The sequence below is a fragment of the Hibiscus syriacus genome, unplaced genomic scaffold, assembly GCF_006381635.1.
Source record: "Hibiscus syriacus cultivar Baekdansim isolate YM2019G1 unplaced genomic scaffold, ASM638163v2 tig00111398_pilon, whole genome shotgun sequence".
NCBI classification, from domain to species: Eukaryota; Viridiplantae; Streptophyta; class Magnoliopsida; order Malvales; family Malvaceae; genus Hibiscus; species Hibiscus syriacus.
Window position 1 is genome coordinate 739961 of NW_024063081.1, and position 72089 is coordinate 812049.

Here is a 72089-nt window from a genome sequence, read left to right on the forward strand (position 1 = left end):
AACAACATCAAAGCTGCTTTGCTTGACATAATCAACCAGAAACCAAACTTACACTAACTTCAGCATTATGATCTGTTTCACTAGCTTGTTTCAGTTTAGATGAAGTGTCCTTCACTAATTGCCCAATATGTAGTCTTGTTTTATGCCTGCCAAGTGAGACATATCAGCTATAATGCCCACGCATGATATAATTAGCATACTTAAAAATCACCCAACAATATCAACAGAAAGCAAATGTTTACCATACAATACAAGGATGCACACTTTTAAAATAATCAAGAAAATCCAACATTAATATCAAGAAATCTACAAGCTATTTCGAGAACCATCAGGTCCACCCAAACAAAAATGAGAATTCTCCGAGCTTTCTCCAAAGGAAAGTCAAATTGAACTTGACCAAGGAAAGAATTTATCATCCCTAATTGGCCTTCCAAACTTTCTTAAAAAAAATCGAAGCTAAAATCAACGCAATTAAATAAAACCAGACCACAAATAAGTATTTTAATTCACAATTAAAAGACGATTAAACAGAAATCACGTGATCAGTTAAATTTGAAAGCGAAGGAATTGAATTGAGCAAGACTAACAGCTTTTCTCGGAGCTCAGGCGTGTCCTTTGGAGTGCCAAGGGTATTGACGAGTCGCTGGAAGGTGGAGACGGCGGTGTTGATTTGAAAAATGCCAGAAGCCACAGCTTGCGAGGCGTCTTGATTTCCATTGATCAGGTTTTGCCTCGACGCATATGATCGTCCAGCTTCCAGATCTTGAAAGCTCATGATTGCTCCTTCTCTTTATCCGTCTTTGTTGAAAACCCTAACTTTCCCGAGAAAGTTAAATTCTAGAGAAAGGAATGGGAAAACAAAAGGAACAGATAAGAGGTGACATTCAATTGCACGGTTAGGAAAAAGACGATGGAAACTTGGTGAAAAATGGAACCTAAGAACAGGGCGAGAAAAGGGGCACTGTAACAGAGGAATATCAATGAAATCGAATGGAATTTGACGTATTCAAATTATGTTTTTTTAAATAAAAAATGGTTTTTGTTTTTGTTTTAAATAAAAAATGGAATTCTAAGAATTTACTTTTAATTAGACAAAGTAATAAAATTTTGGCATAAGTATACAAAAGGTCATGTTTATATTCTTCGACTATTAAAAGTTATAAAATAGTTCATTGACTATTAAAAATTGTGAAATGATAACCTGACTATTCATATATTTCAAACTCATATTTTTTAATTAAAAAAATAACGATTGTCTTAATTGGATGTTAACCTCCTAGCCGGGATATGATAGAATCTTATTTTAATGATGTCTATTGACACCACCGTTACTTTCAAGCACTGGTTCGACAACATAATATATATCGAGAGTTGATCTACAAAATACAACTTAAATAATTATGGGGATCAAATTTCATCATATCCTAATCAACAAGTTAACGTCCAACTCAGTAGACCACCAATTTTTTAACGGAAAATGATGAGTTTGGAACATATGAATAGTTGAGTGACCAATTTATAACTTTTAATAGTCGAATAACTCAACAAAACAATACAATATAATTGGAGAATCATTTTATAACTTTTAATAATTAAGTAACTTGATAAAATAATATTTCATAACTGAAGGACCATTGTGTAATTTATCTAAATATACATCGATTTATATTTTTAAAATATACAAAGATTAGTGTAATATATCTCATGAGCTACACTAAATCAGGAATCACTTTCTCTATTAACGGTTTAAGCAAATTCACAAGTAATCTATGAGAAAACTACTGAAAAGTAATAAAAAAAGGTAATGTGATATCTCATATATACTCGAGATTATGGATTGCATTGTTCCAGAGATCCTACTATCTTAGAAGGGATATCTAATATTCAAGATACCAAAGGTACAAATGAATATGTATTCACTTTGGGAGAAGTTGTGTCTTCAAAATCTTCAAGACAAACGATTATAACATGATTCATAATTGAAACTAACTTTGTAGCTATAAATATATCTAGAGAAGATGTTGAATGACTTTGATATTTTCTTGAGACTAATCTGAATGGCTGAAACATGTGCCCACCAAACAACAATTTCTAAAGCATAAAATTCATGTATAATGATAAATCGAGACATATGTGTCATCTACATAATGTCATTAGCCATCTGATCTCAAACGGAGTTATATCTATTGGTTTTATAATATCAAATGATAACATTGCGGATCCGTTAACCATAAGGTTAAATCGAGTTCAAATTGAGAAAACATCTAAAGAAATGTGACTAAAGCCCATGCAAATTAAAGGTGCTATGTGAAGAAAATTACTACCTTGTTAATTGGAGATCCCAAGATATAGGTTCAAAAGGACAACCTAATTGTAGAAATTGTATGCGATCATTGTGGGAGTTTCTAATCCCAATTTTTCCCTATGATAAACAGTGATAAGAGTGGTATAGAATAAACAAAGCTTTTGATAATCATTGTGTGCTTTGATGAGCTGAGCAACATAAGTCACCTATGCGAGAATGAAGTGAAACCGCTTCAAGAAGACTATTAGACATAGTTCTTTCAAATTCTTACTTAATCATGTGATTTTCACGACTATATGAACATACACATGAGAACTAATATTCTTGTTAGAAAGGTAGTTGTTTGATGTATATCATCATTTACACAAATGTTAAAACAATTCAAGGACATCACATCTACTGGTTAGCTAGTAAAGTAAATATAATGTCACAAGGGAAGGTTCAAAGGAGAACACATATTATCCTATGCAACTATCGATCGTAGAGTCTATCACAACATCGAGTCAAAATATTTTGATAAAATCATCAGTTTCATTATGTGGGGGATTGTTGGAAAAGTTGTGATAAGTTGAAAAGTTTGAGCCATATGTGAACTGGTTAAAGGTGGAGATTTGAATGATAAATTTACTTATTCATATTCTACTTCATGAGGCCTTTAAAACGGTATCTCATATGCTCAAAAAGGTTGAGTAATGAATGAGAAATTGATGCTCAAAGTAGAGTACTTGTGAATTGTGTAAGGAAATGGAAAATCCATATCCTACATTGATAGGTTAACAAGCATGAGAAGTGTTTATATACACCAACTCACTTATTAGTCATTGAATGACTTAAATTAGGATTGTATCTTGTGTGTAGGCATAGAGAGGTGAAAATTTGAGCTTGTTGAACCCATTGGGGTTGAGGAGCGCACTTGCGCGATGTGAATGAACTTAATTTTAGAATATATTATTTTCAATTATTCTTAAATGCGAAACTACTATAAATACCGTACAAACCTGCTAGGCTAAACACAATTCAAAAAACTTTTTTTTCTCCTGTAGATTTTGGTGATAGGCTCAAACAATGGTATAGTTCGTGATCATTATAGTTGTACTATTGTAAGCTGATCATCTAGTTATTGTATCCTGAAAGACAGACGATCGACGATCTCAAGCACCAAGCAGTGATCGAAAATATATATTAAGAAAAATGTGTTAGTTACATACCTCAACTCATTTATGTTCGTTTAATCCATCAAAAATTTGTTTTTATATTGTTCTTTCCGATTATTTAATAAAATATTTTTTCTTTTTATTTTTATGGTCTCATGTTGTTATATTTGTAACACTACTTTGAACGTTGAAGCACTTTTAACTTGATCTCTCTTCTCCAATGAGATGCTAAGAGGCTTTTTAAAAATTGATAACTCTCTCCATTGTATTTTAACATGTGGTATACGGTTCCTGTTAATTTTGCTTGTTGCATCTTTTAGTTTTTGTTTTTCAGATAACTTAGGAAATATTTTAGCATCATTAGCGTTTTTTTCCCTAAGATTTTTTTTAATGAACAATTTCAATGAGTTCAGTTGAAAGTACCCTCGATTTCTACAACGGTTTTCTTGTTTATACTCCAGGTTTACACTTATAAATAATATATATCTTAAAACACGTGATTTGTTTTTTACTTTTTAATTGTTAAGTCAGACTTCCGTTAATATGTTGTCGGGAGTTTGCGGCTGAAGACCAAAATAGACTAAATCTGTAACATAAGGGATCAAAACCAATCTTTTTCAAATCGGGGACCAAAATCAAACAAACTCAAAACATAAGGGACCAGCTGTGTAGTTTATCCAAATATATATAATGGTTACATCCGGACCACAGTGTTGAGTCTAGTGGTTAAAAAAGTACGCGTAAGTAATATATAAACCAATTGAACTAAATACTTTGACAAACCAGCTTAGGTTCCAAAAGAGAACAAATAAACAAGGACTATGAATTTGTTATGCATGATAACAAGCAACCACTGTCAATAGCTTAGACGGCAAGAAACTAGCAAATGAGTTATAGAGTCTAAGCGAAATTCTTTATTCTGCTGGCGAATGAATTATGTATCAATTTCTCAGGTACAAAGAAATCAGATCATGTCACGATGTTGGTAGTTGTCGGTTAGAAGTCTCATTTTCTTCAGCCGCTTCATTGTGATACCCTGCCCAACCTAGGTTCACAGCCATGTCCTCAACTGGCACCTTGATCACGTCAGTTCGAACGCCTAAATCTGTTGCATATCGGCTTATACAGTACATCCCAGCTGTGACTGTTGCCATGCCTATAGAACTGGGCATCAAAACCTTCAGAGAGGAAGAAATAACGGCAGCCAAGGGGGCACCTATCATGGAAGAGGCCTGACCGCTTCTTCCAATTCCCGGATTGTCCAGAATCAGAAGACCAGTTTTGCAATACAGAGCAAAGTCCTCACAGTTATTCTGGAACATGTCATAATTTCCAAACCCGTTTTGGAGAAGATACATTGCACGGTGGAGAACTGTTCCGGGAGGATTAGCGGCTGCTGTGGTGCATGTTCCTCCACGCACTTTGGCAAGGAAAACAAATGTGGTTACCCCATATTCGAAGCAGTAGAGGGATCCATTTTGAAGGAAACAATCCAGACATGAGAGTACTACCCCCTATTTGGCTGTCGGAAACCACAATCAGGAAAAATCAAACAAGTTGATTGAGAGAATATGGGATCATATATATCAGAAGATGTCTTGATGCTGGTTTCAAAGTTACGTTCAGGTCTAAAATGAATCACCTTGCTTCCACCAACAAATATACCTACATGATTTGACATTCAACAACACAATGTTGAGCATGATCCAACCATGTGCATTAAACATCTCAAAACCCGTCTATCGTCTAAGTACAGTTTTCACCATCATCATCACTACTCAGAATGAAGCCTTAAGGTTTTAAGGTAGAATCACAAATTTCCCATATGCTTGATAAAGAAAGCCTTTTATGCAAGCATGGGGCAACTGAGGATTTTGACCTTAAAATAGTTCATATTAACCTTTCAAGGAAAAAGAAGCAAGAACCAGATATATGCTTAGGAATCCCAACAATCAATTAAGACGGTAATCCTACAGAGTGAAGAAACCTTGAGAAAGATGATATAACTCAGTTGATGCTGCCATGAGATCAGTCTTAAACCACCAATAAATGAATATTATGGAGTCCAAAAATATCAGCTAAGCTTCAAGTTTTAGCAGGTAACCTATAGAACCAATAGAATGGACTTAAAACTGTGGCTTAAGAGAAGCATGATTGGGGATTGAAACTTCAAGGCCACTTCTGAACAAGAAAAATAGAAAGAGAGAAATACATCTAAAAATGTTCAAATAGCCGCGACATTTAGGATCATGGCGGTAGGCTAGTGGCAAAGACATATGGTCGTCATAACTTCAATCACCTCAATGCCACTACCAAGTAACTGCTTGACCTTTGTAAGAATTACTTTCTAGATAACACTTTACATAGCTGTTTGACATGGATAAATCTGAATTCAAAAGAAAAGTTCAAAAAGAGATCAAAGGGCAAAGCTAAAATGCCGTCAGCTTAAGAAAGAGACCGCCATTTTCTATCTTCCACTGCTAAAGAAACTCCATTCCACAGATTTAAAAAAGGGTTTAAAGTTTTTTATTTGCTCTATTCACCTCAAAATATCACCCCTCAGAATCAGTACTTGTAGGAAACGAAGGGAAAAAATCAACTTAAACAACATCTAACAGACAAATCAGAAAATGTAAATTCATAGACATTCAAAGAACAGCATAATGACGACGAAATGTATCTTAATTTATATTCAATTCCAGCGCTTTTGAAGCAAAATTCACCTATTCAAGAAAGGAGTAACTTTTAAATGCATGTTACAAAGATCCGGAATCACGTTGGTTAAAAATTAACCAAAAAAATCAGAACTGCAAGATGGTGTCACGGAAAATTTTCAAACATAAGAAAAATTTAAGACAAAAAGAAAATAAATTGAAGCAAGCAAACAGCACTACGAAATTTCAAAAAGAAAAATGAAAGCCAGGCACCAAAACGAATACACAAATCACAATGCACAAAGGTTTCAACTCTCTTTTTTTTCTACAGGGAAGACGAAAATCCAATATTTTATGTTCAACATCGAGTCAAAGAGGGAGGGGGAAAATACCATGGTGAGAGTAAGTGAAAGCAGCTCTGTAAGTGTAAATGTGGTCTCCCGCTTTGATTTCATTCCTCTCCACTCTGTTTGTAAGCAGACCCATTTTTCACTTTGCCTCTGATAATGTACCTACGCTTAGCTTGATCTTACTGGTTCAACGAGTCGTCCACTCAACGACCCTGGATAAATTGACTTATTTATTATATATATTTTGATGTCACCATTTTAATTGGGATTATACGTGATGGTTGTTGATGAATAAGTTCTCTTGGTTTCTTTCGTTATATTTCTTTGAGAAGATTGGAATTCAAATCCACCGCTACGAGGCAAATGAAGTCGATGAAGCTAAGCGTTGTTTATCGGAAAAAGTCGAAGAAAAGGGTTGGGATATTCTAGGGGGAAAAGGCAAGGAAACGACGTTTTATAGGGCTTTAGACTCATCGGCTACAATACGAACTTTGCTTCCTTTCTCTCCCTTTATATCTTACCCAAGTTTTATTTTATTAATATTTTTAATATTTTATTAATATATTAAATGTTATTTAATTTCATAAACAATACATATATTATTGTTTAATAAAATAAAATATTTTTTTTATTTTAATAAAATACACTTCAATTATATACGTAGTATTTATATACAAATTAAAATTATTAATTGGGTTAAAACCCTAATTCAATTGTTATATATATATGTTAAAAATAAAGTGTAAAAATATTAAATTTAGTTTTAAAATATAAAAAAATTCTTGCGTCAAACATAGTTTAATATGAAGATAATTTTTGTTAACCAATGAAATGAATTCTTAGTTTGGTGTAGCGGTTTAGTGTTGCATCTGCATCCAAGTCTCAAATTCAAAATCCTATGATTCTATTGTTATTTCCCTTAATTTTCACAAATAAGGTGGGTGATATGTGTCGTTATCTTATTGAATGATTAAATTTATTAAATTAATTCTAATTGAAATTATGATCAATTTGATAAAATATGTAAGTAATGAGGAGTAAATGTGTTATGGTCCTAATTAGGATCAAATTAATATAATATGTAAATAATTGTGACTAAATGTGTTATTATCCTAATTAGGATTATGTTTATAACATATGTAAGTAATGAGTACAAAATTTGTTATTATATAAATTTGTTTAACTGCTAGGTTAACAATTCTGTTAACAATTAACATTTAGTGGTTTGATTGAAATTAAATTAAAAGTTTAGTGACCTAATTAATAAAAAATTATTCAAGGATCAAAATAAAATCAATTAGGGATAAACATGGAATTCGAACTTGATAGATTCTAACTCGACCCGTCTTTATAGGGTTGTTTTTTTAAGGAAAAAAACATGTTCAAATTTTATGAAGGATAAAGTTAAATTGGGTTAAAATCATATTTAAAGTGAAAAATATCTAACTCAATCTGATACAGGATAATAAAATGATTATTTTACCAATAACTAGTTGTTATAGTAGGATGAGGCACTAGACTCCTTAAGCAAGGTCAAAGGTTCAAAGTCTGGCGTTTGTGAATGAAAAAAATTGGATTGGGAGGATCGCCCTTACCTCTGTAGTACCCGATCTGGAATAGTCGATTAACAGATCGGATACCAATGATTAATTAAAAAATGATTCTTCTATATATATATATAATTACTACAAAGTCCCATTTATATATATTTTCAATTACCTCCTTATTTTATCAAATAAAAAATAGATGATTACTATAAAACTCTTATTTATATTTTTTTCATTATCCCTTTATCTTTTGAATAAAAATAGGGAATTCATTTCAAGTTAGATCAAGTCGGTCAGAGATACATTTTAAGCTTAAATTTTGAATCAAATTCAATTCAAATGAATAATTATCAAATGTCAGATTAAGTTAGGATTCGAGTAAAAAATTTATATTTTCAGGTCAACGAAAATCAACCTATGCCCACCCCTAAAATCGACCCCATAATTTACCCATACTTTAATCGAGTCAATAAAATATTAATATGATATCAATAAAATCCTTACCTTGAACTTATCAATTTAGGCATTAAAAATTGTGCATGCTTAAGTGGAAAAAATGAAGGATGTAAAAAATGAGACAGTGAAAGCAAGATAAAATTTGAATTTGTTTTTGTAATAAAGAGGCCATTTGTCGTAATGGTATTTAAAAACAAATCATTCTAAACTTTTTTGATAAAATAAATCATTCTAAATTAAAATAACAAGAGTAGTAAGAAGTAAAAGTTAATTAAAAGTATGGATAAGTTTAAAGTAAACGTCGCATATCGTAACGTATTACTAAAATTTGTTTTTATTATGTAAATATTAAAAAGTATAAAGATCTATTTAAAATTGATTATTTATTAAAACTTAATTATAATTTTAATAGAATTATAATTAAATTATATTTTTTTATTAAAAATAATAATTAATTTAAGTAACTTAATTTGTTTAGAATTAGGATTGTTAAGTTATATAAGTTAGAACCGACCATGAACATTAGTTACTGTCGGCGATCATCTTAACTCGCCAGAAAACCAACTACTACAACATCGGCATTTTCGTTTGTCGTCGATCAGTTTGTCATCGCCCAACAATCGACCTTCTCGAAGGAGAGCTCTGCCTTTTGCGTTGGTCGCTATCTGTTTGTTTTTTCTTCTTTTGTTACGCACGGTGACCTTCAAAGAATCATCCATGACCATCGTCCATCCTAGCCAGACCAACCACTATTATCGGTTTTCGTTTGTCCGCAACCGCCGCCACGTGTAAGTCCGTCACACTTAACTCTCCGGTCATTTTCCCCCTTGTTTTTTAATGGTTAAATTACGTTCCAACCCCTCTTATTTGTGTTTTATTTGGAATTGTTAAATTGCATGAAACCCCAATAGTTTCTTCCATTTATATTTTAGACTAATCGTATGTTTCTGTTGTAAATGGCATGACTAAATTACATTACCCCACCTACTTTTGTTTTAATTTAAATGATTAATTTTAAATAAATCTTATTATGTAAATATTAAAATTTTAACTTTAATTGAATTATAATTACAAGGATTTATTTAAAATTAGTCATTTATTAAAATTTTATTAAATTATATTTTTTATGAAAATAATAATTAATTTAAGTAATTTAATTTGTTTAGAATTAGGATTTTTAAGTTATATAAGTTAAAGTTATAATTAATTTTAATACATGATTAATTTTAAATAAATCATTATACTTTTTAATATTTACATAATAAGAACAAATTTGCTTGTAGTACGTTTCGAAACGTCGCTCTAGTGATATATTATGGTATGCGACATGCACTATAGAATTTTTCATTAAAAATATATGTTTTTATAAAGCTTTATTTCATTTTTCTTATTTACAACAATACCAAATAATGAATTAGAATAACTACAAGAGTTAAACTTCTAAAGCCAATAGGATTTTTTTTTTTTTAAAGCTATTTAAATGTGTTATATTTGAATTGTTCATAGATGTATCATATTTAAACTGTTCATATAATAGTATACATATATTTATAATTTAATTCACGTATTTTAAATATATTTTACATTAGATTTCAGCTAACATTTGAGTTAGACTGATAAAAAAATAATTGATATATTATTATATTTTCAATATTCAATTAGGATATTTTGAAAATTTAAAATTAATTTAAAATTTAAATAAGAATATGAGATGCCTGAATTGTTTTACCAGAAAGCAGAATCTAAATCTTGTAAAGACTATCCACGGGCCAAGGTCAATTGCCCACGAGCGCTTAAATATAAGATAAAATATATAAACGATGTTTAATTATATAATATTGTTTTGTTTTTGAATCACTTGATTATTAAAAGTTATAAATAATCTCCGACTATAGGGAGTTACTTTGTCAAGTCCCTCAATTATTAAAGTTAAAATGGTCACCTAACTATTTATTATGTTCCAAACGTCATTTTTTGTTAAAAAATCAACAATCGTCTGAGCTGGACATGAAAATGATGATTGAGATATGTGTTGTTTGAGATTATAAGATCATATTTTATCATATGTCAATCGGCATGTTAATTTTCAATTCAAATTGTCATCAATTTTTAAGGAAAAACGAGTTTGGAACATAATGAAAATTCAGGTGATCATTTTTAACTTTTAATAGTCGACTTGACAACTCTCTACAATTGAAAAATTTTTTACAATTTTTAACAATTAAGAAATTCAACAAAAATAATATATTATATCGGAGGACTATTTGTATACTTTACCCTCAAATATAGTACAACTTAAAGAAGGGCAATTTTATGTAAAAATCCTCAAATTTTAAATATTTATAAAATACGCTCAAATAGCATTATTTAAAAAATAACCCTAAACTATCGAATAGCATTATTTAAAAAATAACCCTAAACTATCGACGTAGAATTAATTCGCGTTTTACAAAATGTGTTTTAAAGACCTCACATTTTATAAAACGCAAGATATATTAACTTTTTAAATAACTTCGTTAATTTATAAATAAAATGATATTATAAATGCATAGAATTTGAGGTCATAATTACTTTTTTTAAATGTGAGATTTGAGGGATTTTTTTTTTAAAAATGATTGGGGTTTTTTCCCAAAAAATACCGCCGCTTGAGGATTATTTTTTAAAAAATTATTTTTTAGGGTAAATTACAGGAGATCATAAAACTATAGTCATTAATCAATCTTACCATTGAATTATTTTTTGTCTTAATTCGAGCACCAAACTTTTTAATTGATTCAATCAGACCACTCTCCGTTAAAGAAATAACGGCATGTCCGACGTGGCTGTTAATAAATTGACATAATTATATATTATATCAATTTAGTCACTATTTTAATTCAATTAAATAAATTTAATTATCCAATTAAAACGTGACACTTATCAATATATGATTTGAAGGTTTTATTTATGAATTTTAAATAATTTAATTAAATAATTTTTCTATTCAATAAGATGTTGACACGTGTCACCACCCAATTGAAATGAAAATATATATGAACAAACTTTACTCAAGGTGATTTAAACTAGGGAAAGGGGATAAGCTTCCCGACGGCAAACCATTGGGCCAAAGGTCACTAATGGTTCAAAGTTACAACAAGTTTTATTTGACTTGAAAGGTTTGTTAAGAATAAAAAATTAAACAAATTATATGTTTAAATAAATTATTCACAACTAATAATTTTTAAAAAAAAATTGGTTCGATTAACGGTTAAAGAAAAAAATTCGATTAATTCAGTTCAGTTAATCGAACCAAAATTTATTTGAAAATTATTAACCGAACCGAATTAATCGAAACAAAAATTCGGTTAATTTAGTTTGGTTAATTGAACCAAAATTTATTTGAAAATTATTAACCGAACTGAATTAATTTAAAAATTATTAAACAAACCGAATTAACCGATTTTTTAATTATTAATTGAAGCAAAACTTTGGTTAATTCGACTTGGTTAATCGAACCAAAATTTATTTGAAAATTATTAACTGAACTGAATTAACTGATTTTTTTTAAATTATTAACCGAATTAATTGAAGAAAAATTCGGTTAATTCGATTTGGTTAATCGAACCAAAATTTATTTGAAAATTATTAACCGAACTGAATTAATTTGAAAATTATTAACTAAACCGAATTAACGGATTTTTTTAATTATTAATCGAAGCAAAACTTCGGTTAATTCAGCTCGATTAATCGAACCAAAATTTATTTGAAAATTATTAACCTAACCAAATTAATTTGAAAATTGTTAACCGAACCGATTTAACTGATTTTTTTAATTATTAATCGAAGCAAAAATTCGGTTAATTCAGTTCGGTTAATCAAACTAAAATTTATCTGAAAATTATTAACCTAACTGAATTAATTTGAAAATTATTCACCGAACCGAATTAACCGATTTTTTTCTTTAACCATGAATCAAACCAAAATTTATTTGAAAATTATTAATTGAACCGAACAAATTTTTTTTAATTCGATCGATTTTTGAATTAACGATTTTTTTTTAAAATTTTCTAATTTATATAAAAATTATTAATTTTGAACAATTTATTTAATTAAATAATAATTCGTTTAAACAAAAAAAATTGCTTAATTTTTAAAACTTTACAAACTTTTACTAGTCAAATAATACTTGTTGTAACTTTGAACCATTGGTGGCCTTTGGCCCAATTGTTGCCGCCTGGAAGTTTATCCTTTTGTCCTTGGTTCGAATCAACTTGGGCACAAGTTTGTCCATATATTTTCATTTCAATTGGGTGGTGACACGTGTCACCATCTGATTGGATAGAAAAATTATTTAATTAAATAATTTGAAATTAATAAATAAAACCTACCAATCATATATTGACACGTTTCACGTTTTAATTGGATAATTAAATTTATTTAATTGAATTAAAATAATGACTAAATTAATAGAATATGTAAATATTAAGGATCAAATATATAATTATGCCAATATTATGGACCAAATATATAATTATGCAAATTTATTAATGGACACGTCGGACTCTTCGTTATTTTTTTAACGGAGAGTGGTCTGATTGAATCAATTAAAAAGTTTAGTAGTCGATTTGAGATAAAAAATAGTTTGGTGGTAAGATTGATTAAGGACAATAGTTTGGTGGTCTCTCGTGTAGTTTTCCCATTGTTAACGTAATAACGCCTTAAAAGAGGTTCGGCTTTTATAACAAATCAAAATCCAATCAGCTGCAACCCCGGCGGCGGCGGTCAGTTACCCACCAGACGAAAAATCGAAGAGGCGCCGCCGCAAAATGTCAATATTGGTCGTTGAAGTGGGTAATAAAATTAACAAAAATCCAAAATAAAAACGATGTTAGACGCACAGAAAGGAGAAAAACAAAAAATGTGTTTAAACATTCCTTGGAATTGAATTAAACCCGTACAAGTGTCTGTTCAGAGCTTGAGTTCCGGATATTTTTCAAAATCTCCATTCCAACCGCTTTTCTTCATTCTCCTTTTAGCAACAATCCCCATTTCTTTTCATTTCCCATCTGTCCGAAAGAGAAAGAAACCCCAAAATGCATTCTCCTTTTTGTCTATTCTATTCGTTGATGCTTTTGGTTTCTATTCTTGTGAGAGAATTGTGTTGACTTTTTGAAGAAATAAAATTTTAGCGGGGAGAAAAATGGAATTGGAGAGGATGGGTTTGGTGTAAAGGAAATGAGGGGATCGCTAGTCAAGGTATTTGGGGTTATGAATTGTAAACGCGGTTCATTGCCTCGAAACAACGTCGTTGTTGCCGTGATCGAATGCCGGTTCCGTTTACGGTCGGCATTCGGTTCTTTATCGATAGCCTCTGAATCCTTCTCCGAGCACCATCACAACCACCACCATCAACAACAACAACATTTTCTTAACCTTCGCATCTTGGTCCTTTAACAGCTTAAGCCCCAAATCTCTTTCCCTTCCTCTGCACATTACTTTTTTAAGGGCGAAAATGATTTTTTTTCGGAATTTTTGAATAAAAATTAAGAAAAAAAATTTCCTGATCTTTTTTGGGTAGATATTTGGTTCTTAAGCAGGAATGAATTCTGGGTTAGGTTTGGAAATGCCAGCCAATAATGGAATGCATTATGCTTCTGAAGCAGAACCCGGTTTCGTAGAAAGAGATCCTACGGGTCGTTACATTCGGGTATGGATCTATTTTCAAGTCAGGAATGGAAAATTGAGAAAATGTTTCTTTTTACTAATTTTTCCTTTTTTTTATTTACAGTTTGATGAAGTCTTGGGCAAGGGTGCATTCAAGACAGTGTATGGTTCTTAATCTCTTCTGGGCTTAGCAGCAAAATGGATATACTGATTCAATGATTGTTTAGTGTTTACCCTTAGGCTTTTGTTTGTAATGCCTGCAGTTATAGAGCCTTTGATGAAGTTGATGGAATTGAAGTTGCTTGGAACCAAGTGAGGATCGACGATGTACTGCGGTCGCCGGAAGATTTGGAAAAATTGTACTCCGAAGTTCGTATCCTCAGATCATTGAAAAATGAAAACATCATCAAGTTGCACAATTCATGGGTGGATGACAAGAAGAAAACTGTTAACATGATAACTGAGCTATTCACATCTGGGAGTCTCAGGATGTATGCACCGCACCCTTGATGGTCGTTTTAATTTTGTTTCTTTCTGTTTAAATCCTGTTCTGTATGAAGTAAATTTGTCAGTTTTATTTCAGATATCGGAAGAAGCATAAACATGTCGATACGAAGGCGATAAAGAATTGGGCAAGGCAGATTCTTCGAGGCCTAGTGTATCTTCATAGTCATGCCCCCCCTATAATTCATAGGGATTTAAAGTGTGACAATATTTTTGTTAATGGGAACAATGGAGAAATAAAAATTGGAGATCTTGGATTGGCAATTGTAATGCAGCAACCAACTGCTCGGAGTGTTATCGGTAAAACAATAGTTATTGTCAAAATGCTGTATTAGATTTAACTATGTTAATGATAACCTTTTTTTTCTTTGTTCATCAGGTACCCCTGAATTTATGGCTCCAGAGCTCTATGAAGAGGAATATAATGAACTGATAGATGTATACTCTTTCGGAATGTGTATGTTAGAGATGGTTACTTTCGAGTATCCATACAATGAATGCAAAAATCCAGCACAGATCTATAAGAAAGTTATGTCCGTAAGTACCTCATGCAACTACTTTTATCTTGGTCTTTGTTTTTGTGAACTTTTGTTTTATATTTTGGTGAACTGCATTCAGGGTGTTAAACCTGCTTCCCTGAGTAAGGTTGCCGATCCACAGATAAAGGAATTCATAGAAAAATGTCTGGTTCGAGCATCTGAGAGATTGTCTGCAAACGAGCTTTTGGGGGATCCGTTTCTCAGAGTAGAGAATCCAAAAGAACCAGTCCGACTTCCCCTCCTACAACCAAACCCAACTTCAAAAGCAAAAAGCCTACCTGCATCAGGGCCTTCGTCCATGGACATAGATACTGACTATAAGCAGCTTTCCATAAGCACATGTGCCGGAAGCAATAGCGAGAGTCCTCGGTGTCCAATTTTGGAGTTTCAGAGGATGCATAATAATAGCATATTCAGGTTGAAAGGGAAAAAGGATGATGATAACTCTGTTTCATTGAACTTCCGCATTGCTGATTCCTGCGGTAAGCGTTTGCAGTACCTTTAAAGATTGAGTTGATTCCTGATCCCGGTAAAATAAACCAAAAGTTACCTGCTATTTCACAGGTCGAGTCAGAAACATACATTTCCAGTTTTACCTTGATAGCGATACTGCACACTCGGTTGCAGCTGAGATGATCGAACAACTAGAGTTAACAGACCATGATGTCACCTTTATAGCCGAATTTATTGATTCCTTGATAACAAAGCTTCTACCTGGTTGGAAGCCATCTGTTTTTCTCTCGAGTGGAACTGCAAGTCCGTGTGCTGAGTATTCTGTTTCTGGAAACAGCAAACCCTCAACGCCCTGTCCATTGGATTCATTTCTGACTAGTGATCCAGCACTGGGGGTTGCCACAGGAGGTGCCTCTGCTCTAAACACAAGCCTCAGTGAATGTGTTATACAAGCGCCGGATGGTTCCGATAATGAGCATCTTTCATTTTTGGAAGATCAAGAGTCACAAGCATCCATCATTTCAGAGAATTTGGTCGAGGATACTTCCATCAAGAATGCTACACCATCTGAGGATGCCAACTGAATATGAATCAAGTCTGTAAAGATTTAGGTGGATACATGTCTGAAGACTTTCAGGATAATTATTATGATGATTTCAACAACTCAACAAGAAACGAAAGCAGCACTGAAGAGTGCATACCTGTTAATGAAATCATGAAAGCCTCAGGGTTCTCTTTCTCCAATTTAGGTAGAGAATTGAATTTCGCTTGCTTGCCAAGTAACTGCTCATCGCAGTCTATAGCGGACAAAGATCTAGACATCGGACTAAAGCTGGAGCTTGATGCAGTTGAGGCACATTATCAACAATGGTTTCAAGAGCTTTCTAGGATGAGGGATGAAGAATTAGAGGCTACCAAAAAGAGATGGATGGCAAAGAAAAACTTGGCTGTTCAGTGATAAAGAATTAACAGTTTTATTACCCTGGTCTGTTTTTATTATTGTTCATCTTTTTTCCTCATTTAAGATTTAAAATGTTATCAATTTAAACATCTTTGCTTCGGGTGCGGCTCTTTTTTGGGCAGTCGTTATCCTGCTTGATGTATTTGTTCTCAGAACCAAGGAGCTGTTTTTCTCTAATCTTTCTTTGGAATGGGAATGCATATATAGATTTTGCAGAACTGCTAACAGTACAGCTTAATCTCTTTTTTGTCATGCTTATTATGAAACAGATTTAATCATGGGAGTCATCACTTCATGCAAAGTGCTGAGCCAGAAAAGTCGGTAAACTACCAATCAATAGCATGAACTTGCAGAGTTTCAAGCTTTTGACACTTTATTATATATGATTTGTTGCTAACACAGTTCTGATCTTTCACAAATTCACATATTCTTAGCAATTCCATGTACAAATCCCAGCCAACTATTTAAACAAACTGTAACTCAAGAGTGCCAGGAACAAAATTAGAGGCAAAAGCAGTGACAAACACAAAGTCAGGCCTATAAGAAAAAGGGAGGTAACGAGTACTTAATCTTCACGCCACATATTTTTACATTTAAAGCACTGATAGAATGTCGTTGCCGGCTCATCAGCTGAACGGATCTGCACCTGTGAGAAAAGGGCCCTTCCATGGCTACAAGAAGGGCATGTTGCTGCAAGAAAACAGAGAGACGGTTAAATAGAGAATGACAAGAAAATAAAGCAACACCAGTAACAAAAATATAGATGGTAAATGTAGTTTCAGATCATCCATGGCACCATAATTAACTTTCTCAAACAGTAATCCACAGACAACAGTAAGAACACCTACAGATGAATGTAGCTTAACCTCGCAAGTTTCGGCCTAACTCTCAACCGACAATTTTTACATAGTTTTTTTATTCAAACAAGAAGAGGTAATTACATGACAATAGGAAAAATGTTTCAAAAACTACATGAGATCATTCCTGAACTATAAGAAACACACTTTCTATCTTTGGCCTGCAATCTGATGTTAATGATAAACTATCCTAGAGAACAGTCAATGAGAGATCATTCTCTTGAAATACAACTTTATCAGATTTTAGGCCATCTTCTCTTGCCAAACAACTATATACTTCACTATGATTTTGGTTCTGTAACATTCACAACTAACATTAATACTTTCTTTATCATTTTGAAGCATAAATTTAGAAAAAAAAAAACAAATTGTAATTCATAGACCACACCAGCTACTCCATAGCTCTGTCTCATTGTAAGAATCATAATCACAATCAAGTGTTGAAAAAGCACAACAATAACATAAAATTGTATGCTTAACCTTTACAGAGATAATTCTTTTGGAAACTTAAATGTAAATGTTTTAATGATCATAATTTGTTTAATCATATCAGATACAAAAAATTCCCAATTTACATGCAAAAACAATGACAGAAAACAGAATGGTAAATAATCTAATAAAATTATGACATGGAGAACCAAATGACAATTATCTACAAGAAAAAAAAAAGAAAAATAACAATCCAGTTTCAGGGCGAAAGGAACGTACAATCAGTTTCAGACCCTCCAATTTTCATATCTTCTAATAGTCAATGATGATAACCTGTTGTGTGACAAATCCTCAAAGGTATTAGAAATATTTTCAGTTAATATGTTGTGTGAACTTATTTGTTTTTATCAAGTGATTTGGTCAACTATATATTGTTATCAAAGAATAAGAATTGGACTCAATGCAACTTTACTTCACCCTAAAATCACTTCTCTCTTTGTCTCTCAAGAACATATATCCACCTTTGGAACTCAAACTAAATAATTTGTAATAGATAACGGAATGAAACCATTAATGTTTTTGAATGAAACTTAGAGGATTTATAGACTAGAAAGATAACTAATAACTGCAGTGAAGAAATTTCCTGAAAGCTGATTACTTTCAAGGTTGAATCTTTGCAAGCCATTGCATGACTTGAATACCTCAAGGAAACCGGTCTAAAAGTTCATTTTCTTATAGGTCGAGCTCCATTAGAGTCTCATCTAGTTTGTTATTAGAGACATCAAGGTTCTCATGAAGCTAATAGTTAATCAAACTTTGAGGAATTCTAGTGTCGTAAAGATAATTATTAAACAAGTTAAGGTCACAAAATTAGCACAATTGTTGAATTCAAGCTTTGGAAAGTCACCAGGCAAGTTGTTGTGGGAAAGATCCAATGATGTAAGGGACTTGGGGAAATCAAAAACAAGAATAACATTAATATTGATAACTGCATATTTATTGCTAGGATTTTGCTGCTACAAATACAAGGTGCAAGGTAAAGTTATTTAGTAGGAAGATGAATACGAAGAAGCTGAAATCTGGGTAAATCAGATTGAAAGAAGCTCTCAAGTATAGTATATGTTGCGTTTTTGCCACAACGATGATCAGAAGAATGTCAGACGGTGACAGTGCAAGTGGAAAGAGGCCTACGATGATTAATTTTGAAAGAAGACTTTAAGATTTTGGGAGGAAATGTGACTTTAACCTATTATGGCAATATTTTTTAACGACATCTGACGAAAATGACTATAATAAAAGTAAATTCAAAATAATTTAATATAGTTTACTGAGATGGCTAAAGGGCACATGGATTGGATTCTTCAATGTCCAGTCCCGCATTCAGTATTGAACATTATAGGTTAAGATCTTTAGAACAAATACTTCCACTTATAATTACCTTAGATAAAAAAAAATATATCAAACAATAAAAGTATATATGCTAAACTTCAAATGTAATAAATGTCGAAAAGCTTGGGTTTTAACAGCGTATATATTTGGAATATTGGTGAACTGCATACACATTGGTTTTAAACCAAAATGACGAAAGCTGCTTCTGCAATTTGTAAACCAAACATTCCTTCGGCTGTTCCTTTGGGCCTAGATAATCCTGCTTGAAAATCCATGCAAATAATTCCTGTCTAGCTTTTAGCATCAGCTGTCAAGGCTGTTAAGATAGAGGTTGCTCTATCAAGTAATTAAACAGAAAAAGAAAAGAATTAAGAAAAGCTTTAGAATCATTTTTATTGTAAATCATCATCTACCAAAGTTGGAAAACAGGCAATCCGGCATGTATCCTCATGCTTCTGGCACGTTCATTCAGAGTTCTGTTCATGCGCTCTGCTACGCCATTCTGTTGCGGTGTTATGGGAAACTGTTGTCTCTATCTTGATCCCATTGTTTGCGCAGAAATCTCTGAATCTACTGTCTCTGTATTCTCCTCCATTGTCAGACCTCAACCGCTTGACTTTTCAAACCAGTCTCATTTTCCACCATGGCCTTCCATTTCTGAAGGTATCAAAGACTTCTGATTTCTTCTTCAGAAATAAACCCACACCTTCCTTGTTGAATCATCGATGAAGGTGACATAATATAGTGAGCCTGCAAGAGATGGAACTGGGGATGGTCGCCATACATCAGTATGAACCAACTCTAACCTTTCTGCCTTGGGTGTCTTGCCAATCTTTGCAAAACTGACTTTCTTTTGTTTGCCAAAGATGCAATCCTCGCATAGTCCAACATCTACATTCTTTAGATCCGGCAGCTTCCCTTTTGACAGAAGTATCTTCATTCCTTTCTCGCTCATATGGCCAAGCCTTTAGTGCCATAAGTTTGATTTTCCATCAGCATCTGCTACTGCAATGATATTCTCTAAATTTGAGGTTACATAGAGAGTACCAGTCTTCTTACCACGAGCAATGACGAGTGCTCCTTTGGTAATCTTCCATTCACAGCCTGAAAAGGTTGCTATATCCTTCTCCATCAAGCTGTCCAACAGAAATTAGATTTCTTTTTAGGCCAGGAATATGTCTCACTCCTGTCAGCTTCCAGGTGGTCTGGTTTGGCAACTTTAGTCGGATGTCTCATTTTTCGACGATCTTTAAGGTTTCATCATCAGCAAGATGAACCTTCCCAAAATCACCACTGACATAGTTCTCCATGATTTCTTGGTATGGGGTGGAGCGGAAAGATGCCCCTGAATCCAAGATCCATGATTCAATCGGATGACGCTTAGAAATCATGGCATCACCTGTCTCCTCTGTCACGTTGGCAGATTCCTGTGCACCGTATCTTTCTTCAGTGCTCGGCAATCTCTTTTGAAGTGACCCTTCTTGCCGCAATTATAACAGGTAAAATCTTTATTTCCTGTTCTTGATTTGCCCCTTCTGGATTTTGATCTGCCACGATTTGAATTTCTTTCTGAAGTTCTCCCTCTAGATTCCGTGTGTAAGGCTGAGGAGGTTGATGCTTTACCCGATTCTCTTCGTCGAATTTTTTCACTCAATACCAGATCCCGAACATCGTCGAATTTTAATTTGTTGTTTCCCGACGAACTGCTGACTGCTGTAACAGTAGCATTCCAACTGTCTGGTAGAGATGATAAGAGAATTAAAGCTCGAACTTCATCATCGAACTCAATTTCCACTGACTCAACTGGGTTGTGATTGTGTTGAGTTCATTTAGGTGTTGTGCCACCGATGCCCCTTCCGCTATCCGCAAATTGAATAATCGCCTCATCAAATGAACTTTGTTTAAGGCCGATGGCTTCTCGTACATAATGGAGAGAGCCGCCATAAGACCCGTCGTGGTCTTTTCCTTTGCTATGTTAAAAGCAACATTGCGGGATAACGTCAGTCGGATAACTCCGAGGGCTTGTCTGTCGAGAAGAGCCCACATGCCTTCTGGTTGCTTTCCTGAGAGAGGTTGATATAGATTTTTCTGGTACAAAACATCTTCAATCTGCATCTTCCAAAAACCAAAGTCCGCACCATCGAACTTTTCAATTTTCACCTTCCCTTCGTCTGCAGCCATCGCTCCCACTCGAATCTGGGCTTCGTTGGATCGTTTCTGACAATTCTTGCGAATCACCGTGTATTAGAACACCACCGTCGACAAACTCGTATCGCCGACCGAATTTCACTATTCACGAAATTCACTATTCACGTTAATAGTAATGAATAGTAATCTCGCAGAAAATTTGACAAAATTCACAACCAAAAGCTCTGATACCAGTTGTTAGGAAAATAAACCGAGTACAAGTAATTTCCCTATAACCAGATTAGTGAGAATGCGAAATAAAAGCGGAAAAATAATACCCGAAAATTGATAACGGAGTTCAGCCAATTGTGCTTACGTCTCCGGGCTGCTGCAGATCTTTTACTAAGAGAGAAAATTTACAGGTGTTTTACAAAACACTCACTACTCACAAGAAAGCTCTCTAGTATAGGAAGAAAGAAATGTTTTGGGATGATTTTGAAGCTAAATGGGTAAGGGTATTTATAGTAGAAACTTAGGGACTAATCTTTGAAAATACCCTAAAGTGCAATGACTAAAGTGAATTTACCCATTCCTATTTTCAGCAAACATCTACCAAAATTTTACCAAACTTTGAAAAACATTTTTCAAAGAAACATTTACCAAACTTTGAAAAAACATTTTCCAAAGTTGGTTGCCAAACTTTGAAACTTTTAACAGATGTGACCCACACTACTCGACTACCCTAGTCACAAGCCTCCATAATTTCCTATCATAGGTCATGTCTTCGGTAAGGCCTAAATCCATCAAATCAGATCTCAAGCAGTCTTCCCACTTCCGCCTTGGTCGTCATTTCCTTATGGCACCGTCGACTGTAATCGACTCTACCCTCCTGACCGCATCCGACGGTAGTCGGCTAAGGACATGCCCAAACCACCGTAGTCTTCCCTCCCTCAATTTTTCGGAAACAGACACCACCCCCAAGGACATCCTAATAGCAGAGTTTGTCGTCATATCCCATAGAGTCCTACCACATGTCCATCGAAGCATTCTCATTTCTGCTGCCTCTATCCTCCTTACGTGATCCTTCTTGGTTGCTCAACATTCTGATCCATACAACAGCGCTGGTCTTATTGCCATTCTATAAAATTTTCCCTTAAGTTTTAGAGGCACCTTCTTGTCACACAAAACTCCAGTAGCGGCCCTCCACTTTAGCCATCCTGCCTTTATACGGTGTGTAACGTCATCATCTACACCCCCATCTTTATGTATCATAGACCCTAAGTACTTGAAACAATCTTTTGAGGGAAGAACGTGTCCTTCTATGCATACTTCTACATCTGTAACTACCAATCAATAGCATGAACTTGCAGAGTTTCAAGCTTTTGACACTTTATTATATATGTTTTGTTGCTAACACAGTTCTGATCTTTCACAAATTCACATATTCTTAGCAATTCCATGTACAAATCCCAGCCAACTATTTAAACAAACTGTAACTCAAGAGTTCCAGGAACAAAATTAGAGGCAAAAGCAGTGACAAACACAAAGTCAGGCCTATAAGAAAAAGGGAGGTAACGAGTACTTAATCTTCACGCCACATATTTTTACATTTAAAGCACTGATAGAATGTCGTTGCCGGCTCATCAGCTGAACGGATCTGCACCTGTGAGAAAAGGGCCCTTCCATGGCTACAAGAAGGGCATGTTGCTGCAAGAAAACAGAGAGACGGTTAAATAGAGAATGACAAGAAAATAAAGCAACACCAGTAACAAAAATATAGATGGTAAATGTAGTTTCAGATCATCCATGGCACCATAATTAACTTTCTCAAACAGTAATCCACAGACAACAGTAAGAACACCTACAGATGAATGTAGCTTAACCTCGCAAGTTTCGGCCTAACTCTCAACCGACAATTTTTACATAGTTTTTTTATTCAAACAAGAAGAGGTAATTACATGACAATAGGAAAAATGTTTCAAAAACTACATGAGATCATTCCTGAACTATAAGAAACACACTTTCTATCTTTGGCCTGCAATCTGATGTTAATGATAAACTATCCTAGAGAACAGTCAATGAGAGATCATTCTCTTGAAATACAACTTTATCAGATTTTAGGCCATCTTCTCTTGCCAAACAACTATATAGTTCACTATGATTTTGGTTCTGTAACATTCACAACTAACATTAATACTTTCTTTATCATTTTGAAGCATAAATTTAGAAAAAAAAAACAAATTGTAATTCATAGACCACACCAGCTACTCCATAGCTCTGTCTCATTGTAAGAATCATAATCACAATCAAGTGTTGAAAAAGCACAAAATAAAATGTATGCTTAACCTTTACAGAGATAATTCTTTTGGAAACTTAAATGTAAATGTTTTAATGATCATAATTTGTTTAATCATATCAGATACAAAAAATTCCCAATTTACATGCAAAAACAATGACAGAAAACAGAATGGTAAATAATCTAATAAAATTATGACATGGAGAACCAAATGACAATTATCTACAAGAAAAAAAAAAGAAAAATAACAATCCAGTTTCAGGGCGAAAGGAACGTACAATCAGTTTCAGACCCTCCAATTTTCATATCTTCTAATAGTCAATGATGATAACCTGTTGTGTGACAAATCCTCAAAGGTATTAGAAATATTTTCAGTTAATATGTTGTGTGAACTTATTTGTTTTTATCAAGTGATTTGGTCAACTATATATTGTTATCAAAGAATAAGAATTGGACTCAATGCAACTTTACTTCACCCTAAAATCACTTCTCTCTTTGTCTCTCAAGAACATATATCCACCTTTGGAACTCAAACTAAATAATTTGTAATAGATAACGGAATGAAACCATTAATGTTTTTGAATGAAACTTAGAGGATTTATAGACTAGAAAGATAACTAATAACTGCAGTGAAGAAATTTCCTGAAAGCTGATTACTTTCAAGGTTGAATCTTTGCAAGCCATTGCATGACTTGAATACCTCAAGGAAACCGGTCTAAAAGTTCATTTTCTTATAGGTCGAGCTCCATTAGAGTCTCATCTAGTTTGTTATTAGAGACATCAAGGTTCTCATGAAGCTAATAGTTAATCAAACTTTGAGGAATTCTAGTGTCGTAAAGATAATTATTAAACAAGTTAAGTTCACAAAATTAGCACAATTGTTGAATTCAAGCTTTGGAAAGTCACCAGGCAAGTTGTTGTGGGAAAGATCCAATGATGTAAGGGACTTGGGGAAATCAAAAACAAGAATAACATTAATATTGATAACTGCATATTTATTGCTAGGATTTTGCTGCTACAAATACAAGGTGCAAGGTAAAGTTATTTAGTAGGAAGATGAATACGAAGAAGCTGAAATCTGGGTAAATCAGATTGAAAGAAGCTCTCAAGTATAGTATATGTTGCGTTTTTGCCACAACGATGATCAGAAGAATGTCAGACGGTGACAGTGCAAGTGGAAAGAGGCCTACGATGATTAATTTTGAAAGAAGACTTTAAGATTTTGGGAGGAAATGTGACTTTAACCTATTATGGCAATATTTTTTAACGACATCTGACGACAATGACTATAATAAAAGTAAATTCAAAATAATTTTAATAATAGTTTACTGAGATGGCTAAAGGGCACATGGATTGGATTCTTCAATGTCCAGTCCAGGCCATTCAGTATTGAACATTATAGGTTAAGAGTCTTTAGAACAAATACTTCCACTTATAATTACCTTAGATAAAAAAAATATATCAAACAATAAAAGTATATATGCTAAACTTCAAATGTAATAAATGTCGAAAAGCTTGGGTTTTAACAGCGTATATATTTGGAATATTGGTGAACTGCATGCACATTGGTTTTAAACCAAAATGACGAAAGCTGCTTCTGCAATTTGTAAACCAAACATTCCTTCGGCTGTTCCTTTGGGCCTAGATAATCCTGCTTGAAAATCCATGCAAATAATTCCTGTCTAGCTTTTAGCATCAGCTGTCAAGGCTGTTAAGATAGAGGTTGCTCTATCAAGTAATTAAACAGAAAAAGAAAAGAATTAAGAAAAGCTTTAGAATCATTTTTATTGTAAATCATCATCTACCAAAGTTGGAAAACAAGTGAGGATTTTATACTAAGCTGACTAACAGCTCTAACTGCATCCTTTGCCAACTTGATACGCAACACCACATAAGCAAACACTTAACAAACTTTTAACAGCTGGCTACCAGACTCACGCACCCATGCACAGCAGCATAACAAACTCAGCAAGTGATTAACAAACACACGCACAACAACTTAACAAACTCAGCACGAGATGCATTTCAAGCAATGCATTTCATACTTCAACATTCACCCTGCTTAGTAGTTTTTGAAAACACATCACCAAGTAATCAGAAACTTCATACTTCAACATTCACCCTACTTAGGTAACCTCAAAAAAAAACTGTTAAGCATCTTCATTCATCAACTTCCTCAACAATGTCTTATCTACACAACTCAGAAGCCAATGACTTGTTCTTTAGTTGAACAATTAACAACCTTATTCTATGCTTTAGAAACAAAGGAGCAGACAGCGGTTTTGTAAGAATGTCTGCAACCTGCTCAATTGCTGGAACTTCATGAACCTGTAGTTTTCTAGCAGCAACCATCTATCGAACAAAGAACAAGTCCAGCTCCACATGCTTAAACTTAGAATGCAGTACTGGATTGGCACATACAGCCACAACACTTGAATTATCACACCATAGTGTGGGTATACCATGAAGAACAACATACAACTCAGAGAGTAAAGATTGAAGCCATCTCATGTCTACTGTAGCACAAGCAACACTTCGATATTCAGCCTCGGCAGTGGATCGGGAAACAACCTGTTGTTTGCGAGAACTACACGAGACTAAGTTACCAGAAAAATAAATGAAATAACCAGAAGTAGACCGCCTATCATCCACATCTGACCCCCAGTTAGCATCAGCAAAGCCAGTCAACGTTAACTTGGAGGACGGTGAAAAACGCAAACCAAAATCAATAGTACCCTGTAAGTAACGCATGATTCGCTTCACAGCTTGATAATGAGTATCAACAGGAGCTTGCATAAACTGACACACTCGATTAACTGCAAAGGCTATATCAGGACGAGAGATGACAACATATTGCAATGCACCAACAATGCTTCTATAGTAAGCTGCATTTTCAAAAGGAGTGTCTTCCTTACTCGACAGCTTGCAATTCGACACCATTGGTGTTGGAAGGCTTCTGGCACCCGCAAAACCACTGCGTTGCAACAAATCAACAATGTATTTGCATTGACTCAACACAATGTCACCTGCCTCATAACAAACTTCCACCCCCAAAAAATAACTCAAAGACCCAAGATCTTTCAAAGAGAACTGCTTGTTTAAATTGTTAATCATAATCTGCACTTCATCAGAATTATTTCCAGTGACAATAATGTCATCAACATACACTAGTAAGTAAATAACACTAGTGTCTGATTTATGAACATAAAGAGATGAATCAGATTTTGTTAAAACAAAACCCTCAGACTCCAAATATGTACGCAATCGCTCAAACCAGGCTCTAGGAGCCTGTTTAAGTCCATAAATAGCCTTGTGAAGTTTACAAACAATGTTTGCATCCCCTAACTCATATCTGGTGGTTGAAGCATGTACACTTCCTTGGTAAGAATTCCATTTAAAAAGGCGTTATTAATATCAACTTGCCTTAACTTCCAACCATGAGTCAAAGCCAAAGAAAGAATAACACGAATTGTAGAAGGCTTAACTACTGGACTGAAATACTTCATGAAAATCCACACCTGGTTATTGAAGAAAGCCTTTACAACAAGACGTGCTTTATAACGTGCTATAGAGCCATCAACATTTCTCTTCACTTTAAACAACCATTTACAAGCAACTGCACGCCTATTATCAGGAAGAGGAACAAGAGACCACGTTTTGTTTTGCATTAAGGCGTCATATTCTTTCTGTGCAACAGCCTTCCAATGAGAGTGCATAAAGGCTTCTTTTATATTACGTGGCTCTTTAAAACATGCAACTTGAAAAAGTTTTGGTTTCCAAATCCCACTCTTACTTCTTGTCACCATAGGATGAACATTAAGTGCTACATCACTAGAAACAGGAGATGTTTCCAATGAAACAGTTGTCTCAGGTATTATACCATGTAAATCAGACTCACTGCCAGCTGCAGAAGATTCAGCAGTACACGGTTCTCTACCAACAACATGTAACTCAGCAATATCATCAACCAAATGACTAGAGCTGGTATTTGTCAATCCTTGATCTGGATCACCATTAGGTGTTGATAAATTTTCCAGTTCATTAAAAGCACAAGTACCTTGACTTGTAGTAGCACATTCAGAACTATTAACTCTGCCAACTGATGATTGTTCTTGTGGAACAACAAGCACATGCAACATCCCATTAGAAACACCATTAGTCGTATTATGCTTCTCAATGGTGCAAGAACTATAAGGAAATATTGTCTCATCAAAAACTACATGACGAGATATGAAAATTCGACCATTTTCATCCAAGCACTTATAACCCTTATGAGACGAACTGTATCCAAGGAACATACATTGCTGAGAACGAAATTCTAGCTTGTGTTTGTTGAAAGGTCTCAGAAACGGAAAACAAGCACAACAAAAAACTCTTAGATCCGAATAGTCAGGTAACACGTGATAAAGTTTTTTCAAAATGAGATTTACCATCTAAAACAACAGTTGGTAAGTGATTTATTAGATGAACAGCTGCTGTAAAGGCATGACTCCAAAATTTTAGAGGTAGATGAGCTTGAGCCAACAAGGTCAATCCCATTTCAACAACATGTCTATGTTTCCTCTCAGCCTTTCCATTTTGTTTGACGTACTCGGACATTAAAGTCGATGTTGAACGCCATGATCACGAAACCATGTATACAAAGCTTGATATTCACCTCCACCATCACTTTGCACAATTTTAACTTTATGACCAAACTGAACTTCAACCATTTTATAGAAATGAATGAAACATTGTGCAACTTCCGACTTACGCTTAAGAAAATAAAGCCAAGTGTATCTACTGCACACATCAATGAACGACACATAATAAACATAACCATCAGAAGAGGTGAAAGGAGTTGGTCCCCATACATCCAAGACAACTAACTGAAAAGGAGTTGTATATTCAGTCATCAAATTACAAAACGACAGTTTTTGTGCTTTGCCTTGCAAACAAGCAGTACACACTTGTGATAAACTACTAGCATCAGAAAACACTTGACACAATTTCATAACTACCTTTACTGTTTTAATGGAAGCATGACCTAGACGTTTATGCCATAGATCCAATAGAGGTTGTGATCTGGACACATTATTGACAAGACACCGAGGCTCCTTCTCAACACTAGGTAGCAACTGATAAAGCCGTTCATCCTTGAGCTTCCCTCGCAACAGAATGGCCTGAGTCTACATATTCTTCACAAAGCATTCGAAATGATGAAACTCAAGAAACACATTATTATCACGTGTAAACTGAGACACAGATAATAACTTCTTCTTAATAGTTGGAACATGAAGCATATTTTGCAAAATCAATGGTTTAAAACTGGACTGCAAACATCCTTGACGAATATGAGCAATTGAAACTCCCTTACCATTGCCCATGAGAAGAGTATTATTACCTGTATAGGTAGTTCCTGAGTCAAAAACTGACAAATCATTCGAGACATGGTGTGTAGCACCAATATCTGGATACCAAGGTACATTAGTAGTAGCTGTCTGGGTTGATACATGCGAAGAGGCAGTAGGTAATGCAGCAGAAACAAACGCTGATGACATAGTGTGAGGAGCTGTGCTAAACCGAGTATCAATAGGCAAAGAAGTAAACGATGCATATGGTAAGCCATGATAAAACGGTGCTGTCATTCCTGGACCACCAGGATACAAAGTGGATGGATACATAAAACCAGCTGAATAATGGGATGTCATATAATGTGTGTAAGCTTGGATTCGGGGTGAGAACGACTGAGAAGAAACACTATCAACATTCATATTCGAAGATTTCTTCAAAGTATCATTATGCACAGACTCACCATTGGTAACACCAGTGAAATCTCTATCAAATAGATGATAACATTTTTGAACAGTATGTCCAAACTTACCACATAGCTGATATTGAGGTCGATTTGAGCTATTAAATCTTCCACGACCTCTCCCACGATAACCATTGTCTTACTGTCCTCGTGACTGAGAAGACTGTTTCTCAGTCATTTTTTCATCCGTGGAAGCCTTAACTGACACATCACCAGTATGAGTATCACTCGCATGAACCACCAGATTAGCTGAAAGTCCATCACTAAGAATCACAGTCAAGAAGCATTTCAGTTAGAGCATCTAATGAAAAAATGTCACGTGATGCAATAACAATAATCGAATCAAACTCCATAGACAACCCAGCCAGCACAACACTCACCTGCTCCTGCTCAGTAACCACACATCCAGCCGTATTCAACATATCTTAAATAGATTTAATCTTCGCCAAATAAACATCCACTTTTTGTTAATAACCAAGAGGCTAGCAACTTGACTTGCTTCCTATACACAACAAACGCTGGATTTTCCTAAACTTGACCAGAACCATCTGTAATCCATTCACTAGGCACAATACTATCAGAAGAAATATACTTCATTAAGCCATAACCATCAAGTATAAGAGCTACCTGATGCTTCCAAAGTAAATATGTATTTTCAGCTAGTTTGACTACATCATGTTTAGGAATATGCTGGACACAAGAAATAGTAGAAGGAAAAACTGAGGAATTTGTAGGCGACTCCACTAGAGAGACTACTTGAGGATCAGCCATAACTACCACCATAATCAACACAAGTCAGTAACAACACGCCTGAACAGATACAAATACTCGATCAAACCAGTAGAAGAGAATTACACAGCGAAGAGCAACCCTCCAGGATCAGCGACTGATACCATGTTAAGATAAGTTTTGCTCTCAAGTAAAACAAAAAAAAGAATTAAGAAAAGCTTTAGAATCATTTTTATTGTAAATCATCATCTACCAAAGTTGGAAAACAAATGAGGATTTTATACTAAGCTGACTAACAGCATCCTTTGCCAACTTGATACGCAACGCCACATAAGCAAACACTTAACAAACTTTTAACAGCTGGCTACCAGACTCACGCACAGCAGCATAACAAACTCAGTAAGTGATTAGCAAACTCACGCACAGCAGCTTAACAGACTCAGCACGAGATGCATTTCAAGCAATGCATTTCATACTTCAACAAAGGCTCAGCCCAAATATTTTGCTTCAAATTTGGGTTTCGATAGCTCCAAGTAGGAGTACTGTAAAAATGAGCATAAGGTTCGGTAAACTGATTTTATAACGTTCGTTTATGTTTGTTGTTCGTGAACCGTTCGTATAGCATTCATTTATATTTATTTATTAAGCTAAGTAAATGAGTATGAATAAATTTTTATGTTCATTTAATGAAAGAACAAACGCAAACAAATGTGTGTTTGGTTCGTTTATATTCACGAATAAGTTTGTTTATGAACTCGTTTATCGACTCATTTATTTATGTTTATGAACAAGCTCGTTTATAATCTCATTTACCCGGTTCTCTTTTTTCTCTATTTTTTTTACATTTTAAATATTGGTGAAGATTGCGATTAAATTGAATACATGGTGAAATTTTGATATTGAACTATGAATCTTAAGGAGTTTAAGAACTAGTGGCTTAATTTTACCATTTTTCTTTAGCTTGCAAATGAAAGGCTAAAAAATAAAAAATGAACATATAAGGAACGCTAAATAAACACTAAACGAATGCTAAATGAACATATAAGCGAACATGTAACAAACGCTAAATGAACATGTTTGTGAAAATTAAACGAATATGTTCGCGAACAATAAATAAATAAACCTTCAAAAATAAATAAATGAACACGAATTGAATAAACACCTTAAAAAATAAACAACCGAACACGAACACAACTTTGTTTGTTCAAGCTTGATTCATTTGCACCCCTAGCGCCATGGATGGATTGAAGGGGTGTCGAGGCAGTCGTCTCTCTGAGAAATTTTAAATTATCATATATTTTAAATATTTTTTTATATTTTTTATTGATAATCTATTTTCGCCCACAAGAATCTTATAAGTTTTTTCCCCCCTAAAATTTTAAAGAATTGTGAATTCCAGAGAAAACAAAACGTATTAGAGCTGACTAAAAAGTACAGATACAGAAACAATTTGGGTGACAACACTTTCAAATGTCTGCAAACTAGTGGTTTGTTGAATAACCGTAGCATTTGTTATTCAGGACTGGTTGATGAGTTGAACAGGCAGTTCCATTAGTGAGTTAGGGAGATCAATTTTGTGGTCCTAGTTGATTTTGTAAGCAAAAGATGAGCCAATGGGAAGATTATTTTGATGAGTGCATGTGCGTTAGAGAACAGATATGGTGGAAGCTCTGAGGTTCTCATTAACTCTCATAGCTGTAATGGCGACCTATAATAATAAAGCGAAACTAATCTGGAAGGAAAAAAAAGGCAAATAAAAGAAAGAGCAGACACGATTGTAACATTTCATCTCCAATAATTAATGAGTGCATGTATTCACAGCCAGGAAAAATGGCTTCTTTTTCCCCTCTCCTCCTAGACATGAACTTATCAGCCAGATATCTATATAAAGTGAATTCTTCTGGTCAGTATGGCATTGTTGAAATAATTTTCCAATGCTGAAGCCTCTGGTCAAACAGGTGATGATGAAAAGAAAAAAGTATTGTACAAATGACATTGACAAGTGAAGTAAAACTATTAGGTGGAAATATGATTCATCAATACGAAACTACATAGCAATATGGATCTATTACTTCAATTTCGACACTTCATTATTGGTAAAGGAACAACATTTAAAAGGTTTTCGAAGCATCAATAATAAGCTTATCTCTCGCACTCTTCATTGCTCATGAACACTTGTCTTCCCCATTTATATTGAGTAAAGGAACAACATTTGAAGCATCAATAATAATGTTTAGATGGACTAATTTAAGCGTGAAAAGAGCATTCTTTAACCATTTGTCATTGCTAATTCAAAAGTTTAAGCTAAAAGTATTTGATGATTTGGATGCATTTTTTTATATGCTGATAGTGCAATAAGTGGGTCAACTCTTATTGGTTAAATGAATTATTGTTATAATTTTATTGGGGTGAAGAAAGTAAAAATATTTAAATTCAATTATAAAATATATATATATATATATATATATATATATATATATATATATTTCTGATAAATTAAAGTTCAATATGTCCCAAACGATAAATTAAAGTTTTTTCGGTTGTGAAAAATTAAATTGAGATGAATTATAAATAATTAATACTCAATTTGTTCCAATTAAAATGTCATGGTTTATTTATTGGGTTAATTTTTAAATTCTTTTATCATAATTACTTTAAAAATTGTTAAATAATTAAAATTTATGAAAAATATTTTATTTAAAAATAAATAATTTTTCAAAGTTTTTTTAATAATACATTTTAAATAATAAATTAAAGGTAAAAAACTAACTTTAATATAACAAGGAAGTAATTTCTTTGGCATCCAATTATGACTTAAATTATTTACCTATGGACAAATCTAAACAATGATTGAAGGATTTTAGCAATCCATGCATGTGAATAGCGAAGTGATATCTTTTGTGGTGTTGGTTTGGAATAAGAAAGCTGAGTTATGAATGAAATGTTAATTTTTTTATATATAAATTTGAGGAATATAAATTAGTATATGTTTAAAGACTTGCACCTCTGTATGTACCATGTTTGAACTCAAGATTTTAAAAAATAAAAACAAATCATTTAATCACTAAAGTCGCTTAATTCGTATATAAATGAAATGTTAAATTGGAAGCAGGTAAACATATCCATAGAAATGGGTAGTACCACAGTTCCACTATGTATGGAATGTTTGTGTACTCATATCTTACAACTCTTTTAACTTCCATGTGACAAAAGCAAAAAGAAACTCCTTTTCTAATGACTTTCATCAAAGAAAATGTGTATATATCTATCCATATGAAAGTATCACTATCCATAGCCATATAGTTTTTGAAATAATGGAATATTAAAATGCAGTGGTTTTTTTTCAACTTTCATTTTCCTTATCTTTCTGTATAATTTATAGCATATGATTAACACAGTTATTCATAGCTGATGTTCATCAAAATCCAAGAGTAGTATACTTTTCTTTCTTTTGTGAGTAAACAATCCGAGATAAACTCGTATATATTGGGGGTTCTCGCATTGAGGTCTCCACTGTCCCCTACATTGAGGAGGAGCTTCAATGATTTCGCAATGTTAGTTCATGTTGGCTCAGCTTTGGTGGTATCCCCTGGTGATATGATTTATAATTTTCCATACTAACAAGTTTGATATATTTACAACACAAAGCATCAAAAGATGATTGTCGAAAGCTTCTGATAATATCACTCTCCATAACATATTTTATAACAATACCTCTTATAACAATTCTTCTTCCACACATTTCATTTCACTTATTTGCAACATTTTTTCTCTTAATCAAATAACCTTCTATAATTGTAAGGCTTAATACAAAAATAAATGTTTAAAGTATACCTAAAATTAATTTTAGGTGATTACAGAATTTTTCGTTAAAAATATGTGTCTAACGTTACACTTTTAGGTGTATGTCGTTAAATTCGACCGTTAAGTGACACATGTTAAGCTTATCAAAAAAATAATTTTTTTTTTGAATTTTTATATAATTGACAAGTGTCTTATAACGGTTAAATTTAACGGTGATTGCGATCAATACACTTAAAAATATAACGTTAAACACATTTTTATTGAAAATTCTTCAAATTCCTAAAATTAATTTTAAATATAGTTTTAGCATTTATTATTAAACTTAACTGTCATAACTCCATTTTGGAGTAATTTTGGAGTATTCAACAAGGATGGTCTTACAAATGTTGTAATTAACATTTTTTATTTGAAAGTAGTATATATATCACCAATAATAATGATTAATCTATTTCATCTTTAATGTCCTCTGAAAAGATTTTCATTCTCGTAAATGTGCTCAATTCCCATTACTATTCAAACAGGGAATATCGATATGGGCCTAACTCTATATATAAATATAGGTTGTAAATGTGAGTGATTATGGCAATGAGTTTACAAAGTTACACAGAAAAAAGAACGTACTAGTACTTTATTTTAGCATAAATATTCATTATTATTAAATAAAAAAAAGTGAAAATTGAATTCAAAGTGATTTCAATAATTAAAGGAAATAATACTATTTATTAGTTTTAGATTTAAGTAATTTTATTTGTATAGTATATGTATAATATCAATAACAAAAAAATATTTTGAACATATATTACTTTATATTCTCTTCTAATTATTAAAAAAAAAGTAAAAATTAGATTTATTTCCCAATGATATTGTAGAATTTCGCCGACATAGACTATGACAGAAAGATGCAGCATAGTAACATGCATTATGACGAATGACGCATGCCATTCACCCTCGAAACATGCCTAAGGGTATTTGTAAGGCCCTATATCTTTTGCCACGTATCGCCTCCTAACGCCTTCACTTATCGGTCCCTTGCTTTTTAGCCCACTATAACTCCTTCACCTCCTCCCCCATCACAAACAATATTCCACTCCCCCTCGTCACTTTGCCTGAGCTGAGAAAAATGAAGGTAACCAAACATACCTACGCATAATTTCTTACTTAGACTTGGATATCTGTTCTAATGAATTCTTTTGGATTGATAGATCTTCAACTGGGTGCACAAGACTCATAACCTCCTCAAAGGTTTGATTTTCTAATTAACATATTTTGCTTACTCCAATCTCATGCACATATATGAGTATACTTCCATTTTGTGCAGATGGACTGGCTCGAAATGTTAAGAAGACTGATTCCATTGCTATCGACACAAATTCAAAAGTCTTACTCGATCAAGTAGCTCTGTTTGAACTGCTGGATGGTTGGCGATATGGCGTTCTAACAATCAGGACCTTTGGTTTTGACACTTTGAAATCCTTGGGCCACCAAAAAGGCCACTTAGCCTCCGAAAACGACGACGACGACCAAGTAAAGACGAAGATGAAGATAGCAACAGTGAGGAAGAAGTGAACCCACTGTTGTTCGGCCATAGTTTTGAGGACCATTCTGGGAAGCTGAGAAAAAGAACTACCCTAGCAGACCTCTTTACGAAGAATCTGACATGAAAAACAAGGCCACCACTCTTGGCGTAGAGTTAAATCCTTGCGAAAAGGCTTCTTTTTGTAAAGAGGAGACTTCTTTTGCCAAAAAATTCGTTCCACGTGTAGGAAAGGATTCAAGTCCCATCAAAATGCTAAACAAAGTGAGTAGTTGAGTATTATAAACTTCTGCTCCTTTTCATTTATAATAATCCCTGGAATTATGTTTAATTTCATATATTAATACAATGCAGAATTTAATTGATTGAACGAATTGTATTGATTATTTAGATGAAGAAGAGGATGATGAAAAGGAAGATCCACTCGGAGCTTGAACGCAAGGATAATAAAAGGGAGGGGGTAATGCATGAAAGCCCTAATCTAATCTATATATATGTTGTTGGTGCCAAGAATCATGAAGCTCAAGTCAGTGTATAAGTTTATCTTCATTCAGGTATATTATGATAAATTATTTTAAAATTTATGTAATAATTATATGTTCCCTGTGTTAATGCTTAAAACTAAACGTCTAGGTGACAAATAGTGTATGCATTTATATACTAAATTAGATGGTAGTATTTTAAAAATTAAAAATAAATAATATTATTTTAATGAGGTGATTCAGTAATTTCACCCATGTTGCAGATGATGTTATAGCTTCAGCTTTGAGTGATGATGACCTAATACGCCCACAAGTTGATATTTTCTTTTTCTGGTGTTCTTATTAAATAATTTATGTTTTTTTTAAATTATGGAAATTGTTTATTGATCAAGCTATTATTCTTGCATGTAATTTTTTTCTTTGGTTGTACTTTGGATTTAGTGTTTGTTGGTGGTTTGGTTGTCCTAGGTTTGGATAGGCTTTGGTTGCTCATGTTTTGACATCGGATCGAATGCATTTTATTCTAAAATACAGTAAGGATTATTGAAATTTATCCTTATACTTCCATGAATTCAATTTTATATTTTTAATGTATAATTATTTGATTTATCAATAATACAAAAAATTAATATCGTCAGTGTATTATATATTTTATGTAATAATTCGATCAAAGATCATTTTATTGTTGAAACTTTGAATGGGACAGTAGGCGTGGTGATTCCATAACAAAAATAACAGTTGTTTTCGATATTTATGGGCATGAAAAAAAAAAACTTTTATCTCATTCGGTAGGGATGGCTTTTAGTTTAAGATTAACTCAAAAAAAAGTTTGATTTTTAAATTATACCTTAATTTTTGTTTAATTTTTAAAAAAGATCCTTAAAATTTTATTTCATTATTGTTTTAAATTTTTTAAGACGTAAAAAATGACGTAGTTCTCCTAGTTAATTAATAGTTAAATATGAAATATTAAAATAAAAATACGTTTAAGTGATCAGAAACGATATTTTTCAGGTGCAATAGTGTGTTACTTGTGTGCTGAAAGGGAGATAATTTATGGAGGTTCGTGCTCCTAAAGTGTGTTTTGAAAGAAACTGCTTAAGTTGCGAAGCATTGCTATTCAATTTGTGGATCAATCCAGGGTTTTTTTTTTTTAAAGATGGTACTTTGTATTATAAATAAATGCAAAGTACACCACCTCAAGGTCTCATTAAAAAACTTCCCTAATCTTAAAAGGATGAAAAAGAGTGAACCAAGAGGTGAAGAGGATCATATACAAATATAGCACTAGCAACAAACAATTCATACCCCAAACCACAACCCAACTCAACCTAACACCAATACAATCCATGCAGCAGTAAGAAAATACAACAAGATGGATAGCAAAAACTGATCTAAAGCAAACACAGCAGCAATAGGGAGTATCCGAACAGCAGCAGAAACCAGGTTCACCAAACCTGCTAAAGCACTACGTAACACCATGCCTTCATCAATCTTCAACCCAGCACGCAAGACACAACGCCAATGGACATCATCCAAAATACAATCACTCCCCAACGCCAATGGACAGAATCCAAAATACACACATCAGCAGATCACTAAAACAAAAGCCACTCGTTTCTAAAACCTGAACACAAGTGCTGGAAAATCTTGTTACTACAGCTAAGGCAAGAGAACAGACATATTGAAAGCAGAACAACAAAAAATGCAAAGGACAAGCATAACATAAACCGCTTCCTTCAAATGCTTCATTGAAACTGGAAATACCAAACTTGTTGCTCCTCCACTTTGGATGCTTCAGAACAGAACTAAAAATACATCTAAATCCCGCCCTAAAACAATCCAGGGGGATTTAGATGCAATCAGAGAAGTATCAAATCAAGAGAGCATGACAAGTAGTCAAGACAAGATGCGAGAAGGTTGGGTGGACGAAGCTTATTTGGTTTCCTCTTTGGATCCCTAAAAATGCTATAATTGCTTGGTTTACACTGCTGGAGAGATTACCTACAAAGGACAAATAGTTGAGATGGGAAATTGAGGTCGAGGGAAGTTATTGTATCTGTTTTTTGGATGTGATTACTCAACGAAATCCTAAAATTATGTCATTTACACTTGAGCACAAGAAATTTCATGGGTGATTGCTAAACTCAAAGGTGAGGCTTTTCTTTTCATTTTGTTACGAATTGCTTGGAATGAGATGAATAGAAATTTTTTTATATTAATCATACATATGATTCTTTGTATATCATAATTTATTATTGATTAACATATCTGTATTAAAAATGGAAAAAAAAATTAACATTTTAGGAATTACTATCCGAGGGGCCTTTTTACGTTGTAAAACTACTTGAAGTTGCAACTTCCAACCCAATCGCTGCAAATTAATTTCTCTTTTGAAGAATTAAATGTTATTTGTTCAAAAATTAACACAGCACGAACACGAAGATAGCAAATTAAATTTGGTGGGTTTGCTTAACAAATTAAATTCTATATTTTTCACAATGCCTTGTCTAAGCCCAGTCGTGCTGTGTATTTTTGGACAAGGTAACTAGGCCTTTGTCCAAAACAGATGAAAGAAAATCTCTATATATGGGTTTGTATTTAGGAAAATAATTCAATTCTTCTACCTACATTAACAGCGGATTCAAAAATACTTTTAAAGATAGATATACATATATTAATTACATAAACTTTTTATTTGAGAATAAAAATAAATACATTTTCAAGGTCAACAAAATCAATAATTAACTAAAAAACTCAAAGTGTTCACCATCACCCGTACTTGCATTTGTCACTGATAGTGAGGTTATTATCACATACAAATGGGATCAAAAAATTGTTATATCTTCATATTAGATATGATGGCAGATGGAGAAATATTTTGAGAATAGATACACATATGTTAATAATATAAATTTTTTGAACATGTGTACGCACATAAAATTTTAAAATAAATAACTAACGAAAAAAATAGATTTAAGGATGGGCATTAATCACCTTAGGATAGTTGTGATCCTCCGCTAACTAGATATGTACAGTAATCGAACTATTCACTCAAGTTCGAATATCCATATGAAATTTTGAAGAGTTTGAACAAAGATTTAATCTTAAAAATTGGATTTCAACAAAATAAAATAAAATATTTAAAATATGAATTGAATTCAGTTTATAAGTTTATGATATATAATATTATAATAGAAATACTTCTTTGGATAAAATTTAATAATATAATAGATTATCGTGTATAAAAGAGTAAAAAATAAAATTATTAAATATTAAATTAAAAATAAAATAAATATTTTTAGAAATAAGAATAATATGGATATAGGATTTAGGTTAGATATTTACAAATATAAATGATCTTAAACAAAATTTAAAATCCATATTTTAGACTAAATAAAATTTAAACAAACATAATGAATATATTAATTACATATATAAATCTAATTCGACCCCTCAAAACTTCAAATCCATACCTTATATTAAAACAACTGACATTAGGATATTTAAATGTCGCAAGTTAAAACAACTGACACATAACAGTGAGTTGAATTTAAAATAATTAAAAATAAACAAATGATATAGGTGATATTTTAATCTATTTGCAGGGTTAAAAAGTTTTAAATGTAAAATATGAAATATATATATATATATATATATATATATATGATAGCTATCTAACATTATTCAGGGGGAAGTAAAAATGTATAACTTTTTGGGGTTAAAATTGAAATATTTTTATTTAAAAATATTTCAATTGAATTATTAGTAATTGAAGGGATAAAGACGGTAGTTATCTCATTTAAGTGAGTCAAGACTACTATCTATATGGCATCACATCAACACCCGTTCATGCACAGATTAACTAAGGTGATGTTTGTTTTTACTGTGTAAGGTCTGCAAAGTTCTTATGTCTGCGCCGTGCAGGCCACGTCAGACATTGAGCTTCACAGACCATTTGATTTTTAGAAGACAAAAGCTCTTCTAACGTCTGCGCGTGGTCTGTGCGGTGCAGACCAGAACTTATGTCTGCAGACGTCTTCTAACCTCTTCACAAAGATTTATATTTAATTTTATATTATATTTGATTTTAATTTTAATATTAATTTTTTAAATAAATTAAATATTAATTTTTAATATTATATATAGATATTAATTTAATATTAATTTTTTAAATTTATTTTATATCATATAAATTATTTTATATATTATTAAAATTTATATTTATTTTAATTATTTTGATTTAAGTTTAAAAATAATATTTTTTTTGGATTTTTTATTTTTAAATTATATTTATTTTTTTTATACAAATTTAAGTATTTAAACCACATTGCTTAGGTGGTGTTTGTATAAAAATAAAAATTAAGATTTACAAAATATGAAATCATATAATTTATAAAAAGTATTTTCTAAAAATATCATATAATTATAAAAATAAATTATGAATATATATTTAAAAAATTAAAAGTATTACATAATTGCATATTTAAAAAAATCATATAATTTAATGATCATTTATAAATTTTATTCTATAAAACTTATAAAACTAATAATGCATGTGATTATGTGAGATTTATAATAGAATTAAAAAGGTGATGTTTGTTTTTCTAAAAAAATTATTATTGTAGTTGCATGAATTATTTAAATTCCAATATTGTAAAACTAAAATTATATTGCAAAACTCTTTTAAGTTTAAAAAATCAGTTTATTTTATATTTCAGTTTATTTTATATTTCAGTTTATTTTAGCAGTCTGCAGACGTTAAAAAACAAACATTATTCTTCTTGCAGACTGCAGACTTTTGGTCCACCTCTTCTGCTGATGTCTGCAGATATGGTCCGCAGACTGCAGACCTTTTATCTCTTCAAAAATAAACACCACCTAACTGTTGTGCTTTTAGTTTTCATTGCTCAATAATTTGAGCTTGGCAAGCGAGCAATATCACGTAAAAGTAAATAGGGTAAAGTACACAAATGGTCCTCTCACTATAGGATATTATTTTATTGAGTTCTTCGACTATTAAAAGTTACAAAATGGTCCTTTAACTACATGGTGATGCTTTGTTGAGTTCCTCAACTATTAAAAGTTACAAAATGGTCACTCAACTATTCATATGTTCCAAACTTGTCATTTTTCATTAAAAAACTGACGATCATATAAGCTAGTCGTTAACATATTGACTGAGATATGATGAAAGTTGATCCCAAAACCTCAAACGACTATCATATCTCAATTAGCATGTTAACGTCCAACTCATAAGATAATCATTTTTTTAACCAAAAAGGATGAGATTGGAACATATGAATCGAGTGATAATTTTTTAATTTTTAATAGTCGATTTACTAAACAAGGCAACCCCCTATAGTAAAAGGACAATTTTATAACTTTTAGTTATCGGTGATTCAGTAAAGTAGTATCTGTAAACACCATTTTTAAACCAGACCCAAAATGCCCAAACAACCCAGGCCCAACAATACAAACCCGGACCCAAAACCAACATAGCTAAAATACTCAAGCCCAACCAAACCAAAACCCCAAAACATAAAACAAATCAAACCCATACCCAAACCATCCGACCCAATTACAGGCCCATACTCGGATCTATACCCTAACCTAACCCTAAAGATATCATTCATTCAGCAGCAGTCGTTTCCAAGCCTCCTGCCACTGCCACAGTGGCATCGGTCAGATAATCTGTCAGAGATGTCAACAAGCCGAAAATTCAGAGGCATTAAAAGCCCACAATCATCACAAACAACAACCTAGCAATATATTAGGGTTTAGTTGTTATTATTTTATGCTAAATCTATGTAAAAATTCAGGTATAAATCCCGAAGGAAATGTAGGAAGAGAGGACTCTTTTTTTTACTCTCGTTTTTCAAAGGAAATACTGAGCGTTGTTAAGGTATATTATCCTTGTTATTGTTCTATTTTCAGTTTGAAATAAAAAAGAGGACAAAACTTATAAATGTTTTTTATGTTTATGTTCGAAAGCAACCGTAATATAGCAAAGGAAAAAAAACTTGCATGTCATCGAATCGAAGAGAGAAAGGGTCGAGGGGTTTACCTGAGTCATAGGTAGGGGTGTATTCGGTTCTGTTTTTTACTAAAAATTGAACCGAACCGCAATAAACGGTTTTTTAAAATTTAAACCGAAACTAAAACTGAATGGTTAAAAAACCGAAATATATGAAACCGATTTTTTCGGTTGGGTTCGGTAATGCGGTTTTTCATAAATTGAAAGATTTAGGGGTTTTTTTGTACTTACTTTAATAAGGCATTTAGGCTTACCGCTTATGGGTAAGGGTAAGTGGGTAACCGACTAGACTGGCCCAAATTTTTTATTCAGTTTAATATGGAACAAATGGGTTCCATATGAAAAACCCGAACAGAACCGAATTAAAAAGTTTAAATGTTTAAATCAACTAGAAAATCAAACCGAAACCCAAAAATCGAAGAGTTTTTGGGGGATTTTTGAGTAGTTTTCATGGTTTTTAGCCCTAAATTAGGGTTTGGAGGGTAAATATAGGCTTAGGGAATGATTTAGGGTTGTTTTGAAACTTCCGGCCACCCTGTGTGGCGGCCGACATTGGGCTGGCCGAGGGATTTGTGAGAGCTATCAATTGTTTTTTGTTTTTGGGTGCAAATGAAAAAAAAACAAAGTTTAGTATTTATAGGAAACGTTAAAGGGTTATTTGCGCATTAAACCCCTGTAACTTTACTATGTTTTTGCATTTTGGTCCCTATAAGGACTAAAAATGATATTTTGCCTTTTATGTGCACTTGCTTTATCTTTTTGGATTATTATCATTTTTGGTCCCTCGGGCTTTGTCGTGTTTTTACATTTTGGTCACTAGACCTTTCGTTTAATTTATTGTAATTTCATCATTATATTTTGTTTAATTTTAATTTAGTCACTGTTTATTTCTTATTTAACTACTAATTTTTACTTTCTTGCATTTTTGTCACTCTTATTTTATTTTATGCAATTAGGTCCTTATTTTATGTTTATTTTATTTTTACTATTTTTTATTTATTGTTTAAATTATTTTAATTAAGTTTATTATTAATTATTTTGTTTTATAGTTTAAATTCTAGATTTAGTTTTAAATTATTTTAATATTCGAATCAAGCTTAGTAATTAGGACGACACTCCAGTTTAATTAGGGAGCAATTCGAGCCGAGTTTTCGTATAACATGTCCGATTACTCAAATCAATTGCTCGATTCTAAAATTAATTAATAATTAATATTCTCTAAAAAACTTTAGGTTTAATAATTTAGATTAATTATGTTTTTAATTAGTCCTTAACTTTAGAAATTATCAATTTAGGTCCTTAGACTTTTAAGTCTTTTAGAACTTGATATTTTAGTCCTTTGACTTTTTAGTCCCCGAACTTCAATTAGGGTTTTAATTTTAACATAGTTAAATAGGTTAAATAGAGCATTCACTTTTAGTTAGATTTCAAATTAGTCTTTAAATTTAGGGAATAGTTCGATTAGCCTTAATTTATATTTAGCTTGATTAGGATTAAATAAATTTTGTTTGATCGTATTTTATTTTTTTACTCTAAGGCATTGTTTACTTATTAAGGAATTAATACTATATCTCCCACAATCATGCTCTGGGGTGAGTACTGGTAATTCCCAAAATAAGTCGACATTCTTTTTGAAGACTGCATCATGATTTTCTAAAAATGAGGCAATATTCGGTTATTAGGCACAATAGCTGATCTCCCGCATTTACGCTTGGGAGCGAATGCTATCGGTCTCGATAAAAAATACCCTTTTCAATTTTTTGCATCCATAATGATTTTCAAATTTAATAAAGATCGAACTCAAAATTTCTGAATTTAAATATAGGTTAATCAACTGGGTACCAATTTTTGGGCGTTGTGGGGGTGTTAATCCTTCCCCACGCGTAACTGACTCCCGAACCCAATTTCTAGATTTTCGTAGACCTTAAAACTTGGTATTTTGATAAAAATAAAATGTTTTATTAAAATCACCCGGGTTTTATGGTGTTCCAATTACACATTAAATGATTGGTGACGACTCCTCACATTTTGAAACCCTTTTCAAAGAGAAAATCCCCTAATTGGTATTGATTTTTTCTCCACCAGGGCGAAAAACGGTGTCGACATTATCCCACTTTACCCAAGTAAATATTTGCACCATATATTGAAAACTTATAGAAGGGTTTCCCTGAATTTTCTCTAAATAAAAACTATTGACATAATTAAACGTAATAATAGTAGGATAGATAAGCAGCAAATCTATAGCAATCCCCAAGAGAATCAATGCAATCAACAATTTCTTTGCTGAAACATATTCCTTCAGAGATTCAATGTCGGAAGAAAACAAGAGGATAATGAGACTGGAATTTGACATCAAATCAAATAAAGTTCATGAGTTTTGAGTCACATTTGGGTTAGTCCTTACTGTTCCACTGTCTTATAGAATATATGTGTCTGTTGTCCAAATTGTTAGTATTATATATTTTTGACCGAACAATTTGTTAAGTATTAAAATGTGGAGAATGGGTTCTTGTTCATTCATTCGTTGCTTGCCTACAAAGGTTGGTTTGGAGATAAAACCAAGTAGATGTCTTGACTATCACAAACCATGAAAAAGTCGAAGCACTTTTGGTGTGGTTGAAGAAGCCTCACCTGCTCGACTCAACCTGTCACTTGCAAATAAATTAATTAGATTTGGGGATGTAGCAATATCCAATTCCATCTTCGATGCAATTTGTTCTTCCTTCCATTTGCAATTTATTTCGTGGGTTTTAAGCTTGGCGATTCGTTTTTTTTAAAATTAAAATTTTAAAAAGTTTCTCTCTCCTAATAAAAGAAAACTTTACGTTGGACCCTGATATATTATAGTTAATATAATAAGCAAATTTCGTAGTAATTCAGGTAAATTTGTTTGTCTCCCCATAGAAACAGCCGCTTTGGACTACCGACAGAGACAACGACATCTTCCTAAGGATTCCGAGATTGCCTTATTTCTCCATATAACACAAAATATAAAAGTCATATATGTAGTTTTGGCGAGTTTTTGAAAGCGATTATGATTGTATTATTGATAATAAAAACTTGTTAAATGGTTAATTTTTAATTAATACTATAAAATATTAATTATAAATATTATTATTGTTTTAAATAAAAGACATCTCACATAATTTTCATTATTAATGTATTATAATTAGGCTCATGATTAGTAACAACATAAGTTATATGTCCAAATCATAAAATATATAATATAATAATGCACGTTGGAATATTGGTATACATAATATATCCACATCATTAATCATAAATAATACATATAATTTAATTTAATAAATAATTATATGATTACGTGAAATTGATAAATTCACGGAAATTGAGATCAATAAGCATATTATTATTACTTCCATACTAACCTTGATTCAATTCGCCAATGATTATATGATTTGTTGAGTATTTTATTTGATTAAATTCTTTTTAATAGTTCACGAGGGTTATAAGATATTACCTGTTTAAAATTTGTTTAATTAATTGATGTAGACACCCGTTTTTGACCGGGATTAAAAAATATTATAAATATTAATTATATATTATTATTATTATATCATTAATATTATTATTACATTTTGTTGCAGGCCCAATATAACCCGAGCCTAAACATTCATGATTGCAAGCAAGGAGAAAAATGCTATAGTGAGAGACTTCCCGAAGCATTATGCTTGGTGAACCATATCGGATGGTGACGATGTATCCATATTTGGCGGTAGCCATGTTTGGGTACCGCCAAATATGGATGGATCATAACTCCTTTTCAAAATGTAATGATGGTCTGGTTGATTCCATTCATGGGTCCACCGCAATCACTATATCAAATAACTATATGACTCACTATGATAAAGTCAGGCTCGTGGGACACAATGATTTCTACATTCAAGACAAGAACATGCAAGTGACAATAGCAAAGGGGAGGGGACAAAATATCATTAATAATGAGCCAACCACTACATTGGAAAATGTTTAAAAAAACAAAATAAATCCCGGATAATCCGGGATTCAACCTGCTACAACCAGATTTCATCGATCAAAGTCATCACCAAATTATTGACTTGCAACCATAAAAGGACAGTGAACAACCAACAATAAAAGGCGAAGCAAACAGAAAACAATAAAAAAGGGGGCAGAAAATTCAGCTTGGGGTCTCGACAAGAAAAAACGGATTCAAAGAGAAAAATCTTCACTGTTGTTTAGAGAGGAGCAATAAATACGAAAAAGAGTGTGTAAAAAGGATTTTTTCCTTACCCCGTATTCAAGTGTCGAGATGTGTAGCAGGGTCTTCCCATCTTTTTCGAAATCAATATTGATAATTTTATGAGGTATTCTATTTATATTTTTGTGCATTGAGTGTGTGTGTGATGCATTTCAAAATAAAAGAATAAGCGAAAATCATAAAAAAGGCAGAGGAATTCACCCACCAACCATTATTGAATTATTAAATAACCAAAGAAATTAGCTTAAGTGGTTAACCTTGGTAGTTTACCCATTTCACCATATTTGTAAATTGAGAAAATAGCATTATCAGGTGTTAGTTTTTAGGGTCGTTATATAGAGTATTTTGGATGTAGAATAGAGAGGAAGGTGTGTTTATGCTTTAGGTTGGCTTAAAGTTCAATCGGCCACCATGAACGGTGACCAAAGAGAAGGGATCGTTAATGAATGATGTTAGGGAGTTTTGAACATTTAGGTGGCTAGATAGTTAGGGGGTTGAGATTAGTTACAGGAAAACCAAAAATTTCGAAACAAAACAAAGAAAAGAAGTAAGGAGAGTGATGAGATTATGTTACCTTGGTTGTTTGAGTTCTGTGGCAGTCGGAGTAAAGGGTATCATCGAGTGTCGGTAAACAATGGTCTCCTTCAAGCATGGCAGCCGTTTGTAGGCCTAGGAGAGAGATCTTGAGAGGTAAACAAATAAAAATCAAGGTGGAGATGGAAGCTATGAGGGTGGTTTTGATTGAAGAAGAAGAGTAGAGAGGGAGATGAGAAACGACTGAATGTTAGGTTTAGAATAAGTTTAGGGTTAGGCTTTTTACATTAGAATATATAAAAAAAGTTTTGGGGTAAATTATGTTTAGTCCTCATGATTTAGGAGCATTTTACAGAGCAATCCTTTGCATTTTGTTGTGTTATGACTTTTTTTTTAGTTTTCATGTAACTTAAAAAGTTTATAAGATCAATTTATAAACATATAGTGCAATTAGTTTATTTCGTGATTATTAATTATTGTGTAAATTTACGTTTCATTTGGAAATCTTTCTATATTATATATATATATATATATATATATATATATTGTATAATTATAGATACGTATGCCATATATATAATAGTAATAGTCATTTGTATAATGTGTTTATATCTTGTAATTACATTTACCAATTTAATATGTGTAAGTCCATGTAAATTTATTTGATTAAGAACCTGTAGACTTAATTTTTTTATATATATTTTTCAATTCGAAAGAAATATATGAACTTCACGAGCATAACTTGACTCCTATCACATAATTGAATATTTTTCATCTTTCTAATAAAGATTGATAATTTTTTTGGTGCATGTGAATATTTTTATTATTTTATTATTCAATATATTTTTATTATTTTTTGTAAAGGACAATAGTCAATTTATATTTTATTTGATTTTTTATGAATAAGAAATAGATGAAATAGCTTTCCCGACAAAGGATTGCTAATGTCGAGATTTCTTTTCATATTAAAGAATTTTCTCTTTTAATTAATAATTCAAAAAAATTAAACTTCGATAAAAGGATCATATTTTAACTTTATATTCGATTCATATTTTCCAATATTTATGACGATATGTAAGCGACACAGTACCAATTTTGGGCGCTGTGGGGGTGTTAATCCTTCCCCATGCGTAATTGACTCCCGAACCCATTTTAATCGAATCTTGGTAAACGCATACCAACTTTTGTCTTAAAAAATGTTTTTTCTTAAAATTGTTTTTAGGTATTCGACCTACCTAACCCAAAGGTCGATGGCGACTCTATCCAATTTATTCTGAATTAATCCAAAATCACTCGATTTTCCCAAATTTAAAGTCGTAACTGTTTTTTAAAACAATTAAACGATTGTCCCGCCGGAAAACGGTTACGACAGTTTGGCGACTCCGCTGGGGATTTTTTTTGAGAGTCAAGCTGTAAGTCGTTTATACATTATCGTTGTGATGGAAATTATGAGTTCAGGTTTTTACCTAATTTATGATTTATTTATTGACGTTTGTAATTGCTTCATTATTTTTATTGTCATACTAACATTTTGATTTTTGTTTTCAGATTTATCCAAGTTTATCGAGAGGTTTCGTTTTTCTTTTGAGTCAAAGGGCTGAATGTTCCTCCTCATACACATCACGTTCATTTGCATACCATAAGCTCACTTACGAGCTTTGTCCCTTTTAAGTTGAGATGAAAGCTTAACCTATGTGAGATAATTTGTTTCTCCACACGGGTTTTAGCAAGTAATCTTTAGGGTTCATATACCTTATATCTACGTGAGATAAATTGTTTCTCTGCATGGACATAAGGGAATATATCCTCTCGAATTGAACTCAATCCGCACGAGCCTGTAATGGGTTAAGATTGAGGGTTTGGTAGCCCAAGGGGACATCGACATCAATGACAATTCGAGTACCTTTTCCTGTTAGAGCCAAAACCATGCATATAGTGAACCGTAGAACGGTCATCCTAGGTATAGACATACCGAGCCTCTGACCGTCAGTAGGTACCCAAATTAAGTATACACAAAGGAGGAACATTTCTGAACATTTTTATTTTCTGTTGAATAACATCATGCGAACTAGATACTATACGGTTAGGATCATTTCATTGAAAATAATTATTTTGGGTAGAAAGCATGTTTGGGTAGGATCACTATCTATTAAAAGCATGATAGGGTAGATATCATGATTGGGTAGGTGTTATATTTATCTTTAAATAGCATCTTTTAATTTTATTGATTATTTCGCCCATACTAATTTATTTATTTTCTTTTGTATATGCCATTTTTTTCGTCATTCTTTGCATTGTATCATTTTTGCATATGCATTTGCATATTCGCATTTGTATAATCATCATGAATAAAAGAAAGGTGTTGATTAAACCAAGTAATCATCAGATTAGAAGAGCGGTCATTGAAATGGAAAAGAGTTTTCATAACAAGGAAGAACTCAATCCAGCGGTTCAAGCTTAGTCTGAAGAAACAAAAAGGGCTTGACTGGGATTACGTATCATAGATGATCACAAATGTCAATGTCAATCTCAAGCAAGAATTATCTACAATAGCTGATTGAGATTTGGGATATTTAGAGAATAGTTACCAAGAAGAAATTTCACAAGAAATATGGTGACATGGTCTATTTCCTCTACGTAAAGATAGATGAGTCGTTGCTTAAAGCTATGGTCTGATGTCGAAATTCCACATACAAATGCTTCACTTTCAAATGATAAGATTTGACACCAAAAATAGAAGAGTACTGCTCTATTTAACTTTGAAATCCTTTAGGTGGATAAAATTCATTACAGACTTCTGAAAGTCCAATCCTTCGAAAGCAAGCTTGTGAAGATTACAAGATTACTGATAATAGAACACATCCAGCAAATTGTAGAAAGTAAATGCTTTTCATTGCATTGTCTCAATAAGGTGATACTCGAACATATAGATGAAGATAAGAGATTGGACATATTTTCTCTTGTCATGAATGATCTAGTGATATTTCCAAAGACTTTGTTCCATGTTGAGGCTGATGTTGCAGATTTCTTGGACAGATTGGAGAAAGGTATAAGTCCTGAACTGCTATATTGGTAGAGACTTTTTGATCCATAAAAGATTGCCATAGATTGGAGGGAAGGCTACTCACCGTCTGGATTCAGTCATTTCTGGAAAGAGGAGAAAATTATTGGGATCATGACTGAGATCATGAAGTTAAATAAAAAGGCTAAACCGTATTTGTAGAATTGATATTTCTTGTAAAGATGAAAGTTCTTTTGGAAGAATGAAACTCTTTCTAAGAATGATTACTTTTGGAAATCGATACCTTTTGCATTTGCATTTGCATTTGCATTTGCATCTTTGCATTTTTACGTTTGTATTTACATTTTCATTTTTGCATTTACATCTTTGCATAGTTATATTTTGTATTTTCAATCTTACGTCATGTATTTGCATTTTATTTCAAACTATTTTACTTGCATTAAATCATGAAAATATGAGAATAATTCGTGGAGGATTCTATGACAGAAATTTTAAAATCAAATTGGAGTTAACTTGGTATTCCTAGAGAAGGATAAGAACCATGAATGAGATTGTAGCAAGGTTTGGTAGAATAGAAAAACTCCAAGAACAACTAATAAGGACCCAACACGAAATGATTGATGAAGCAAGGAAGTTCCAAGTTGAATCCATGGAACAAATGTCCAAGTTGATGAGCATGATGGTTACTGTAATATATGGGGAGAAATCATCATAGGATCCTATTATGCAAGAAATGATGAAGACTTTGAATGATAATCTGAATGATAGTGGTGCAGCTAATGCGATGGCAGAAAATGATCAAGAACCTGTTAAGGGATATGGTAATTCAAGTCAACTCCAAAAATCAAGTATGATTCCAGAAAATGCTACAGAGATCATACTGAGAAAAGCAGAAGTTAAGGGTGAAACTTCTAATACAAAAGTGGAGCTGGACTCAAAGAAGAGAGGCATAGAGGAGGTTCAAATGCCAGTAAATATGGCCAAAAAGAATAGAAAGAAGAAGAAGAGGATGCCTCTGATTCCGATTCCGATCTCATATTCAGACTTGTTACCCTTTCTCTTTGAAAGTGGGCTCCTAATGTCTATTCCTCCAAGGCCTAATTCTTATTTACGTCCAGATTGACAAGGTGTCAAAAATTCATGTGACTATCATTCTGGAGAGTTTAGCCACTCAACGGAAATTTGTGCGATACTGAGATTAAAAGTTTAAAACCTCATCACGGAAGGATTGTTATGCTTTGAAAATGGAAAATCTAAGTTCCCCGGAAGCTCAAAACTTGTCGATGAAGGGATATCTGCAAACCAATATCTCTCCCAAGACGTTGGTCAAACATTGAACCTCCAAAATAAACATCTCAATGATCAGTCACAAGGTCTTCAATATGGTCATAATAATGGAAATGAGAAAGTGAGGTCAAAAGAACTTTCGTACAACCAGTTATATCCCAAGTTGCTACAAGCCCAATTGATTGCTCCATGATTGGCTAGGCCTCTGTTGTCCCCTTATCCGAGATGGCATAATGAAAAAGTTTCTTTTGAATATCATGTCGGAGCCCGAGGACACTCTATCAAGAATTGTAGCAACTTCAAGCGACAAGTCCCAGATCTTTTGACTCATGGAGTTATAGAGGAGGATGTTAACAATCAGTCTGTTTCGGTTAAACAATTGGGAGTCAGCTCCCTGAATGGTGTTGATGAGGTAAGAAATGAAGTGCAAACGGAAGAGGACGTAAAAAGAGGAATGAGCAAAATCAAGGAAAGCAAGGCATGTGAGGCAGAGATAAATGATCCAACTTTTGAGACCTCTCTGACACTAAAAAATGAGATAAGTGTGGGAAATGACAAGAAAGATGTAATCCAAGACTGGCCGCAAAAGATGTCTTGGGAAAATACGACCCTCAAGATTTTTCAAGTGCCCATTTTCAACTTGCTTTAATCAAGAATCAGTACCTCACTCCAAGGCCTTTAAGAGTAAAGACTAGTCCATATATACTTATGGCTATGACCCGAATAGTGCTTGCGATTTTTATTTAGGGACATTGGGTCATCACACTGACAAGTGTATACCATTGATGGAAGAGATAGAAAGGCTCGTTGACAAGTGAGTCCTGACAAGAGAAATGATCGATAAATGAGGAGAAAGTGAGGGTAAAAACCCTAATCCAACGGGGCACTAGTCATTCTAAAGAAAGTAGGGCATTTTGGTTGAATAAGTGAAGGTTGTGCTCCACCACAATCATATTTTCCATTTGCGGCATCTTGTTTGAACATATTTTTTAAACTTTCTCATCAGTTTTGTAATGATATTTAAATAAATTCATGTTGCTTTTAAGGTTATGAGCATTGAATCAATTTTGTAATCTTACAGTTCTTTGAATATCAGCAGGATTAAAAACTCTTTATGATTAGAGTTATACATCTTTAACAAATTATCAAGATTGAAAACTGGTAAAACAAGGACCTTGACTTGACTTCAGATGAAATATACCCAAACATTTTACCATTCTACAAATATGAGATAGCCTTCTCTAGTGTAAGGAATTAGATAAAAGGCTTGGTATTTATATATATGAGCGTACAACATGGGGCATCTTTTGTGTGACTTTGCGAAATTGTCTAGATTACTTTCTATTGATGAAGTTCAATGATGAAATCTTCACAATTAGGTAAAGTCAGTTGCTTGGGAATTGAACTCTAACGATGAGATTTTCTAATTGTCACCAAACCACCTAAACTATAACAGGTCCTTCTTAAGAGTTATATATCCATGTTATATTATTATTATTATATATACAATAAAGCTTGAGTTGTCCCTCTAAAGCAATTGGTTAATAGCCCCGGCTTTATGGATAATATTCAGCTAGCTTATTATAATATTATATGTAATAAAACTGAGCTATTCCACTAAGGCAATTGGTTATAGAGGAAACTCGAAAGCCCTAGCTTTATGAATAGATTATATTCAAACCATGACCTTGATCGGGTACTTGGCAATTCGGTGTATGCTCCACTGTGATTGTCAAATCAAAGACTTTGTGATGAGATGAATCCTTCAGCTAGCCTGATAAAGGCAAACTACAATAAAGCTGATCTCAGCTAGCCAGACCATGGCAAATTTTATAAATAAAGAGTTTCGGTAAAGATGGACTAAGGGAGTTAAGGAACACCTGTTATAGTCAACTACACACGAGCACACATAAATTTCATTTTTAGATTGATATTTTTGCATTGCTTTGGTTAAAGGGAAGATTTCAGAGAAGTTAAATAGAGGTATTCTAGATGGTCTAGTAATTGGCTATGCTAGTTGCGTCATTTTGTCCGCATCCAGTTAAAATACCAAGTCATAAAAGTGAGACATATGACAATGTTCACAAAAAGAGTGAGAAATGAGTGATATTTTCAATAGATGTAACCATAAAAAATAGGAAAGCCAACCTGAAATTTACCCATAAATTTTGATACTTGTCAAAGAACTATAACTTTAAAACATTAAAGAGCTGTTAATTCTTTTGATATTCTTTAAACTCATGCTTATGATTTGATTCTATTGTGAACATGTAAGAAACAATACTTTACAAAATTCTTTCATTTTTTGATAAAGAAATGAGGAAAACATTTTCAAACAGAGCAGTCTCAAATGAAAAAGGTTCTTGAAGCAAGTTGATGACTGTTATGCCTCTATTTGAGAAAAAGGATGAGCGATGCCAAAATGAGGAAGCACTTCACATTCTTGAGAACAAGTGGTCCGGAAGATCAGGAGGGCTGGAGGAGAAAACTTGTAACACTCTCTTGTGACATTATCAGCAACCTGATAAGAAGAGGATGCTTGTCTCATTCGAAAAAAAAGGTCATATATATCTCAGTGCATAACAAAAAGGCAAGAATGCAACCAGTCAAGAAGAAGATGATCACCTTATTCAGAAGCGGCACATATCTCAGACATTTCTGTCAGAAGAATTGATCACTTCTTAAGTTTATGACAACATAAAGATAATCCCTCGAGTTACTTGACAATACTGTTGTTCAGTAACACTGGAATGAGAGCATTCAAGATAAACAAATTTGAGCACAAAAATAGCCACAATGATCCATAAATGAGGCATTATCAAAGCTCGTGGGAATCATGAAATTCAAATTCTGTGGACATTGAGAGTGAACTTTTTGACTTGAAGGTAGGATGCATTTTTGAAGGTCCATATTATCCATGTATTATCTTAAAGGCTCACACCAGTATGAAAAGGTTAGGATATTTTGGAAGTCCAGAAATAAAATGTTGTGGCATTTTGAAGGCTCATTTTAGTCAGAAATGATCCATTTGTGGCATTTTGAAAACTCATGTTGAGGCATTTTGAAGGTTCACATCAACAAAAAAACAATTTCGAACGCATTTTGAATGTTCGTATCAGCAAATGTTGGGGCATGCTGAAGGCCCATATCATCATGTGTCAAGATCATTCATTTGAGCAAATATTTCCAATGAGACAAAAAGTTGCATTATTCTGGTCATTTGATGTTGGCGAGCCAAAGCGTCCCACTTATGGTCTCAACGAGCTTTGTTCTTTAGTGACGTCCTACAAAAGCTCTGAACACTATGCAAAGAGCTTCACTGACAAAAAAATCTGGGCAGAAGCCACAGGATGAATGCGTGGTCAAATGTTTTACGAAAATTTGGGCAGAAGCCACATAAAAGGATGAATGTGTTGTCAAATGTTTTACGAACTAGTGATTATGGTGCTGAACCAATGTTGCAATCATATTTGTATTTCTATTTGTTGGTCTAAGATGAATTTTGGCTTCTTCAACCCCAAGGTTAGAAGTGATAAATGATGAAAATTTCTTTCCACAGAAGGGGGGCTGAAATTTTAACAATGAGAAACTAGTGGAGCCAACTAAGGTTAAGCAACAGGTTGTTGTTAAGCATCTCGAGATCATATGGTCCGAATAGCCTTGTTCAAGATCTGATTAGATGTGGCGACATGAAAGGAATTAGAATAAATTTTCCTTGTAATGTGTTTCAAGAGTCAAATCAGAACAGACACTGCTCTCCTAATTAATCTCTGCTGAGTTTAACATATCTACATCTACAGTTTTCAAAGATGATAGATTCTCTTTTCAAAGATGAAAACTTTATTGGATTTCTACACAAGTCCAAGAAAAGAAAGCTGGTGTTATCCAGGATAAAATGGGGTATCAAGATCATAATTCTGACTGCGGCAAAATTTCCAAAAATGAAACATTTCTTTTGAGACTTTAATGAAAAAACACAAAGATGCAAGTGGATCAGATGGTTCATCAGAAATGCCAACTTGAAATGACATTTTGACTAAGTGAAGGAAGACCGAGTTCACCACTTTGAAGTCAAATAAATATTGCATCAACATTTTTGCATTCATAAGAACATCATTTGCATAATAAATCATACATTACATATCCATTGCATTTATGCATCAAAGCATAATTTTACAGATTTTTCAAGGAAAAAGAGAATGAAAAGATAGAATTCGAGCCTTGAATGAAGGGAATTATATTCCGAGTGGTAGAACCTCAAGAATTGAGGAACCCAATACACATAATGAGCATTATTTTGAAGTGGGGCATGTTACCCAGCTAATGTGTTTTTCAGAAACTAAGTCCGATTTTTCGAAAGTTTCTTGATCATTTCAAATGAGTTTTCAGAGAAATAAGTCTGATTTTCAAAAGTTTCTCGATGATTTTCAAATATGTTTTAAAGAAACTAAGTTTGATTTTCGGAAGTTTCTTGATGAATTTCGAAGAAATTAACCCTAATTTTTAGGATGTTTTCAAATGAGATTTAAGAAACTAAGCCTTCGGGGGTTTCTTGATTTGTAAGTCTTTCGGGCCATCTATAAGACCTTCAGTGCAGGATGTTTTCAAATGAGATTTAAGAAACTAAGCCTTCAGGGGGTTTCTTGATTTGTAAGTCCCTCGGGCAATCCATAAGACCTTCAGTGCTAGATGTTTTCAATATTTTCGTTGCTCGATTCACGATATTTTGAATCAGTGACGACTCGCTTGAGGAATTGACATTTCCAATGGAGAGTTTATAATGAGAAGAACTCATCCGAAAGAGGGAGAAGAAGTTCATAATGAGAAGAGCTTGTTTAACCTATCACTCGATTCACGGCATTTCGAATCAGTGACGTCTCGCTTGAGCGATTGACATTTTCAATGGAGAGTTCATAGTGAGAAGAACTCATCCGACAGAGGGAGAAGAAGTTCATAATGAGAAGAGTTTGTTCGACCTATCACTCGATTCACGGTATTTCGAATCAGTGACGTCTCGTTTGAGGGATCGACATTTTCAATGGAGAGTTCATAATGAGAAGAACTCATCCGACAAAGGGAGAAGAAGTTCATAATGAGAAGAGCTTGTTCGATCTATCACTCTATTCACGATATTTCGAATCAGTGACGCCTCGTTTGAGGGATTGACATTTCCAATTGAGAGTTCATAATGAGAAGAACTCATCCGACAGAGGGAGAAGAAGTTCATAATGAGAAGAACTTGTTCTACCTATCACTCGATTAACGATATTTCGAATCAGTGACGCCTCGCTTGAGGGATTGACATTTCTAATGGAGAGTTCATAATGAAAAGAACTCATCTGACAGAGGGAGAAGAAGTTCATAATGAGTAAAGCTTGTTCGACCTATCACTCAATTCATGGCATTTTGAATCAGTGACATCTCACTTGAGGGATTGACATTTCCAATGAAGAGTTCATAATGAGAAGAACTTATCCAAAGAGAAAGAAGTTCATAATGAGAAGAACTTGTTCAATCCAACACTTTACAACGAACGATATCCAAATCAAACGCTAAAAAAAGAAGACCGGACAAAAATTGGTTGTCTTGTTCATCTTTGCCCTATTCTTGTTAACATAAGAATGCGCAAAGAGGGGCAGCTGTAGACACCCGTTTTTGACCTGGATTAAAAAACTATTATAAATATTAATGATATATTATTATTATTATATCATTAATATTATTATTACATTTTGTTGCAGGCCCAATATAATCCGAGCCTAAACATCCATGATTGCAAGCAAGGAGGAAATGCTATAGTGAGAGACTTCCCGAAGCATTATGCTTGGTGAACCATATCGGATGGCGACGATGTATCTATCTTTGGCGGTAGCCATGTTTGGGTGGATCATAACTCCTTGTCAAAATATAATGATGGTCTGGTTGATTCCATTCATGGGTCCACCGCAATCACTATATCAAACAACTATATGACTCACCATGATAAAGTCAGGCTCGTGGGGCACAGTGATTCCTACATTCAAGATAAGAACATGCAAGTGACAATAGCAAAGGGGATGGGACAAAATATCATTAATAATGAGCCAACCACTACATTGAAAAAATGTTTAAAAAAACAAAATAAATTTCGGATAATCCGAGATTCAACCTGCTATAACCAGATTTCATCGATCAAAGTCATCACCAAATTATTGACTTGCAACCATAAAAGGATAGAGAACAACCAACAATAAAAGGGGAAGCAAACAGAAACCAATAAAAAAAGGGGGGGCAAAAAATTCAGCTTGGGGTCTCGATAAGAAAAAATGGATTCAAAGAGAAAAATCTTCACTGTTGTTTAGAGAGGAGCAATAAATACGAAAAAGAGTGTGTAAAAAGGATTCTTCCTTACCCAGTGTTCAAGTGTCGAGATGTGTATCAGGGTCTTCCCATCTTTTTCGAAATCAATATTGATAATTTTATGAGGTATTCCATTTATATTTTTGTGCATTGAGTGTGTGTGTGTGATGCATTTCAAAATAAACGAATAAGCGAAAATCATAAAAAAGGCAGAGGAATTCACCCACCAACCATTATTGAATTATTAAATAACCAAAGAAATTAGCTTAAGTGGTTAACCTTGGTAGTTTGCCCATTTCACCATATTTGTAAATTGAGAAAATAGCATTGTCAGGTGTTAGTTTTTAGGGTCATTATATAGAGGATTTTGGATATAGAATAGAGAGGAAGGTGTGTTTATGTTTTAGGTTGGCTTAAAGTTCAATCGGCCACCATGAACGGTGACCAAAGATAAGGGATCATTAATGAATGATGTTAGGGAGTTTTGAACGTTTAGGTGGCTAGATAGTTAGGGGGTTGAGATTAGTTACAGGAAAACCAAAAATTTCGAAACAAAATAAAGAAAAGAAGTAAGGAGAGTGATGAGATTATGTTACCTTGGTTGTTTGAGTTCTTTGGCAGTCGGAGTAAAGGGTATCGTCGAGTGTCGGTAAACAGTGGTCTCCTTCAAGCATGGCAGCCGTTTGTAGGCCTAGGAGAGAGATCTTGAGAGGTAAACAAATAAAAATCAAGGTGGAGATGGAAGCTATGAGGGTGGTTTTGATTGAAGAAGAAGAGTAGAGAGGGATATGAGAAACGACTGAATGTTAGGTTTAGAATAAGTTTAGGGTTAGGCTTTTTACATTAGAATATATAAAAAAAAGTTTTGGGGTAAATTATGTTTAGTCGTCACGATTTAGGAGCATTTTACAGAGCAGTCCTTTGCATTTTGCTGTGTTATGACTTTTTTTTTAGTTTTCATGTAACTTAAAAAGTTTATAAGATCAATTTACAAACATATAGTGCAATTAGTTTATTTCGTGCTTGTTAATTATTGTGTAAATTTACGTTTCATTTGGAAATCTTTCTATATTATATATATAATGTATAATTATAGATACGTATGCCATATATATAATAGTAATAGTCATTCGCATAATGTGTTTATATCTTGTAATTACATTTACCAATTTAATATGTGTAAGTCCATGTGAATTTATTTGATCAAGAACCTCTATACTTAATTTTTTTATATATACTTTTCAATTCGAAAGAAATGTATGAACTTCACGAGCATAACTTGACTCCTATCACATAATTGAATATTTTTCATCTTTCTAATAAAGATTGGTAATTTTTTTGGTGCATGTGAATATTTTTATTATTTTATTATTCAATATATTTTATTATTTTATGTAAAGGACAATAGTCAATTTATATTTGATTTGATTTTTTTATGAATAATAAATAGATGAAACAACTTTCCCGACAAAGGATTTCTAATGTCGAGATTTCTTTTCATATTAAAGAATTTTCTCTTTTTAATTAATAATTCAAAACAAATTAAACTTCGATAAAATGATCATATTTTAACTTTATATTCGATTCATATTTTCCATTATTTATGACGATATGTAAGCGACACAGTACTAATTTTGGGCGCTATGGGGGTGCTAATCCTTCCCCATGCGTAACCGACTCCCGAACCCATTTTAATCGAATCTTGGTAAATGCAGACCAACTTTTGTCTTAAAAATTGTTTTTTCTTAAAATTATTTTTAAAAGACGTTTTTAGGTATTCAACCTACCTAACCCAAAGGTCGATGGCGATTCTATCCAATTTATTCTGAATTAATCCAAAATCACCCGATTTTCCCAAATTTAAAGTCGTAACTATTTTTTAAAACAATTAAACGATTGTCCGACCGGAAAATGGTTACGAAAATTGACAATATATATATCCTGCAAATAGGGACGAAGCTATGCTTCGTTGTAGGGAACCACTAGGCCTTAATTTTTTTTATAATGTTAAAATATACATGAATAAATATTAAATTATATATTCAAATTTTAGTGTTTTGATTTTGTCTCTCATTTTAATAATAATAATTTGTCCCTCATTTTTTATGGTTAATTATACTTTGCCCACTTGAGCTGGTATCCTAGTCACTGCCTAGAGATACATATGGTCTAAGGGGGCGGGTGGGACAATTGTCCCTGAAAATTTCAAAGTCCTATATATTTTTGAAGTTTTCTTTGTATATATATTTTTTAAAATTTATTTTTGTCCTCCTGAAATTTTATAAGTTCACCCTCTAACATAAAGTTCTACATACATCTCTACCGAAAGACATGAACTTAAGATAGAGAAATAATTTTTTTTATCACTAAGACCACTTGATTTAATTTGATTATATTCTTAGTTATATTGATTGTAGTTTATCAATACCTATAGATTGAAACTTCATAAATTTATTATCATTACTTTCTTATAATTTATTAGGTCGTATTTATTACGTTTTTTAAAGCAATTATTTGGTTTAGTGTATGATTCATACCAGAAAAATCAAGGTTAATATTTGAGTACTTAAAAGATCAATTACGAAAATAACTACTTTAATTTATTTTATTATTATATATACAACGTTAAGATTTAAACTTTTTAATACATTTGAGATAAATACAAGATGATATCTGTCTAAATATTTTTCAAAAGTATCACGTGATATATTCTAATGAAGATTGAGATGAATTTATTTAAATGATTTTTATTTGATTAGTATAAATAAAAATTATGTATAATATTGTTAATTTATTTTTAATTAAAGTTTATCAAATATTTTAAAAATTATTTAATTAAAAACATTATGTATCACGTTTTAATATAAATAAAACTAAAATCAACCATTTAGAAAATAAAAAAATATAGAATAAGAAAATAAAATAATATTAACAATAGAATAAGAAAATATTAAACTAAATTATAAATTTCAAGAATAAATATGATTTAATTTAAAATCAAATAAAATAATTTATGGATTAAACTGAACAACAAAGAAAACTTGTGAGACTTGACTACAATATATTTTATGTTTGTTATATAAAAATATTATATTAAAAGTAATACTATAAATATGGTATGTACACAAATGATACTTATAATAATATGGTGTTTTGTTGAGTATTCTGACTATTAAAAGTTACAAAATAGTCATTTGATTATATAAAACTATTTTGTTAAGTTATTCGATTATTAAAAATTATAAAATGATCATCTGACTATCCATATGTTCCAAACTCAATCTTTTAATAGAAAATGACAAGTTTTAGAACATATGAATCGTCAATTGTTCATTTTATAACTTTAATAGTTGAATGGATTAACAAAATAACATCATATAATCGATGAATTATTTTATAACTTTAATAGTAAAAAAACTTAATAAAATAAAATCTTATAATTACACGATCAATTTACGTATTTTACCCTAATAAATATTATATAAGGAAAGAAAAAGGAATCCAATAATTCCCTATTATGAATATGATCTTAATTAATTTGGCTGCCTACCCCAACACTTTGCAACTTTTTTTTATTTTTCTTTTGAATGAAGCTAATTAATAGTGGTTCACCATAAATGACAATCGTACGATTTCCATTCGACTCATTTATAAAATTAGATTTACAATGAATTGACCTTTGTTTTACTCTCCTACCCTTTCCAGGAAACTGATCTCTTAAAAAAATCAAAACCTGTGAGTTCTGACTACCGGGTTGCTTTATGGCTAGCAACATCAACGGTCAGGGATTGCTCATACCGGCTGAAAGAGTAATACGTGGACACCATATTATTACAAGTTTGACGGTCGAAATTTTCAGTTGACGATTCTAACCTCATACACAGTCGTAATTGCAAACAAAGAATGGACATTACAGGAATATGATTGTAGAAAGAACAAAAAAGTAGTGTTTGATGAGGCCACGTGTGAGGGATCAGTATGAAAAGAGGAGGAGTTGTCACCGTCATGTACATAGACATTTCATGAAACGTACGCGTGTCGAAAAGACAGGGAAATATGTGTTTTCCGAGGATTTTAGATATGGCGATTTTAAGCCATAGTGGGTGTCCCAAAAAGCAGTTTACGGGGGAGAGCGGCATAGGTGCATGGGTGTCATGTGCTGCCGTTGCTACGCCACCCGACAACATCCATCCACACGACTACCTCCTCTCATTCCTTTGAAACTTGAAACCCATCTTAACTTTCTCCACGCGCCGTCGTTTACCTCCAATCCCACCCTTACTTGGGGGCATTCGCATTATCTAACAACAACTAAATGAAATTAAATATAAAAGCATGTTTCTAGGAACATACCTGGGTTGGACAATATCAAAACAAGTAATAAAATATATATTCCTCAAAAACTGGTCTTGAGGTTTATTATTATTATTATTATTATTATTATTATTATTATTATTATTATTATTATTATTCGTTTCACACTCCAAATTGGCCTCAATAAGCTAGACTCTGTCAACCTGATTTTTTAGCACTCGTCTATTCACTTTGTGCAGTTTCCCGACAAATAAATAAACGTCAGCTCATGATCCTAGGAAAATAAGGTCGTGTTTCCACGCGCTCCAATGTCTCTTTTTTCCTTATAGTTCGTCATGGAATGTGGCGGCGCTTATACTTTATAATTAATAAAAAAAATACGTGCCACCGTATTCCTCAAATATATAATTGAATCAAAAATCAGTTGTATAGTATAACGGTTATTTGATGTTATCCCCGTTTAAGATATTGGCCAATATAAATAGCAGCCACCACACTCGTTAGTTTACACCCCAAACCATCCTTCTACTACCTTCTTTTAATTCCCAGAATCCAGCCATGAGAAGTGACATTGAGAGTGTGTGGTTCCTTGCCCTCGCGTCCAAATGGCGAGCTTTTTCTGAAGAAAGCTTTGCATGTTCTATTCTCATCATCCTTTCTTGGCTTGTTATCACCCTTATTTACTGGGCTCACCCCGGTGGTTCAGCATGGGGCAAGTTCAGGATCTTGAACCGTTCTTCTTTTTCCGCCGCTAACAAGCCAATTCCAGGGCCTAGAGGGTTGCCTCTGATTGGCAGCATGAACCTCATGGCCAACTCTTTGGCTCACCACAGGATTGCGGCCGCTGCTGAAGCCTGCAAAGCCAAGAGGCTAATGGCCTTTAGCCTCGGTGACACTCGTGTTATCGTCACGTGCAATCCTGATGTAGCCAAAGAGATTCTTAACAGCTCTGTTTTTGCTGATCGGCCGGTGAAAGAGTCGGCTTATAGCTTGATGTTCAACCGAGCTATCGGCTTCGCTCCTTACGGTGTTTACTGGCGAACCTTGAGGAGAATCGCGGCGACTCACCTTTTCTGTCCTAAGCAAATAAAAGGCACTGAGGATCAGAGACGCGAGATTGCCTCCGAAATGGTCACCTTATTTGCTCAACATGGCCAAACCTTTCCCGTTCGCCAAGTGCTCAAACGAGCTTCTTTGAACAACATGACGACTTCAATATTCGGACTAAAATACAAGTTAAATTCAACAGATAATGAAACTGAAGAACTTCAAGAACTGGTTGATGAAGGGTACGATTTACTTGGCACATTAAACTGGTCCGACCATCTTCCTTGGCTAGCAGATTTCGACCCTCAAAAAATTAGAGTTCGATGCTCAAACGTAGTACCTAAAGTTAACCGCTTTGTCGCCCGAATCATATCCGAACACAGAGCTAAAACAAACGGCGAAACACAAGATTTTGTTGATGTTTTACTCTCTCTCCAAGGTACCGATAAATTATCAGACTCCGACATGATCGCCGTCCTGTGGGTAAGCTATATATCCAATACTACTTGAGTTCTTATAATAATCATTATTTTATCATATAGTAATATTTATTTTGGGTCCAAAAATGACGTTTATTAAAAGATAAGTCAAATAATACAATTTCGGGTACTGAGTTTGGTGGTACTAAATATGGTCATTTGTTTATTGTGTAGGAAATGATATTCAGGGGAACTGACACCGTGGCAGTCTTGATCGAGTGGATTTTGGCTAGGGTTGTTTCATCATGATGTTCAACAAAGGGTCCATGATGAGCTTAACAAAGTTGTTGGTAGATCAAGAGCCGTTGAAGAGTCTGATGTGACGAACATGATTTATCTTCCGGCAGTGATCAAGGAGGTTTTAAGACTTCATCCGCCGGGTCCACTGCTCTCTTGGGCCCGCCTAGCTATCACCGATGTAACTATCAATGGGTATGATGTGCCGAAAGGGACAATGGCAATGGTTAACATGTGGGCCATCTCGAGGGACCCTCAAGAGTGGGAGGACCCATTGGAATTTATACCCGATCGATTTGTCACTAAAGAGGGTGAGGTGGAGTTTTCGGTGCTTGGTTCGGATCTTAGGTTGGCTCCATTCGGGTCGGGCAGGCGATCATGCCCGGGAAAGAATTTGGGTTTGACCACCGTCAGCTTCTGGGTTGCCACCCTTATGCATGAGTTCGAATGGCTACCCTCGGACCAAAACACCCTCGACTTATCCGAGGTTCTTAGGCTATCTTGTGAAATGGCTCATCCTTTGATGGTTAAAGTTCGCCCCAGGCGTAGGTTAAACTCATCTCCCTGATATTGTCACATGGAAATTAAGCTAAGACAGAATGATTACTAGTAATAGTTATATGCAAATGCTAAACCCTTGATAATGTTTTCGTGTCGTCTGTTCAATTTCATTTGTAAATATGGGTGATGAGAGAGTAATACGAGTTCCTATTTACTGTAACTCTTCTACCTTCACATCTGCTTATCCATATGGATGAAGTTAACTATTAATGGTCTTTTTCAATGTAATCAATTGAAGATTGTTAATGTTCCATGGCGTAGTGCTTTTATATAGTTTCACAAGCAATTATTAATACAGAATAATAATGCCATTTGATGAATGGTAACGTAATGTTATATTATTTAATTTGATTTAATATATTTATAATAAACTTTCATATGTAAAGAAGTGAAGATAGTCTTCAAATATTACATCTCATTAAAATATTATACAATAAATTCAATCGAATTAAATTATATCTTCGTTTTTTGTAAGAAGTCTTTCTTTTCATGACAGAAGTTTTAAAGTGTCGATTAATCTTCAGATCATACAATAAAATTTTCGGTTAAGCGTTTTAACATAAAACCTCTCCACACATCCACCAGTTCAACTAAGAAAATATTATCTTAAAAAAGATTGTGACCAAGGAATATGACTTACCCTTGTAGTCTCAAAGTAAACCACCAAAACCTGAATATTCTCGAACTATTAATTCATCAATGTTTAATTTTATACCTTCTACTTCTGACTTCTTTCATATATACCATTTAATTTGTAGTGTGATGATGTGAGAAATATAGTCAGTCGCTACATGTAATTTTCCAGTCTTAGAATTACACTTGAGTTTGAAGTCCGTAAAACCCTCGAATTATTGGAACATGAAATACACTTCTTTAAAATCTGTTTGTCAAATTTAGGATCACCATTATTACGATAATTGATGGTGAAATTCGGAACTGAAATAAAACAATTTTCAATTAGGAGTGAGTAAAAATCTTCGAAATTGTTGTAATTGTAAAATACCATAGCCATTAGATAAGATGGTTAATATTTTATAATGAGATGGTTTTGATTAATTTCAAAAAGACGAGTATATGTTATTATCTGAATGGGAAGGGAAAAAACAAGTTTCTTGTTTTAATTTAGAGAAGAAAATATTTTAGAAAAAGGAAAACTAAAATCCTAGTTCGATTAGAACTGAAAATTAATAATAAATAAATATAACTATTTTCTAATATTTTCTAACATTTTAGATTGAATTTGCTTGTGGATTTTTTTTATCATTATTTAAGCAATTATTAATAACCCTGTATAGGATCGAGTCTCAGCAAACATAAAACTTGCAATTTCTTTGATGGATCATCTATTCAAAGCATACTTAGACGTTCCTACTCTACGACTCTGTTTTAAGATACAAATGACATTAATTATCGACTTATGAGACTAGTTTTTAAATTTGAGCTTCTTAATTATGAGCACTAGGTAGGTACTCCTGTTCAAGATCAATTGCGTGCCTGTAAGTAGTTAATGTATTAAATTGATAATTAAAAAAAATCATATTGTCTAATGAGGCATAGATATCGCTATTTAATCCAAAATTAAAATACTTGTTATAGTATTCGAAGAATCTTAATAATATGAAACGTGGTAAGTTTCTAATTTTTTTTTTCATTTGATTCGTTTAAAAACTTATAAATTTAAAAATAAAACCTTAAATCTTATTCCTACAACCGACCATTAACTCAATATTATCATCCAACTCTTTGCCCAAGAATTTTGACAGAGTCAAACTACCTGGAACGAAATGTTGAAAATTCAATATTAGCCTAAATAAGTTCACGCCTAAATTAATTTGATGTCATTGCTTAAATTTAATTTAGTTTTGATATCATTGCTTACATCAATTTAGTTAGGTGAAAATTAAGTATTTTTCTCATGTTTTAATTTTAATGGTTTAGATTATTTAGTGCTTATTTTAATGAGTGGTTTAGATTGTTTCTTGTAACCTATAAATACCCTACTTGTATTTGAGTTTTATCATCCAACAATCAAAGCTTAATTATAAGCATTTGAAAGCTTTCTTAAGAGTTCTTCCCTTTTGCAATTTTGTGAGATTATTCTAACGAGAGTTTTTCTTCTTCTCGATCAATTAGAGTTTTTACTCTTTTTGATTCAACAATTGGTATCCGAGCCACGTTTTTAAGGTCTCTTGAAATTCCAAGTATGCTCTGTGCCTGCAGTTTTTAACTGAACTTCCAAATCAGAAAAGTTTTTTTGAGATTATTGTCGGGGTTATTACAAACCTTGTGAAGATTCTTTGTGTCTAGAGTAATTTAGTACTCTACACGTTTGTTACTCAAACTTGTTCGGTATAGTCAAAGCCTTGTCGTTAAGATGGGTGATCTTCAAGTAGTTGGAGGAATCAAGAAGCTCAACAACAAAAACTACAACACGTGGGCAACATGTACGGAGTAATACTTACAAGGTCAAGACCTTTGGGAGGTTGTCGGTGGTGGAGAAGTTACACAACCGGCAGCAGAAGATGCCAATGGCATCTTGCGAAAGTGGAAAATTAAAGCAGGCAAAGCAATGTTTGCTTTAAAGACCACAATTGAAGAAGAAATGTTAGAGCACATCCGGGATGCTAAAACACTAAAGCAAGCATGGGACACATTTGTTACACTCTTTTCGAAGAGGAACGATACAAAATTGCAACTTCTCGAGAATGAACTTCTATTAATGGTGCAACGCGACATGGCAGTTGCTCAATACTTTCACAAGGTGAAGTCGATATGCCACAAAATTTCAGAATTAGATCCGACAGCTGCTATTGGGGAAGCCATGATAAAAAGAATAATTGTCCATGGGTTGAGACCCGAATATCGAGGGTTTGTTGTCGCTATACAGGGATGGTCGACACAACCATCGCTTGTTGAGTTCGAAAATTTGCTTGCAGGTCAAGAAGCCATGGCCAAGCAAATGAGAGGAGTCTCATTGAAGGGTGAAGAGGAAGCGCTCTACACCAGTAAAAGCAGAGGCACTTTTCAGCGGTATACTGGCAGTAGATCTAAAAAGGATGGTGACAAGGTGAAAAATTACCAAGGAAATGGAGACCCCCATTCAGGGGGAGCTTCCAAGAATCACGGTAATAGTAGAAAGTTCGATGGCAAGTGTTACAATTGTGAGAAGATGGGCCACATGGAAAAAGACTATTGGACCAAGAAAAAGCCTGTTGAAATTAATATTGCTACTTCCAGTTCGAAGGAGAATAGTGAAGATGGTTGGGATGCTGAAGCGTTATTTGCTACGGAGGAAGAAGAATTAGCTCTCACGGTAACAACACCAGAACAAATTGACTACAAGAATGATTGGATCGTAGATTCAGGCTGCTCAAATCATATGACAGGTGACAAACATAAGTTGCAAAACCTGTCTGAGTACAATGGAGGTCGTGTGGTGGTGACAACTGATAACTCAAGGTTATCGATAACTCACATCGGTAAGATGATAGTTACGCCTCGATATAATACTAACTAGGTGCAACTCCAAGATGTTTATCATGTCCCATGAATAAAGAAAAATTTGCTATCTGTGGCTCAACTAACATCATCAGGCCATTATGTCTTATTTGGTCCCCAAGACGTGAAGGTTTATTGTGACGTCAAAATATCAGAAACACCAACAATGGAGGGACGACATTAGAGTCAAATTACGTGATGTCAGCAGAGTTTGCATATGTAGACAGCACGAGAAAAAAATGAGATATCAGATCTATGGCACATGCGGTTAGGTCACGTTAGCTATTCCAAGCAAAGTGTGATGGTGAAGAAGTCGATGCTTAAAGGGCTTCCTCAACTAGACGTGAGAACAGACACGGTCTGTGCGGGATGCCAGTATGGTAAAGCACACCAATTACCATATGACGAGTCCAAGTTTAAAGCAAAAGAACTGTTGGAGTTGATTCACTATGATGTGTTCGGACCGGTTAAGCAACAGTCAATTAGCGGTATGCGGTACATGGTAACATTCATTGATGACTTCTCCAGGTATGTGTGGTTTTTCTTTATGAAAGAAAAATCTGACACATTCTCAAATTTTAAAGAGTTCAGAGACTCAGCTGAAGGAGAAGTGGGAAAGAAAATATGTTGCTTGCGCACAGATAATGGAGGAGAATATATATCAAACAAGTTCTCTCAATACCTAAGGGAATGTCGAATACGTCATCAGTACACTTGAGCCAACACGCCACAATAGAATGGTGTAGCGGAAAGGAAAAATCAGCATTTTGTAGAAATTTATCGAAGTATGCTACATGCAAAGAACGTACCTGGAAGGTTTTGGGCTGAAGCAATGAGGACTGCAGCCTTTGTGATCAACAGACTTCTTCAACCAATGTTAGGATTTGTTTCACCCTTTGAGAAACTATGGAACATAAAACCTACAGTTAGCTACTTTCGAGTATTTGGTTGTGTTATGTGTTTGTTCCTGATCATTTACAGAGCAAGTTTGATAAGAAAGTTGTTAGATGTATCTTTGTGGGATACAACAGCCAGAGAAAAGGGTGGAAATATTGTGATCCAATTAGTGGAAGATGTTATACGTTACGAAATGTGGTATTTGATGAAGCATATTCTTGGTGGTCCTCAAAGAATGAGGTGTTGTCATATTTGAGAGAATTTGGAGACAAGCTACAACAAAAGATGGGGGGAACATGCTGTTCAAATCCAAACAAGTTCAGATGAATCAGAAGATCCAAATGGCGATGATGTTGAACAAAGAGTGACTCAGAATCCTTGGCAAACTAGCGTGTATCAATAACCAAACGAATAAGGTGGGCCTAGTGAAACAGAAGAATCAATTCCACAATCTCAACTCCGAAGGTCAACAAGAATACGAAGGCCAAATCCCAAATATCCCAATGCAACCATAATCAAAGAAGTAACAGAGCCTGAGACGTTCGAAGAAGTATCGCAGAGTTCTGAGTGGATGACAGTTATGAAAGAAGAGATCGATGCACTTCAGCAAAGCCAAACTTGGGATATTGTGCCAAAGATAAACGATGTGAAACACATATCTTACAAATGGGTTTACAAGATAAAGCGTCGTCCAGATGGGTCAATCGAGAGGTACAAAGCGCGATTGGTAGCTCGTGGTTTCTCTCAACAGTATGGACTAGACTATGATGAAACATTTAGTCCAGTGGCGAAACTTACAACCGTACGAGTCCTACTTGCACTTGCAGCCAACAAAGACTGGAACTTGTGGCTGATGGATGTGAAGAATGTTTTTCTACATGGAGAGCTAGATCGAGTGATCTACATGACCCAACCAATGGGTTTTCAAAGTCAAGATCATCCTGAATATGTGTGTAAGCTGTGAAAAGCACTCTACGGAATGAAACAAACACCTAGGGCGTGGTATGGTAAGATTGCTGAATTTCTAACGAAAAGTGGTTATTTAGTAACACCTGCAGATTCTAGCTTGTTTGTCAAAGCCAATGAAGGTAAGCTAGCTATCGTGCTAGTGTACGTGGATGACTTAATCATAATCGGTAATGATGAGGCAGAAATTCTTCAGACGAAGGAGAATTTATCAGTTCGTTTCCAGATGAAGAAACTTGGACAACTTAAGCACTTCTTTGGTCTAGAGGTTGATCGCACACACGAAGGAATATTTTTGTGTCAACAGAAATATACTAAAAATTTGTTAAAGAGGTTTGGAATGCTCGAATGCAAGTCAACTTCAACGCCAATGGAACCAAATGTCAAAATGTGTTCACATGAATGAAGGAAAAGATTTGGAAGATACAACAATGTATCGACAATTGGTAGGTAGTCTGATCTACTTAACCTTGACCCGACCTGACATTTCTTATGCAGTTGGTGTGATGAGTCGGTATATGCAAAATCCAAAGAAGCCTCATTTGGAAGCAGTTCGACGAATTCTGAGATATGTGAAGAGTAAAATTGACTATGGTCTTTTGTACAAGAAAGGTGAAGAATGCAAGTTAGTTGGTTATTGTGATGTTGATTATGCAGGAGATCATGACACCAGGAGATCAACAACTGGTGTAGCAAGAGACAACCAACGGTATCATTGTCAACCACTGAAGCTGAGTATCGAGCAGTAGCAATGGCAGCTCAAGAGAGTACATGGTTGATACAGTTGATGAATAATCTACATCAACCAGTAGATTATGCAATTCCTTTGTACTGTGACAACCAATCGGCAATTCGGCTGGCAGAGAATCCTATTTTTCATACAAGAACTAAACATGTGGAAGTACATTACCACTTTGCTAGGGAAAAAGTTTTGCAAGAAGAGATTGAGATGAGGAAAATCAAGACAGATGAGCAAATTGATGACTTGTTTACAAAAAGCTTGAGTGTTGGAAAGTTTGAACATTTCCGTCGTCAGCATGGCGTGATTCAAAGAATGGAGGTTAACATTGAGGAGGAGTGTTGAAAATTCAATATTAGCCTAAATAAGTTCACACCTAAATTAATTTGATGTCATTGCTTACATCAATTTAGTTTTGATGCCATTGCTTACATCAATTTAGTTAGGTGAAAATTAAGTATTTTTCTCATGTTTTAATTTTAATGGTTTAGATTATTTAGTGCTTATTTTAATTAGTGGTTTAGATTGTTTCTTGTAACCTATAAATACCCTACTTGTATTTGAGTTTTATCATCCAACAATCAAAACTTAATTATAAGCATTTGAAAGCTTTCTTAAGAGTTCTTCCCTTTTGCAATTTTGTGAGATTATTCTAAAGAGAGTTTTTCTTCTTCTCGATCAATTAGAGTTTTTACTCTTTTTGATTCAACACGAAATTATAGGAACAAAAAATAATCAGACGAGGAGTTGATTGGAATAAATTGGATGTTGGTGGGTGACGACGAGAGAAGTGAGTGGAACGAAAGGGGTGGCAAAGATAAGGTCCATTCTTTTAACTTAATTTGTTTTATTATTAAACGTCAAGATTTGAATTCTTATTCTTTATTTAAAAGATTTAGTATTTTATCATACTAGATCAACTGATTGTTGATAAAATAATTTTAAATATTAAAATATATCATCAAAAAAAAAATTTAACGAATATTAATAACCTAACCTTAAAATAATCATTAAATGAAACATTAATCAATTACAATAAAATAATATAATTAAACATTTATTTCACAATAAAATCATATACAATTAAAAGGGAGATTGTTGATTTGTTGTACCAACGAGTGTTAATTCAAATGATAAGTAACTTGATATTGTTTAAGTATTGGATTCGAAGTCTGATCTATACAAAAAAATTTTGTTGGAAAACTCTTCCACTAAAATCAGGTGTGCGACACGATAATAATGGATCCCCTAAATAACCATGTACATATGCTCCTACATAGTGGCGATATATATGCTCCTACACAGTGACGGATGTAGGCTTTGTCCAGGATGGGCACTGAAATTCGAATTTCTTTATGTTAGTTGTTCATTTTAATTAATGTGTCCATCCTGAAATTTTATTTATATCTATCCAATACAAAAATTTATGTTATTAATATACATATTCATCCTCAAAAATATTTCTAAATCAAAAGTCTTGGAGAATTGAGATAGAAAAAAAAGAGGAAATTGTTTAGAACGAAAGTACGTCAAGTAAGAGTTGGGGAGTTAATGTCAATGGAATAATAATTTGAAAAAATCAAAATAATGTTTTTTTTATGAAACTTGTTTTATTTGCAAGCGGAGTTGACACCGAAAACTTAAAAGGAAACCTGCAAGTTGAAGATGTATGTGTGGCTATGTCATGTCTAGTGTAGGGCTATTTTCATGTAATATCTTCCAAACCTTTTATAGCAAAAAAAAAGGACACGACCGTTTATCACATTTTTACAATAATTGTCTTCATTATTGATTGCAAGATATGAACAAACCCTACACCCAATGCATATGCGTAGGGTTTCCAAATACACCAATTTTGTTTATATTTTTTCTACAGATCTGCATA

The 72089-nt window shown here is 33.3% G+C and overlaps 1 protein-coding gene, 1 long non-coding RNA gene and 3 pseudogenes across 2 annotated transcripts in view; 3 read left to right on the plus strand and 2 right to left on the minus strand.

Moving 5' to 3' along the window:
• LOC120161159 (syntaxin-22-like) overlaps nt 1-961 on the minus strand; it is a 2767-nt gene extending 1806 nt beyond the window's left edge. Inside the window, exons 1-2 of the mRNA XM_039171419.1 lie at nt 588-961; nt 53-146 (exon numbers count right to left, since the gene is read on the minus strand). Of these exons, the coding sequence (XP_039027350.1) occupies nt 53-146; nt 588-775 (282 nt within the window). The 5' untranslated portion in view covers nt 776-961. The remainder of the gene's footprint in view (nt 1-52; nt 147-587) is intronic.
• Nucleotides 962-4339: 3378 nt separating this feature from the next.
• On the minus strand, nt 4340-6808 carry LOC120161005 (annotated as a pseudogene).
• Nucleotides 6809-13919: 7111 nt separating this feature from the next.
• Nucleotides 13920-16743, plus strand: LOC120161003 (annotated as a pseudogene).
• Nucleotides 16744-35066: 18323 nt separating this feature from the next.
• On the plus strand, nt 35067-36343 carry LOC120161224. The gene is made up of 5 exons (XR_005519466.1): nt 35067-35117; nt 35194-35233; nt 35310-35789; nt 35917-36079; nt 36271-36343. It is a non-coding gene; the product is annotated as an uncharacterized LOC120161224 (long non-coding RNA).
• Nucleotides 36344-62304: 25961 nt separating this feature from the next.
• LOC120161197 lies at nt 62305-69267 on the plus strand (annotated as a pseudogene).
• Nucleotides 69268-72089: the final 2822 nt, after the last annotated feature.